The sequence below is a fragment of the Beta vulgaris genome, chromosome 2 (genome assembly GCF_026745355.1).
Source record: "Beta vulgaris subsp. vulgaris cultivar EL10 chromosome 2, EL10.2, whole genome shotgun sequence".
Classification (NCBI taxonomy): Eukaryota; Viridiplantae; Streptophyta; class Magnoliopsida; order Caryophyllales; family Amaranthaceae; genus Beta; species Beta vulgaris.
This window is the reverse complement of record NC_079203.1, coordinates 51,515,826-51,587,473: the sequence shown is the minus strand read 5'-3', so window position 1 is coordinate 51,587,473 and position 71,648 is coordinate 51,515,826. Positions and strand designations below refer to the sequence as shown.

The following is a 71,648-nucleotide window of genomic DNA, read 5'->3' as shown; positions in this document are numbered from 1 at the left end:
TGCTATACTTTAGTTCTTGAATGATATTTTACATAAATCTTTTTACCTTGATAATTAATCGCTTTTATATAATAGAAAAAGATAGGTCCAAATATATGTAAAAGTTTCATTATATATAGGAAACACTATAAAAAAAGTAAATAATTTTCTTCCTTGTCTAACTTCTAAATTCTGATTTCACTACAAATACACCTCTATTTTTTTTATCATGATCCACCATTTATTGTGAATGGTTCTTGAGAATAGTGATTTGTAAGTAATTTTTGTACATATTTTTGTATTGTGCTGATGTTCTAGGTTATTAACTTAGTTTGTATGTTAATTTTAAGTTTTGATAAAGTTTCCTGATTATTTGAGTGATTTGCGTGATTTTTATAACATGATTTTCTCGAATGTACGAGTGATTTAGTTTATATTTTTAAGTGATTTGTGAGTGAGTGTTGTAAATTAATTTTCGGCAGTTTTCTTTGAGTGTTGATTTTGACATTCCTTCTGTAATTTAGAAAGGGAAGGGGGGCAAAATAGGCGTTTCAAAATAGGACACCATGCTCCCCCCTTCCCTTATATAATAGAGATTATGCAATTTTATAATTTTAGTTGACTTGTGAGTGATTGTTATAATTATGAAAAAAATTATGATTTGAAGCCCCTTTGATTTATAAGTGAATCTGTAATTTAGAAAGGGAAGGGGGGCAAAATAGGCATTTCAAAAGAGGACACCATTGCTCCTCCCTTCCCTTATATATATACTAGATTTTTTTTGCACGCGATGCGTGCTTGAATTTTTTTCAAACAGAAACTCAATTTTCTTCGGCATAAGAGTCAAAATTTGAACATTAGACATACGAAGTATAATTGTTTTTAGTTGCAAAATTTGATTGGTTTATGTCACTTAAGTCTCTCACCATTCTTTTTGCTTTTTTTTACTTTTCAAAGTTAAATTCTATAAATAAAATAGAAATTTTTTTGAATTTATTTATGATTTCTAATATTATAATTTTTTAGTTGATTTTTGAATTAAGTACAATACTTCATAAATTGTAAAGAAAGTAGACACTTTGATTTCAAGTCAATTTTTTCATAGGTTGTAGTTTGTAAGTGAATTTTTAAGTTTTTGTAAAGTTTCCTCATTTTATTGATTTGCATAACGTAAATTATGCAATTTTATGATTTTAGTTGACTTGTGAGTGATTATTATAATTATATTTTTGATATTTTTGTTTGAAGCCACATTTGATTTGTAAGTGAATTTGTAATTTAGAATGGGAAGGTGGTAAGATAGTCTCTTCATTCGGGGACACCATAGCTCCCCCTTCCCTTATATAATAGAGATATGTTGTACTTTAATTCTTGAATGATATTTTATATAAACCTTTTTACCTTGATAATTTATCGCTATTATATAATAGAAAAAAATACGTCCAAATATATGTAAAATTTCATTATATATAGGAAACACTACAAAAAAGTAAATAATTTTTTTCCTTGTCTAATTTCTAAATTCTGATTTCACTACAAATACACCTCTATTTTTTATCATGACCCACCATTAATTGTGAATGGTTCTTGAGAATAGTGATTTATAAGTAAATTTTGTAAATGTTTTTGTATGTATTGACGTTCTAGGTTATTAGTTTTAGTTTGTATATTAATTTTAAGTTTTAATAAAGTTTCCTGATTATTTGAGTGATTTGCGTGATTTTTATAACATTATTTTCTCAATTGTATGGGTGATTTGTAAAGTTTCTTCTTTTAAGTGATTTGTGAGTGAGTGTTGTAAATTTATTTTCGGTATTTTGATTTTGACATTCCTTTTGTAATTTAGAAAGAGAAGGGGGGCAAAATAGGCGTTTCAAAAGAGGACACCATTGCTCCCCCCTTCCCTTATATAATAGAGATATATATATATATTATAAGCCAAGGTAGGAGGTGTGGTGTCCTCTTTTGAAGTGACTAAAATACCCTTAATGATCTAATTAATGGAATGAAAAAAATTACAAAAACAAATCATTTAAAAATTCTTATTCCAACTTGCCATTTAAAACAAGTTTAAAATGGTATATGCATCAGATACTTCAACCAAAAATTAAATGGACAAAATATTTATACCTTATAAAAAAAAAGATGGCATACATAACGTGCACATGAAAAGTCTGAACATTCACTACCTTTGATATTCTTTAGTTCAGTTAAACCAACTCATTATTTTTGTTTTTTCTGTTCAATATTCATTCACAAAAAATTAATGTTAACAATCACTCACAACCTTTTTATTTTTTTACATTAGCGAATTAATATATCTAAATTCATCTATCTGTTGAGTTTTTCACATTTAAGTTTAATCATAAATAAAGTACGAATGGAGTATCTAATAGAATAACAAATTTTGAAATTAACGCACGCATCGCGAGCATATGAAGGCTCTTTCTTAATAAAGTACGTCCTCCTTTGAAAATACAAAAATACCCTTAAGAAAAAGAAAATATTAGGAAAGAAAGAAGATAGAAGCTATTTCCATATTAAACAAGTTAAGATTAAAACAAATAATTACCTAATTAAAACACAAGTAAAAAAAAATGAACTTGATGAAAGTTATACACAAAAAATTATCAAGATCATTGATAAAATGAGAATCTTCAATTAAAAAATGCATGGTTTCCACATATTGAGTATAATAACATCACATTTTCACCGCATATTATTTTACAGAATATCAAACTTATACACTCGTAAAATATTACTTATTGCCTACTATTGACAATTTCTATCATATAAGGAATGGTAAGGGAGTGATAATAGTTATAAAACATTAACACTCTACCCTTTAAACATATTAAGTTCACTATAATTTTGTTTTAAAGAACACAGTAGTTCAAAATCTATGGTCTTACATGTAAAAACATGTCAATTTTAAAATGATAATTTTATTCCACATTATGTTGCGCATAAAATTGTGATTAAGCATAAGTTAATGATATCATCTTTTTAAATACCTACGTGTGCTCAAAATAAATGCTAAAACATATGCACGCACGCATCGCGTGCCATAAATGCTAGTATATATATACGTCAGCATATGTTATAAAAACATGACTTATAAGAGTGTATATATGAAAGTAAGGGATATTTTAGTGGTTAGAGCATCTCTCTCCAGTCTTGATCGATTCTCATACTTGATAAGTTGAGGATGTAGATAAATAGCTCAAAATAAATTTTATAATATAAACTAATATACAGAAACTAACCAATGGTAATGTTTTTTAAATATGGCTATTAAAATAAAAATTAGGAATAATAAAAAAGAACCAATAAAATAGACACAATTGTTCGCATTAGGCAATTATTGTAGGAGAAAACTGGATGTGAAGACAACTTGATAAAGTTGCCCAACACTTCTCGTTATTCTCATCCACACACAATGAGAGTAATGATAATTAAAATATCATTTAGCACGGTAGTACTTTCAAAACTTTATAATACTCCTTAAAAATGAAGAGATATTAGACAAATCAAGAAGGCTTAAAATCATAAAATATATATCTAGGAAGGAGAGGAAAAGGGAGAATATCATGAATACAATCCCCAGTAAAAGAATAATGCCGAAAAGAAGTAGTATTGCTATTGTGGTTTACCTTCTTCTGGTGTTTCTCCTGATAAACTCCTCAGCCGATTATGATATTGATATTGCCGCTCTCATCTATAACACTCTCATTCAGTACAGGCCAGCGATACGAACAATGCCTAATGGCCTTTACATTGGCGACAATCACTTTGGAGATGTGATCGGACGGTCATGCGAAGTGTACATCCGTTGCGGCAGAGCAATCGACCAGGATAGCTAAGTCGTACGTAGCTATGTGCGGTGTGCGGTGTGCGGTGTATCGTGTGGATGTGGTCAAGCCGAACGGGTAATCGTTGTAGCCGATCGCCTTATTACTTAGATTAGTACCAATACATGTCCTGTGTTTATTTTTGTATCCGTTTTGGTGCAACATTTTCTAAGAACATTTTCTTGTAATCCTATTTTTTTTTTTTTAAAAGAAAGTAGCAATTAAATTAACAAGTTTCCAGTGAAGATAGTACTCTCCTCTTGGGGAGACGTAATCCTGGTTAATTACTCCCTTCCACTCCGAAAGTATATGGAAATAAAGCATCGGATGAGGTTTCTTCACCATATATTGTACTTCCAACATATGATTCTTTTGCGTTCTTTTTTCGGTATTTGTTACTTGAAATATTGTGCTTGATCTTCATTAGATAACTGTGATTTTTTTGGTCAAGTAAATTCTACATTGGTTTGATGCGAATGAAATACATTAGTTGTAAAATACTACCTCCATTTCCTAAAGATCTTCTTTGTTACTCTTACTACAGATACTAATGAGAATTAATTTGTGTGAAATGTGGGGTGGATAAAGTAGGAGAGAGAAAAGGGTAATATAAATAAACAAATAAAAAGAGGTCAAAGTAGGAGAGAGAGAGAGTAAAATTAAATTAATAATGTAATGGTGGACCATATGATAGGGACATGAGAGGGTAAAAAGGGGGGAAAAAATTCAAATAAGGAATAAAGTAAAAGATAGAAGATCTTTTGGAAACGCACTTAAACGGAAAGAGGGAAGATCTTTAAAAAACGGATAGAGTAGTAGTTCCTACCTTCTTTGTTTCTGTGTTTTCCATTTCTTATATTTTTTAGTCAAATTCATTAATTTTGATCTTATCTTTTTTAATAATTTATACTCCTTTAGTTTTCATACAATGCCTCTATAGTGCTTACAAGTTACAAGGACACCTAAAATTAAGTGTTCCCTCACATTTTTTTTGCACATTTTTTACATTTTTCCCATTTGAACAAATACATGACAAATATACAGAATTTGTAATCTTCAAATAATCTTCTTATAATTCTTTTTTTTTTTTGAGGGGAATTCTTATAATTCTTTAGGAGCAATTCAAATGAACTAATACTCCCTCTAATTTTTATTACTTTTTTGGACATAAAATTTTATGAGAAATAGCTACGTATCTGGGTCATAAAAAGGGAGTGAAAATATTAATTTATTGTTTATTGTGTTGAATTTAAATGTTGTGGGCCAAAAGAAGTAGAATGGGAAGTTAAAGATAATTAATATATAAAATTAGTAGCACCATTTAAAAAAAGGAAAAAAAAAAGTTTACTAAATGTAACCCTATTTTACGAAATGCAGCTTTAAAAATCATCTTTATCATATTCTCTCTAAAAAAATATTCTCTCCTCCTCCTTCTTACTTCTAGAGAAACATATAAATTACAAAAAACCCAATTGATGACAAATTCAAATTTGAATTGGAGGAGAAATGAGAGAGAAATTGGTAGAGGGAGAAAGGGTTTATGAGTTATGAGGCCACGGGTATTTTGAGTATTTTGTAGGGTTGTATTTAGTAAAGTGAGGTTGTATTTCGCAATTATGAAAAAAATGGGTAAACTAATAAATTGCATCCAACAAAAAAAGTGGGTGAACTAATAAAAACCAAAAAATATATATTATTTTTAAAAGCGTTACAACCTCATATTTTAGAAAAATGAGGTTGTATTTCACACTTTTTCCACCCCTTCATGAATCATTGCAACCCTTAATTGAAATAACTCACTAATACTTCCTTCGTTCTGAAATAATGGAGACATTTCTCTCTTTTATGTGAGATTTTTTTGATAGAGGTGTTTCTTTTAATTTATTACATCACATAGAAAGTATATAGTAATTAATACATGGCTATTAGAATGAACATTAATAACGAATGGAGTACTGTGTGGCCCTAATCAGTAGGCAAACAAGTTAAAGATTACATAATAACTTAATTTTTTTTAGGTAGACCCAACTCATATAATAAATAATGTAACTAGTTTTTAATCATGGAAGATTCCTCGTGTTATTAACATTTTCATGTTGAAAAATAACATCTAATGTTACATAGCTTATTGGTAGGGATGGCAAATTGGCAATGGGTCGGACTTGGACCGGATAAATTCGGCTCCGGCCCTACAAGAAGTCGGATTTAAAATTTGAGTCCGGCTCGACATATGACTTCGAAAATCCGAGTCTGACCCGATTGAAAATCCGAGCCTGACCCGATTGAAAATCCTAACATCTGACTTCGATCCAAGCTGATCCGCCTTTTTCTACCCCTCTTCTTTAATATAAAAATCTTCTACAATAATTAATTTTTTAAAATTAATCATATTGAAATCTTATCTAGTACAATTAATCTAAACATTACTACTTCTTCCGTTCCATAATAAGTGAAACACTTCTCTAAAAAAGCTCTCACATAAAAGAGAGATGTGTTTCACTTATTATGGAACGGAGGAAGTATTATTTTTAACAATCATTTTTTCAATAGATAATACAATTGCCTCAAAGTCGAAGTTAGATTACATCATACATATAACACATTAATATAAATAAAAAAGGGATTAATTGCCTTGAAGTCGGATTCGGATGTCAGATTTCTTTATGGGATCCGACTCCGACCCTCCTCCAACTCGGAATCGTACTTTTTAAACGGAGTCGACTGAGATTCCTTTCCTTCGGATTGGAGAAGGGCTAGGGTCGGATTCAAACTGCATTGACATCTGTACTTATTGGTTAGAACTTTAGTGTATTAACTTGAGGACATGGTTGCAGATTTCTCGTATTAGTAATGATCTTCATAAATTCCTTAGATGGATAAAGGATTGCAGGCACTCAAAGTTTAGTCTACAGTTGTTCAGTCTGTAAACATGTTGAAAAATGTCATTAGGGTGAGAATTTTAGCTATCTTACCTAAGAAGGTTGCTAGGTATGATAAGAATTGGTTTTTGAGTCTGTAAGGCTTAGTCTGTTGTGTGAGATGTGTTGATGGCACTCTTGGTGTTGCTCATGTTGGGTCAGTCTTTTAGGTTGCTTAAGTTGTAGTTTGCCTTTGTTCAATATATCTTATCTCACTTATTATGAAAAAAAAAAAACTTGAAGCCACGTGGTTGAATCTTTTATGGAGCGTGATTTTAATGTTTTATAATGATGAAATAGAATAAAGCAACTAAAGAAAGAGTGTCACGTGATGCATAAAGTTGCTTAAGAAGACTTTTTAATATTAGAAGGTATTGTGTCAGACCATCCGACCATAATCTTTGGTCGGACGACTTTCAGTTGGTTTCAATTTTTTTCAGTTGGTTTAAAAAAAAAATCAGTTGGTTTCAATTTTTGTTCAGAAGACCAAATGAAAGAATAACAACACAAGCTAAAAAATTTAACACACCAACTGAAAGTCAACATAAGGCCAAATGAAAGAAAAACAACACATGCAAGATGAAAGATTTAACACACCAACTGAAAGTTAACAGAAGACCAAATGAAAAAAAAAAGAAAAAAACAACACAAGCTGAAAGATTTAACACACCAACTGAAAGTCAACAGAAGACCAAATGAAAGAAAAAAAACACAACCTGCATCTCGTGTGGGTATTGAGAATGAGTTGTATGTCTCTATGCTTTTCTTCACGCTACCTTCCACACCCCGTCCCTTGCTTCTTTCTTGTTTCTTCTCTATTTCACTGTTTTTTTCTTTTAGATTAGATAAAGAGAGAAAAATAGGATTTTGTTTCTGTATAATTTTGACTGCATGTACTTCTATTCATCACTTGCATTGTCAACTGATCTATTCCATCTGCTGCAATTTTTATAACACTTTCTTAAGTCTGTCGTAACTCAAAGGAAATTCCCATTATGTTGAATCTTTTATGGAGCGTGATTTTAATGTTTTATAATGATGAAATAGAATAAAGCAACTAAAGAAAGAGTGTCACGTGATGCATAAAGTTGCTTAAGAAGACTTTTTAATATGAGAAGGTATTGTGTCAGACCATCCGACCATAATCTTTGGTCGGACGACTTTCAGTTGGTTTCAATTTTTTTCAGTTGGTTTCAAAAAAAAATCAGTTGGTTTCAATTTTTGTTCAGAAGACCAAATGAAAGAATAACAACACAAGCTAAAAAATTTAACACACCAACTGAAAGTCAACATAAGGCCAAATGAAAGAAAAACAACACATGCAAGATGAAAGATTTAACACACCAACTGAAAGTTAACAGAAGACCAAATGAAAAAAAAAACAACACAAGCTGAAAGATTTAACACACCAACTGAAAGTCAACAGAAGACCAAATGAAAGAAAAAAAACACAACCTGCATCACGTGTGGGTATTGAGAATGAGTTGTCTCTATGCTTTTCTTCACGCTACCTTCCACACCCCGTCCCTTGCTTCTTTCTTATTTCTTCTCTATTTCACTGTTTTTTTCTTTTAGATTAGATAAAGAGAGAAAAATAGGATTTTGTTTCTGTATAATTTTGACTGCATGTACTTCTATTCATCACTTGCATTGTCAACTGATCTATTCCATCTGCTGCAATTTTTATAACACTTTCTTAAGTCTGTCGTAACTCAAAGGAAATTCCCATTAGAATCATGGTGGTGATGATGATGATGATAACGGTGGTTATGACGTTGACGATTAAACTGACGAATAAACGTCTTCCACTTAGGCCCAGCAACGATTTCAGACCATTCTCGAATCTTCTTAAAGGCCTTAAAAGGACGGGCCCACCAACGGTTGTGAGTGTCGGGCTGTCGGCGGTGCGGAAGCGTGTCCAAAACGACGACGTTTGATCGGAGACGGTTAAATTTAAGAGGTTTGTAAGGTCGCCCGACGGAAAGTATTGGGTCAGACGGTCTGACCCAATACTTTCACTTTTAATATATTAATATAGATTTTTCAAGTGGACCCAACTCATATAAAAAGGTCTATTATTTTGAGACAACTTTAAATTTTACAACGATATTATAACAAACTAACAACTAACAAATGGAGTAAATGTGAAGTCGCTTGGGATTGTGTCAAAGCAGTAGCAGCTATCAATACTATGCTTAAAATGAATAGCCATAGATGTCCTATTATTGATTCTTGTAGATTACCTCCGAAGGCAAAGAGACACCTTCATAAGGCATGAACCAAGAGAAGCGAACAAGCTCGTGGATTCCATAGCGAGGAATGCAAATGGGAGAACAGAAGGCATTAACAACCTTTGTATTTTTGAGATCCCTCCCCCGAATTGTATTATTACTTATGAAGCAGACTTATTATTATGTAGTAATCTTTTGAACTGTAATGGCAGCAGCAGCCATGGTATTGTATTAGATCCTATTTAAGTTATGAAAGTTCGTTTTCTTAACAAAAACAACTGGTTGAGTACTACCACTAGCTCTATAAATAAAAAGTGCGAGTCCCTCTAATTGTCTGCACGGACCTGTTTTTTTCGACATAAAACAATTGAATTGAATTGAACTGATTGCAACTGAACTAAACTGATTGCAACTGAACTGAATTGAACTGAACTGAACTTATTGCAACTGAACTGAACTGCACTGAATTAAATTGAACTAAAATGAATTAATTAATACTCCCTCCGTTTTTTTATTGGACATTATTGTATGCACACCAATTCATGCAATGTCACTTTCAAGCTTTTTGGAGTATACTTTTTGATCCATTTAATGTAAAATAATGAGAAAAGGCAGTATTTTTGGGTGGAAAAAGAGAAGAACAAATATAAAAGTATTACTTTATGGTGGGCCAAGTACCTCAAAAAAGGAAAATGTAGCAATTAAAAAAAACGGAGGGAGTACATCTTTAACACTCTTATTACGTAATTTACAATAGAATATTGATGTCATATTCTTTTACCACAATTCCTTTTAAGGTATTGTTTTCAAACTCAAAGCTTTCAAAAAAAATTACTTATCACGTCGTGACGTGAATTTTTCAATTTCTTAATGGACAAAAAATACGAAAAGTAGCAAAATAAATTATGATATAAAAAATAATAACATATATTTGTTTATTATAACTGACCCGAGGCATTACCCGGCAAAAAAAACTAGTTCTCATTACAACAAAGTGGACCAAGATTTATACCTATCTAATCAGCTAGCGTGCCAAATGCCAAATAACTAGTTGAACTAGGTAGCTTCCTCTATGATAAGTCATAATCTTGGTGAACATCATCAGCCTCACAATAAACTCACTCCGATCCTTACATTATATAAAACAAACAAACACATAACCCTTATTTTCTTTTTCTTACTTTCCGCAAAATGCTTCCTTTTTTCCTTGTACTACTTATTTCGCTCTCTTCATCCGCCTTAACAAGTGATATCAAAGGCAACTACTTCATCGCATGTGGCCTCCCTAAGTCCACCGCGCACTCCTCCGAGGATGGATCAACATGGCGGAGTGACGACAACCCCGCCTTCACTCCGCCAGATATTAACAAAATCTCCTCTTCCGTCATCGGTCACGGAGACGACTATCCTTACACGCGGGCCCGGATATTTGAGTCCGCCGTCACATACTCGTTCGAGGTCTCACCGGGCCCTAAATTCATCCGACTTTACTTCACCACAAGTACAACTGACTCCTACAAGTATAACACCACCACCACCATCTCCGCCTCCCAATTCTTCGTATCTGTTGAAGCCAACGGCTTTACTCTTCTTAACAACTTTAGCGTCTCCCTCAACAACCAAAATTCCACCGAATCAAATGAAGTCTATGAATTCCATGTTCCCGTAGAGAATGGTAAACCACTCAACCTAACCTTCTCCCCTCCGACAAATTGTACTAGCATTAACCCCTGCTATGCTTTCGTCAATGGCATCGAGATCATTGCTGCGCCCGAAGGCCTTTATTTTAATGCCACACGACTGCCACCCCCTACTTTCATCTCTGATACTTATGAGTACTCCCTCCAACAAGCCGCATTTCAAACGGCTCATCGGATTAACGTTGGAGGGACTACCGTTCCATCAGAAGTAGACTCAGGAGAGCTGGGCCGAATTTGGAACCCCGACGAGCAGTTCATCGCTAATAATTTATATGGTAAAAACATATATAATCCTAATATAGAAGGAAATATGTCTTTATTTATAGAGTACACTCAAGTGCCACGCTATGTAGCGCCACCTCAGGTTTATGCTACTTTAAGGTTTATGGATTTGGATTATCCTGAATCCCTAAGCAGAAACTTGACATGGTTTTTCGACGTCGATCCAGGGTTTGATTATTTGGTAAGGCTCCATTTTTGTGAGCTAGATGGGAGGGTGAATGGAAGTCAACAAAGGGTGTTTGAAGTATACATCAATAATGAATATGGAGGCCTGATTGATGTATGGTACATTACTGGAGGATTGAGGATTGCTGTATTCCGAGATTATGTTGTAAGCTTGTACGGTCAAAGTGATGGCACCAAAGTTCCTCTATCGATCTCCCTCCATCCTCATTATGCACATTCTCCAAACGTTATGTAAGTGTTTCTCGATCCGTTTTAACGCCTCTGTTATCTCATGATTCCAATTCGTAAAAGTTGATATTATATGAAGACATACATTGATACAGATCATATGAAATCTTACTCTAAGATATTTATTACTTCCTCTGTTTCTAAATAAGTGCAACATTTCTTGTTTTCACGTTTGCCAATACATTATTTTAACCATTAATATCTTCCATTATCAATAAGCAAAAATTATAAAAAGTTGATATTAAAAAAATTCACATTCAGACGAATCTAACAAGATCCCACATGACTATGTTTTTCCTAAAATGTAAATCACCAAAGCTAATTAAAGTATAAACTGTGAATAGTAAATACTATGCAAATGTTGCACTTATTTAGAAACGGAGGAAGTATGTACTTCCTCATAACCTCAATTAATACTTCCTCTGTTTTCTTTTAATTAAAAAATTATAAAAATTTGGTATTTGTATTGAGACGAATCTAACAAGACCCTACCTGATTATGTTTTTCTCAAATTATGGTGCAAGATAGCTTAACAAAGTTGGTTGATGATTAGTGTCAAAAACGAAATGGTCTAATTAAAAAAAGGAAAATGATATACATAGCCCTTAGGGCTATGTATAAGAAGCTTAAAATAGAAATAAAAATTTGAATCAAGCATTTATTATCTCAAATGATGTGATCTGAAATTTTGTCATGAATTCATAAATTGTTTTCATTTTAAGACATGTATTTAATGCTTATATGTAGCCCTAAGAGCTACATAAAGCATAGGAAGTAGGTGACATCATATTGACTTTAGCATTATTTAGATAATTCTAACTTTGACGACCATGTTGAATGATTAATGAATGTTATAATTGAAATTGCTAGTTAGGGTCTGTTCTCCCCAACTTATTTTCAGTTCAGTTCAATTCAGTTCAGTTTAGTTCAGATCAGATCAGTTCAGTTCAGACCAGTTCAGTTTAGCTCTTGACAATACTTTTACTCTCACATATCACTATTCATTTCTGTTCAGTTCAATTCAGTTCAGTTCAGTTCAGATCAGTTTAGCTCAGATCAGTTCAGTTCAGCTGTTAATCTCGATGTGTATTGTAAAATGGTGTTTGGATCCTCTAGAGTTGTAAACTAACTCTACAAAGTAGAATTTGAACAATATCAACCATTGAATAAAAAATTAATGGCTCATATATTCTCTTTCTAAAAACTCTCTATTTTTTCTCATCAAAATCCACCCCCTAATTTTTCCTTCCCACCAATATGAGCCCTTGATTTTAAAATGTATGATTCAAATACAACTCCACCTTGTAGAGTTTCACTTAAACTCTAGAGGATCCGAACTAATGTTATTTTTTATAATTTTTGATAAACTATAATTATTTATTATGATTTTTATATCATCTTGATTAAAAAAAGTCTGCAGGGTGAGTGATGTATTGCTAAATGGTGTGGAAATATTGAAGTTGAATAAATCGAATGGAAATCTTGTTGTCCCTAACCAACCATTAAATGCGGTACTTAGCCCTTCACCAACTCCAAATCCAAGCCGAAAACATGCCCTTCCAATTATTGTAGGCGCAATCGGAGGTACACTTGTTTTGGCTTCCCTCGTCATAATTGCTTGTTGTATTGTCTATAAAAAGAAGGCAGCCATGGAGGCTCTTAGGAAGAAATCCATGGCCACAAGCAGCTCAAGCAAGGACAAGTGGGTCCAACCTCCATCATACTCGAGCTCAGCTCCAAGCACTAGGAATTTGTCCCTGCCATCTGATCCTTGTCGCCGCTTCTCGCTAGCCCAAATCAAGGTTGCCACATGTGATTTCAACAAGAAGTTGATCATAGGTAGAGGTGGGTTTGGAACGGTGTACATGGGTTCAATAGAGGGTGAGAAAACCAAAGTGGCTATTAAACGTCTTAACTCTACATCAAAACAAGGTACCCACGAGTTTCAAACTGAGATCGAGATGTTATCTAGACTACGCCATGTACATTTGGTGTCCTTGATTGGCTATTGTGAGGACCAAGGTGAAATGATCTTGGTTTACGAGTACATGTCACGTGGCACCCTTCAAGATCATTTGATGTACAAAAATCCTAGCAAAAATGATCACACTAACAATATATCATTATCATGGAAGGAACGACTCAAGATCTGTGTAGGATCAGCTCGTGGTTTACATTATCTCCATTCAGGTGCAAAACAAGTGATCATCCATCGAGATGTAAAGTCTACCAACATTCTCCTCGATGATAAGTGGACGGCCAAAGTCTCGGACTTCGGCCTATCCAAGGTAGGACCCGACCCATATGAGACGGGTATCACCCACATAAGCACTGCTGTCAAAGGCACTGTCGGGTATTTAGATCCAGAGTACTATCAACGACGCCAATTAACCGAGAAGTCCGATGTGTACTCCTTTGGAGTGGTGTTATTTGAAGTTCTATGTGCTCGTGCCGCAGTGAAACCTAACCTTCCCAAAGAACAAGCAAATTTGGCAAAGTGGGCGACGACTCGCTGCAAAAGTGGGACCCTCTATACTATTGTGGATCCAAATTTAACCGGCCAGATTTCTCCCGAATGTCTAAGAAAGTTTGGAGAGGTAGCTAGTATGTGTGTACGAGATCGTGGGAGCGAACGTCCGCCAATGGGTGACATAGTGTGGAGCTTAGAGTTTGCCTTACAACTTCAAGAAGCTGCTGAGAAGAACACTAATCCTGCTAATTTCAAAGATGTTTCGATTACGACTAGCATAGATCTTAATGAAGTAGATGGTCGTATATTAAATTATGATTCATACGCATCAGGAGATGATCTTTCCAAGAGTAGTAATGTTGTTGATTCCACTGAAAACATGTTATTGGACAGTAAAAGTACTGCGAATAATTCATCAGATCATCCTATTGATAAGTCTGTATTCTCTGAGATCATGGATCCAAAAGCCAGATAAGTCTAATAAATTCTTATACTTCATACATGTATATGAGTACTATTATTAATGGTTTATATCGAAAAATAATGCCGATTTTTTTGGAGGTTGCCAAGTCTCATAATCGTGTTAAACTGAGAAGTTATGACAGAATTACATGTCGTACGTTGGTTGCTGTAATAGCAATCTTGTATATTTTACGTGAGAAAGTATGTTTAAACTTAGCCCTTATGTTTTCTTTCTATGTTGACTAGCTGTGCTGTTGAGCCTCAACATCGACCAGATGTGAGTTGTTTCCTTTGTTTTTGTTAAGTATTTCATTGCGAAGACATTGTTTAGCTTTCGTCTTAGTTACAGATTTATACGCTATGGTACAACCCTTGCGTGGAAATTAAAGAAGCATCAAGCCATGTATAAGCATCTAAAGTTTGTTCTTTATAATTCTAACCCCAACTAGCTGATTATTATTAGCACTCCACAGGAGCGTGCGGCGAATGCAACTCTAGGGAGAAAAATAGACTGAGTTTGAGTATATTATAGCATAGGCAGAAGAGAGTAAGGATCCATATATTATTTTGTTATTTTGAGAACTTATAGAAATACAATAAACCATACCAATAATGAAGAAGAATCACAATACTAAAATATACTCCCTCTGTCCCATAATATAGTGCTCGTTTCTTTTATACACGGTCTCCAAGATATAACTATAACCTTTAATATCTTCAATTCCGTATTAATAAAAATATAAAATGTTGATATTATGAAATTACACATTGAGAGGAATCTAACAAGATCTCATATGAATATGTTTTTTTATATATACAAATGAAAATATTCGGTCAAAGATTTTAAAGTCTGACCCACCAAAAATAAAGTAGGTACTATATTATGGAACGGATAGAGTATTATATAATCGAACAAGTGGTTACTGGTGAAGACAGCGAAAATTTTATCTCAAAATCAATGGACCATAGGAAAGATAGTGACTAAAGGAGGAAATTAGATCTAATAGAAAAACGGAGGAGTGCCTTATTTGAAACTAATAAGTAATGGTTAAGAAAATCGGTTGAAGTTGAAAGGATTAAAAGAAAAGTAGGTGCAAAGAATAGTATTATTCCAAGACAAAGAAAGAACGTACATAGAGAAGAGTCACGAACAAAGAATTGACGTGCAAGTGGCTCATAAGATGGTAAGAGTGAATTGCCAAGTCTTTCTTGTCATTTATATGGTCAATGACCTCATGGGTTCTCTCACTCAATTAAACGAAGAGGGCGTCAAGTAACAAAAGAACAAATTCCACGAAGAAGTTGAAGTTTCCTCTTTACTAAATATGAAATACTTGGTTTTAAATTATTGATTGATTATAACGCTACGACGAAATGTCGCTACTGAATGATCATGTCCATATAACCTAAGAGCAACTCCAATAATAGAGCAAAATGAAATGTCGCCACTGAATGACCATGTCCATATACCTAAGGTGTAATTATTGTCTTGAAAAGTCGTATTACTAGCTAGTACTACATCCGGTCCTTATTAGTTTACCCGTATTTCTTATTGGAATGTCCCTTAATAGTTTATCCAATTTTTTTGTTTCTATTTTTGGAATGGTCCACTAACTTTACATCACACATACATTCAACTTTAACATAAAATAATAGTTTCTCTTTCTTACTATGTCCCACAACATTGATCGTTGATCTCCTAAAACTTTGTGCAAAAGAAACGAGTAAACATCGTAGTGGTAATATTAAAGTATAATGCTTCTTAAATTAAAGTCATATATTGATTTTACATATGAAAGTTCTCCGCATCAAGGACTCTTGGGTCCAATGGTATGGTTTCCTATTTCCTATATGGGAGACCAAGGTTCAAAAATTGGTGGAAGCAAAATTTCAATATTGTTGGAGGTTGGCAGGGAGGGAGGTTTGGGGCTTGTTGGGCCTCTGGGTGAGTGACCCTATACGAGGATAGTCCAGAACAAATTCATTTTATCACGGGTTTCCGAGAGGGGACCGAAAAAAATGAAAGTTCTCCATATGGATGAAAGAGGAGAATTTATTCATTTTTGGAATGCTAAAGAGTTACTACTCTATTATAAATTGCTTTAAAATGGAGTGTCCTTTTTAAGATCATGTAATTCACAAGTCACAACTATGATCAAATATATAGAAGTATAGTGTGTGTGCATTTATAATATACGTTTGTGCATTAATAAAATACACTTATAATAATTAATCAACTAAATTGCACATTTTCGGCAAACTTCATTATCAAAACTGCTAATCATCTCTACTAAACCAAATAACAGTAACAAAACAGTTTTATATAAATTTTCTTATTAGTGTAAAAATATAAAATTGTTCTTTGGGTTTCAACCATCAGAATTCTTTTTGACATATGGTATCGGAGTCAACTTGACAAAAAGAACACGGGTGGTTGACAAAAATCTAATCCACCCCTTCTTTTTAAGTGGAATATTTAGCGTTAGGCCGGTATGAGGGCACAGGATGTGCTGCATGCCTGCATCCACACTTCAGACTCAAAAGGCTCTCACGAGGGGAAACGTGATAGATGTAAAACTATTCTGATCTTGAGGTTTCAACAATCGATTTAAACTTTTGTTTAAATTGGTCCTTTAACAATTACCTATATAATACCCTAACTTTCAGAATTGATTGGTGTTCTTTAAAGGCTGCTATCCCAAACCAATAAAAAAATTGTTTTTAATATGTACTAGCTTGGTGACTATTTTCTCCATCCCTAATTAGATTTCTCATTTCTAATTTAAGCACTATTTATAGATAAAGAAAATCCTCAATAAAAATTATAAAATATATACAAAAAAACATAGTCAAGTAGGGTGTTTGATTCGTCTAATTGTGTACATTATTAAAAGCAAACTTTTATAATTTTTTAACAATATGTAATTAAAGATATCTATACTAATATATTAAAAAGCGTGCGTAAACCAGAAACGGTGCCACGTGGCGCTCTCCCTAGGGAGTTTTAGATCATGTAATCCATGTACAATAAAAAAAATTAGAAATTGCATAGTACAGGTTTTGATCTCGTGACCTCAAATTCATGTACTAAAGTTTTAACCACTAGACCAAGTAGTATTTAGTGATATTATATCAAAGTACAATATTAATAAATGAAATTTTTTTTACCCGGGGCATAGCCCGGGCCTAATAACTAGTTAATAATATAAAACGTGCATTGGAGAGATAGGAAATCTAATAAGGGTGAGTTTATCCTTCATATATTCAACTCCAAAACTTTCTACTACTTTTTAATTTTACATTCAATCCGGACTTATTTCAATTTTATACTTTATCCTTTAGATTCTCTACAGACAATGTTTTAAAATTGATTTATTTTTTTTAAAAAGACAGATGGCAACTTTTGAGTGGCTAGAAATTAACCCCTTATATGTCATATATAGTCTTGAATAGACTCCTTAATTATCAAACTCACTCCAAAACTACCATCTTTTTCTTAACATTATTACATAATTTTTACTCAAGAGTCAAGACTTTCAAACTCTTTGCTCAAAACTCTCTTTCAAACCACCTATATACATACCTTATGACTGATGGTTTAGTTTGTTTTAATAAAAAAAAGCCACGCCCAAAAAAATTGTAAGAGGTGTCAATGTATTTGGGCTTCTCCTTTCTTAAAAAAATTATTGGGGTTTCTATTTCAAAATTGATGTTGGTACTATTATTGGACCATTTCATTACACATCCATTAGCTGATCCACTTTATGGCCCATACAAGCACATTTTTTTTTAAAGAGAAATTTCATTAATTGAAGGCCAAACGACATCTACAATAGGTATTAAAGTAAAACAAGATACAATTAAACAAGACTAAATCAAATTCGTCTTCGAAGAAACTACAATGAACCACATCGAACAATACAGCATAGCCCCCTTGTATTCGCTGAATCAAGCAGCTATTGATGAGGAAGTCTATCATTCTAATATAGTTTGAGAAGAACATTCTTGATCGAGTCAGGTTGACCGCATCCGAGATTCCAATACCTTCATGTTGAGTCTCGAACTTAAACCAATGAGAATAATTTCTCATACCTAAAAACAAAAGAACCATACTCACAACTCCCATAGGGGAGAAGGAGATTTCCAAAACAGAAACTAAAAACCCCATAAAAGGATTTGAGAAAATCTCATAAAGAGATACTAATTTATTGAACAAAACAAGAAAATGAACTAAAAACTGAAAATAAAAGGGAAAAAGGGGCTTACCATGGATGAAAATATCCATGGCAGCCCCTAATTGATGAAGAAGGGCTAGGGGAGGCTAGGGTTTGAGAGAGATAAAAGGAGAGGGGAGGCTAGATATAGGGACCTGCTATTTTATTGTACTACATCAATTATTGCCCATACAGGCACATACATCATACGTGTTACAATTAAATAGAACGTTTATGAGTTACCAAAATTGACAGAATTTCTTAATCATAATATAAAATTTATAATTTTTCTCCTTGCTTCTTTTTCAAACCAAAAACTAGCCGCCATTGAAGCTCATTCTTCTGCTAGTTGAAGAAGATGACTAGATGAGCGAAAGCAAAAAGAAAGTTTAATTACGTAATTATATCTATTCAAATCATTATTTTTAAGTAAAAAATTTAAGTTAATTAATAAAGTTGATGAATTGCCATGAAATTCGAGTTACAAGTATTGTTAGTTTGTACTCGTATATTAATTAATGAAATGCTTTGTCCATGGATTAATGAAATCTTTGTTCCCCTCAAAAAAGAAAGTTTGTACTCGTACATTAATGAAATGCTTTGTTATTATTAAGAACCAAACATCAATTTTTAATCCAAAACATTTATATTTGATTTTATAATTTTGATATTATAATATTAGATTTTGATATAAGATGGTTGGGTTCTAATGAGAACCTTCTTATGACGTGAACCGTGAGAAACACTTAAAATGAGCAAAAACTTCATAAAATGACAAAAAAAAAAAGTAAAAAAATGTGCAAAAGTATAAAATGAGTATAAAAAATTAAATGAGCAAAAACGTAAAATGAGTACAAATATAAAACGAGAAAACGTAAAATGAGCATAATAAAGTCAAATGAGAAAAAAATATAAAATAAGCAAAAAGTAAAATGAGCAAAAACGTTGCGAAATGATAAACAAAAAACTTCGTGAAATGAGGAAAATGAGCGGTTATAAGTGATTCTCATATGAACTAATTAAACATATATCCATATACCTATCCTTCCTTATTGTTAGAACCGTAAAAACCTCTAATTGTTCCTCATTTTACGAAGATTTTTGTTCATTTTATGTTTTGCTTTTTTTATATTTTTGCTCATTTAACCTTTTCTATGCTCATTTAGCAATGTTTTTGCTCATTTTATGTTATTTGTCATTTAACTTATTTGTGTTCATTTTACGTTTTTCTCAATTAACATTTTTGCTCATTCATTTTTTTGCTCATTTAATGTTTTCTACTCATTTTATACTTTTACTCATTTTTGACTTTTTTTTTCTCATTTTATGAAATTTTTGCTCATTTTAAGACTTAAGTGGTTTTCGTGGTTCTCACTATAATAGAGTTCTTATTAATACCCAACCCTATAGTCACTAGGGGAAAAAACATAAAGGGCTGCGCAGGAAGGGCGGCTGCGCTTTTCGTAAAAGCGCAGCCCTACTAAGCAGAAGGGCTGCGCTTTTTTAAAAAAGCGCAGCCCTTCACTAGTAGGGCTGCGCTTTTTTAATAAAGCGCAGCCCTTCCTGAAAAAATTTGAAATTTCGGAATTGCGGGCTTTGAAATATTGAGCGGGGATTCGTCAAATATATTATCCCTCATTCTCTCTCCTCTCTCACGTCCCTCATTATTCCTTTCCTCCTTCTCTCTCATTCTCTCACTTCTCTCTCAAAAATCCCATATACATTTGCGACAAAAACCTTGAAATGATTTGCACTAAACATGGCGACGGAGTCCGATTGCCTATTGTGATACCTTTTCGGAAGCGGAACGGGCCAACGAGTCAAACTCACGCTATGCGTGAGTTTAGGCTTTTTAAGCCATCCGAGTTCGTTTAAGCCTCCAAATACCATTTTAAGTTTTTCCGAAATTTTTTTTCCCTTAAATTATGTATTTGGGTTTTGTTTTATGTATTTAAACATTATTAGTTAGTTCTTGTATTTTCAGATCTATAATGTTCTTGTATACTTCTCTTTGTTTATATATTTTGATTAATGTTCTTGTATACTTCTCTTTGTTTTGATTAATGTTCTTGTATACTTCTCTTTGTTTATTTTGATTAATGTTATTCTTGTATACTTCTCTTTGTTTATTTTGATTAATGTTTTTGTATACTTCTCTTTGTATATAATTTCTTGTATTTTCATCTTTGTTTTGATTAATGTTCTTGTATACTTATTGTATACTTCTCTTTGTATATTAGTTTTTGTTCCTTTTTTTCATTTTCGTTTCATTCTTTTTATTGTTTTGGGTTTAGTATTTTCGTTTCGTTTCTCTTCTGTTTAATTTCAGAAAATGTGAGATTATGAGTAAAAAAATGTCAAAAAGAAAATTTTTTTTTTATTTTTTGGTAGTAAGGGCTGCGCTAGTTAGGAAAAACGCAGCCCTTCTAGCTCAGAAGGGTTCGCTTTTTCCTAACTAGCGCAGCCCTTCTAGCTTAAGGGCTGCGCCTTTCTAGCGCAGCCCTACTTAAAAAGTGAAGGGATGCGACTGAAAGGGCTGCTGTCAGAAAGCGCAGCCCTACATGCCTTTTTTAGCGCAGCCCTTCTTCATTTTTCCACTAGTGAGTCTATAGATATATTAACTTGATTGTTAAATATTTCAATATCTCCCTTTTATATTTTTTACATAAAGTAATTGGGTTGATAAAATATTTATGAATTTGATATAATTGTCTATAGAGTACTCTTAAGATGTTTATGATACACTAGGGGAAAATAAAGGAAGGGCTGCGCCGGAAGGGTTGCACTTTCTTCAAAATGCAACCCTTCTTTATTGTAGGGCTGCGTTTTTTAAAAAAGCGCAGCCCTACGTAACAGAAGGGCTGTGTTTTTGAAGAAAAGCGCAGCCCTTCTTACATTCAGAAGAGCTGCGCTTTTTCTACAAGCGCGTCCCTACTTAGTGAAGGGTTACGCTTGTAAAAAAAGCACAGCCCTTCTGACTGAGTAGGGTTGCGCTTGTAGAAAAAGCGCAGCCCTTTATGGGCTTTTTTAAAAAAAAAATGACTTTAATTTTAAAAGAGATTACAAGGCTTTAGGGTTTTGTTATTTGAGATTGGCTTCTCTTTCTCTCTCCTCTCATCCTCACGCCTCTCTTCTCTCTCTCCTCTCATCTTCACGCCTCTCTTCTCTCTCTCCTCTCATCTTCACGCCTTTCTTCTTCTCCCTCATTCTCTCTCCTCTCTCACGCATCCCTTCATTCTCTCTCCTCTCCCATTTTTTTCTCTCTCTCCTCTTCTCTTCAAAAAAAACCTCCGTCCTTTACTCCCACACAAATCTTCACGGCTCAATCTTCAATTCGTCGTTCGTCGGGTTTGAAGGCATTAAGTTAAATTTTTTGATTTAAGTTGTCGTTCGTCGGGTTTGAAGGCATTAAGTTAAATCGTTCGTCGAGTTTGAAGGTATTAAGTTAAATCGTTCGTCGGGTTTGAAGGCATTAAGTTCAATTTGTCGTTCGTCCATTGTTTTAAAAGGCATTAAGTTAAATTTTTTGATTTAAGTTGTTGTTTTTTTGGCTTTCCTTGTTCAGTTGTTGTACAACAGTACAAGCTACTGATTATTACGTTAGTGTAACCCTTTCCTGGTTGGTATTTTAATCATTCTCTTCTTGTAATCTTAATTCACACAGATATTTTTCTCATTTTCGTTCATTTTTTTCATTTTCGTTCTATTTTCATTCCTTTTTTGTGTGTATTTCCGTTCGTTTGTTGGCAGGAACTTCAGATCTATAATTTTAGGGGTTTTTTTCATTTTTGTTTATTTTTTTCATTTTTTGTGGAACTAATTTGATGTTCTTGTTAATTTATAATTTCGTTTTGTTGAAGTATTCATTTGATCCTTTCATCTATAATGTTACGGTCACAAGTAATTTCGTTTGTAAATTTCAGCTATTCTTAGTATATTTAGGAGTAAATTAAAAAAATGTAAAATTTTTTTTTTATTTTTTTATGGGTCAGTCTGGCTGCGCTTTTGTGCCAAATACGCAGCCCTTCATTGTGAAGGGTTGCGTTTGAAAAGTGCAGTCCTACTTAAAAAGTGAAGGGCTGCTATGGAAAGGGTTGCTATCAAAAAACGCAGCCCTACGGGCCTTTTTTAGCGCAACCCTTCCTTATTTTTCCACTAGTGATACTTTTTGTTGAGTTGCAATTTTCCATACTCATTAGAAGTCTCTTTTTACATAATAATAAGATAAATATATTAAAAAAAGTCTTATCTTAAAATATGTTTCGAACCGTCATTTAATTTATAATATTTTGAATTTTATAGATAAAGTTACAATTAATTTATACAATATGACGATCTATTGTAAGGATGAAAGCTACTCGGATAAGAAATTTAATCCTATCAAACCGAATTAGTAATTTGAATTGGAATTATATACGTTTGGATTGGATCTGGGTTGAGTTTTTTTTTGGAAATTTGAATTTTCAGATGGTCTGGACTCTGAAATGAGGGTGATTGGATCCATAAATCCAAAATAATCGAATAGCAAATAACGCTGTTATATATTTGTATATTTGGTATTGGACTTGAGTGTTTTTGATAGAATTTATGGGTTTGTATGAAACATCAACTGTCATTACCAAATTTTTATGGAATCGTATTACTTATATTATTGAATACTTTATTTTGATGCTTGTGCTTATAAAATTATTTCATCAAAAGAATACAGTTTAAAGTTTGAATATTTCATATTGGATCCAGCAATCAATGAGTGTCTAAAAATTCAGATTGGATTGATTTGCACTCAAACTCTAATTACTTTGGATTCGTATTGAAAAATTTAAATTCAAATTTGTTTGGATTGGACTGAACTAGACCTACGTCAAAACCATACACCGACATTTCACTCCTGATCTCTTGTGGTTTATTGAGAACCAACCACTATTATTAATTTATCCAAAACTCTAATATTGAATTTCACTATTTAAAAATTGTATTATTAAATAGATGATGTGACATAACTAGCAGTGAAAGTTCTGTTTACGGCTTGGACTTAGAGGCCTAGTCAAGTCCGATAAGAATTAATTTTTGATTTTAATTTTCCAATTCAAATCTAAACCAATCAGAGTTTGAATTCGAACCAATCTTGTCTGAACTAAATTTAGATCTCAATATTCCAATCCAAACCCAAACGAATAAGAGTTTGAGTCCAAACCAATCCAATTTGGTTTTTCTGATACACTAGATTGGGTCCAATATGAAATATCCAAAATTCTAAACTATTTTCCTGATAAAATAATTTAGGCATGAGCATCAAAATAAAATGTTCGATAATATAAATTATTCGTACAAATTCAACAAAAAATTAGTAATAACAACTAATATTCATACAAACGGATAAATTCTATCGAGAACACTTAAGTTCAATCCCAAATATGAAAATATATGATAAAGGGGCTTCTTCGTTACTCTGAATTTTTTGATCCAATCACCATAAATCCGGACTAATCCAAGTTCAATATAAATATAGTTCGAGTCCAATTCAAATTATTAATTAAGTTAGGATAGGATTGAATTTCAATTTTTGTCCGAATAAGTTTCACATATAGACATGATAATCTTCGGTAGCTTGGCACCTATCTTAGCTATCTATGATCCTAAAAAAATCTCATATTTTTAAAGAGTTTGTCTTATAAGAGACCACCTATTTTAAAATTAAAATTAGACAATGGTAATATTAAAAAGTGAATTAGCTCAATAGTAATTAAATTAATTTCTTTCGGTGATTAATTTAATCCATTAATGACTAGGTTTACTTTTATATTAAAATTATACCGTTTCTTTTAATATTTTTTGATTTTTAAATAAGTAAAACACTTTTAACAGCTTTTTAACATATAAGTGTTTTAGTTATTTCAGAACACGGGTATATATCTACAAAAGTAATATTAGTAATTTGATTCATAATTTTCACGTTTCTTACTTATTTTGCAAACCAAAAACCAGCCGGCCGCCATTGAAGCTCCTTTGCTATAGTTGAGAAGATGAGCAAGAAAGGTCCTCCCAAGCATCAAAACAAGTTCGCCTGGAATCCCACTGGCAGCCGCAAAATCAATGAAACGGTAAATAATCAAACAAACAAACAAAAAAAAAAAAGAAGAGAATTTTCCCCTTATTTTAATCTTAAAACATCTTTTGAAAACTATTTATGTTTATCAAAATTCAGGAACCAGGTGGAAGATTTAGGCCTTTTCCAGAGATTACAGGGGTTTGCCTTCGTTGTAAAAATCAAATTGAATGGAAGCGCAAATATGGCAAATATAAACCCTTAGTTGAGCCTGCTAAATGGTTAGTTTTTCTCTTTTTTCTTCTAAAGATTGATACTTTACTGGATTTTCTGGTGAATTGTGATTATGGGTTATAATTTTTAGTTGTTAATACAAGATGGGTTGTGATTTAATTTATTCAATATGTTTTGTTTTTCAGTCAGAAGTGTTCTAAGAGGGCTGTTCGTCAAGCTTGCCTTAACCTATGTCCTGGTTTGTTTTAATCCTTTTTATGTATTGTTATGAACTTTTAGATTAATGCAAGATTATAACTTGGCAATTTAAATTTTGGGATGAAAGTGAAAAAAATTGATTCTTATATTTTTGCCTTTGGAATTGGAATGCAGGATGTGCTAAAGAACAGGGTGTATGTGCTAAGTGTTGTAGTCGTGTGGATCAGATTGTTGGAAGGTTTTTATCTCACTTTCTGTTTAATGCTGCTTCTTACTTATTTTTTTGTATTTTGTGAATTATTAGGCTGTGAACTGTTGGTAATGCTAGATTGATGTGTGGGTTTATTGCTAATTGCACTTTTGTTCCATCAATGTACTTTGCAAACTTGTTCAGGAACCCGGCTGAAGTAGAAGCTGAGCAGAAAATGCTAGAGGAGGTACTGCCTCTGTCTTCTAACTTGAGAAATTAAGTATGTAGAAGAGTGAAGATTGTAGTCTTTTTTTGTTTGATGCCTAATGGTTTGTATCTATATGTTGTAATGTACAGGCTATAAAAAATGCTCGGGAGAGGGAAAGGAGGACGCTATTGCGTGCAGTAAGTCATCAGCATTCTGTTGTTTATTATTTTGCCTGTAATTTTGCCTTTTGCACATATTAAATTTGGTATGGACACATTGATATTTCATTTGGGACAAGAACAATTTAGCCAAGTAGACATTTGAACATGTTCCTATGTTCGGCATGCACTTTGAAGGAATCACGAGGCTTAACACTGCTTTTCTCAGCATCTATTTCCATTACTTTTTCGATATGCTAGGAAGGTCAAGTCACTAAAAGCCAAAATGAGATAACACATGACACTGGCAAATGAATTTTGTTGTTTTTCTAGTATACGAGTTTAAATCTTGTTTATTTTTTATCCCCCCACCCGATTAGTGAATGGGTCTTGTGATAAATTAGCTACTATGATTGTGTTCACCTTGAGCTTTTTTGCCCTAGAGGCTTAGAGCTCTCATGATCAGCTGTGCTCAGCCACACAATGCTTTGCCTATGTCTTGTGTTAATTACTATAAGTATCTACTAGGCTGCTCGATCAAGTTAACCTCTTAAGACTAAAGTATAGGAACAAAAAAAGATGGTTTTCATGGCATTTTGAGCTGTCCACTTGATCAACAAAGTGAACCGAAATTTAATCATAGAGCACTGGAGTTCCTTTAGAGTAGATTTTAGTTCCCTATTGGCACTTAGCTGTATGGTATATGCTGAAGGAAGCTCCTTTAGAGTAGTATGGTCTTAGTGTGATTTCATAAACTTCACCTTATCTTGTTTGATGAAGTGATGGGAGATTGGATGCATATTAGTTATGAATTGATTTTGCCATCATACCTATACAACAAACACATGCAGTAAGTCATCTGCATTCTGTTGTTTATTATTTTGCCTGTAATTTTGCCTTCTGCACATGTTGACATTGGTATGGACACTTTGACAATTCATTTGGGTCGAGAAGAATTTAGCCAAGTCAAACACTTGGACATGTTCCTATGTCCGGCATGAGTACCCAAGTGAAATAGTATTTTTCTGTTTTTCTAGTATATGAGTCAAAAATACTACTTACTTTCTTATCCCCCCCACCCAATAGTGATAGAATAGCTACTATGGTTGTGCTCACCTTGACCTTTGTTGCCCTAGAGGCTTAGAGCTTTTAGGATCAGCTATGCTCAGCCACACTATGCTTCGCCTATGTCTTTTATTAATAACTATAAGTATCTACTGGGCTGCTCAATCAAGTTAACCTGTTAAGACTGAAGTGTAGGAACAAAAAAAGATGGTTTTGGTTGACATTTTGAGCTGTTCACTTTACCAACAAAATGAACCGAAATTCAATCATAGAGCATCTAAGTTACTGAAGTATGTTGCTTGTGGGGGTGTAGATTTAGTTCTTCTTTTGGCACTTAGCAGTATGGTATATGCTGCAGGAAGCTACGTTAGAGCAGTATGGTCTTTGTTTGATCTCATAAACTTCGCCTTTCTTAGTTGATGAAGTGATGGAGGAGCAGGTACATATTAATTATGAATTTGGTTTTGCCATCTACCTATACAACAAACAACTCACTGTCATCCCAAAGGGTGCTGATTATGCTATAAAATGATGTTCAAGTCTAATTATGCTCATGTTCCCTGGTTCTTGTATGCTATAAAACAAGACAACAATAACAATGCCAAAAGGGTGCTGGTTGCATAAACCAATAAGTTTCCCCTATGTTGGTCTGAAAGATCCTCATTCTCCATTCATTGTTATCTAGTGCTATTTGCTTGTGCAAACTCATTTTTTTCAATTTTAACTCCGTCCGTCCTTATTATCCTTCGTCTCCCTTTATCTTCTCTTAATGTCCTTTTAATCGCAATTCTGATTTTCTTATTGGTGTATCTTTCGACTGACATCATACATGTCTAAACCTATACTTCCTCCGTTCCATAATAAGTGAAACATTCCTCTAAAAAAGCTCTCACATAAAAGAGAGAAGCGTTTCACTTATTATGGAATGGAGGAAGTATAAGTTATCATCAGTGTCTGGCAGCTACAATCAAACCTTTCTCTGAATATCTTGATGTTGAATTTTATTCCTTAGCCATAAAAGAATCCTAATAAGCTATGTAGTAGAGTGATATACATTTAACAACACTACCTACTAAATTATTTTAGTTTGGCAAGTGAATATCTTGATATTCAATGTTATGTTAATGTTGCTCTGTTTATTTGTTCAAAAAGTAATCTTTTCGACTTTTCGAAATTTTGCGACAGATGAACAAAGACAAAGCTAAACCTAAAGGAGAACAAGCCAACACCCCTACCATTCAAGAGGGGAAGGTTGAAGGATTATTTTCTGCTGTATCTCTGGAGGAATATGCCGAATTGAGCAGAGATAATGAAGACGACGATGATGATGAAGGTGATGAAGATAATGTCAAGGTCTGCAACTAAGTTCTTGACCAGTGTAATTTCGGTATCAATTTCTGAGTGGTTATATACTAGTTAAAAATTTTGACAATGTCACTGATATTGATAAATTAGAGTTTATTACCTTGATTTGTCTTTCTTTTGTGTAAGAAGTATGAGCTAAATGGGCACACAACAGAGTGCGTACACTGACTCACTGAGGCCGGATTTTCTACCTGGAAATGTGGATGCTTTGATAGTATCATCATGTTCATGATAGTATCATCAAGTTGGTTAGATGGTATAATTGATGTTATTAGTAATGGAAGAAATACTTAATCTTGTAGAAATAATAATTTCATATCAGTGATCTCTAACACGTAGTACTTGTTGTTATAATTGATTATCATAGGTTTCATTGTCACGAGTATTAGTAATGAAAATTATACGAATTGCAACACTTGCTTTTTACTAGTTGCAATTGCAACCTTTGATCAATTAATTAAATTTTCTTTGAATAGGATTTAAAAGTTTATATTTTGATGTTAAATTCATTTTAACAATTAGGATGATCTTTCAATTTACTACCTCCGTGTTATTTACTTGCCACATTTGCTTTTGTACAATTTTGAATACGGGTTATAATCGTGAATTTATCTCATTTCATTCAAGTAAAAAATAAAAAGTTTTGACATTATAAATCTACACATCCAAATTAATCTAACAAGACCATATGATAATATTTTTACTTATAAAGGGACGTTTGGTTACAACAAGGGTAAGGAATCAAAAAAGGAAAAAGTAAGAAAAGAAATGAAAAACCCTCCTATTTAAAAAACATGTTTGGTCAACGAAGCAAAGGGTTGCAAAAAGAATTCCCTCTTCCTTATTCCCAATTCTTCGTCTCTTCACATGTGGGTGGTGCTAGCGGTTGTGGTGGAGTTGTTGAGACGAGCTAATTGTTGTGGTGGTGGTGTCGACTATTGAGACGGATCGGCGGTTATAACAATGATATTGGCGAAATCGGCCGGAAGTTGGGCGACAACTAATTCTTTCGAAATTCCGATGGTTAGAATCTCCCTTACCTTTTCTTGAAACCTCCCAACCATACTACCTCTAGCAAAAATCAAATTAATCAATGAAAGTTGATCATTTGCTTTTCCAAAACGAAAATGTGGCAAGTAAATATAGGACAAGGGAGTATCCATTTGCAAAAACATATTGTCCAAATTGTGACAATTAACCACCAAAATGAAACACTTATTTGTAAATGGAGGAAGGGAAATTTAAGTAAAAATGACTCAGTGAACATTATGAATGTGAAAGGAAACACATTCTATGCTTCTATAATATCACATGCTCAATTTGAAGCAATTTGAACGGAGAGAAAGGATTGTATATCCAAACAAGAAGCTACATCTTCCTTGTACAAGAACTTTGACAAGTTAAGAAGGCTCTTTGGAATGAGCTCGTGACTTTTATGACATGTAGGCAATGAGAATATACAGAAAAATAGTGCTAATCTATGATTACAAAATCATTTGAACTTTTTGTATCATCCTGAGTTTGGGTAACGTAATCGATCTTCGTCCCGGGATTATCAGAGCCTCAGAGGAGGATAATCAATATGTTGCAAAAAGTTGTTAATGTGGGACATTTAGTTGAAAAGAATGGCCAAAACGAATAAATGGCCAAAAATTGAGTAAAATCTTTTAGCCATTTAGAGTAAGCTGAAGCTTCCAATATTCCATAGCAATGAAATGGTCAGCAAATCTGTTGTCATGTAAATCTAGTCCTCCTTCGCGCACAATCGTTCTGCAGAGACATAAATTGTGTTCAGTTCGATTGGACAGGATTAAGTGTGCATCAAGTGTTGAAATGAAACAAAAAAGCTATTTAGAGAGCAGTTCACTGGAGAACAATCAAGTATATTGTGTATACAGTCCCTTACTTGGCCATAGTTAGCTGGTAAGGGCAAAGCCTGACTTTCTATTGCCAAGTAAGGTAAATGCATCTACATATATTCATGTTTGTTCTCTAGCAAATCGTTCTCTACAAATAAATTGTAAGAGTTGCAACCATACTGAGATATTCATAAGCCAGGATCATGGAGGTTCCCCACGCAGACATGCTGAAAAATCTAGGACCTAATCCTCTGTATAGACCTTGCCACCCGTCATCTGCAATTAACTTCTTTACAACTTGTACAGCATTCTGTTTGTTATCTAGTCCCATTACCTACAATGTCACGTAATAAACGGAAGATTAGAGAGAGAGAATTCACAAATAGAATACCAATAGGTGCTTCCATGTCCAGCAAAATATCCCCTCCTGTTCTTCCCTTCGCTATGAAACGTTTTTTAAGGCCTATTATGGAACTATATAGATCTGCTCTTGCAGCAATCAATAAAGAGGCTCGTTTTGTAAGCGAGCAAGGAGCACACTAAGCCCAATGCGCAAAAAGCCAAGCACAATTCACAAGCAATCAAGTACCATTATACCAAGGCAAACCATCGGGTGACACTCACACAACTTATACTCATTTTGTGGATTGGCAAGGCACTCGAAATTGACCATGAACATTAGCTGCAGCATAATACCAAGGCAAGCCATATGGGTGATGAAAAATCAAGTCAGCTTTAGGGGTGATGCACCAGCAAGGTGATCCAGGAAGCCACTAGATGCAATTTACCCTGATGAAGAGATAGCATCAAGCTAATAAAGGGACAACGATACAAGAAACTAGTTTCTATTTACATTTAAGCTATAGCGTAAATCAAATAAGGATGTTCTTCTGGCAGCTCTCAGCATGTAGTGTGATGTGGTAGTATTAACTTATAAGAAGCCACTGGTCCAGGGAACAATGTGATATTCTATCAAGATTTGTCACAAGAACCAATGTCCTTCTGAATCAAAAGTCTATCAAACATAGCCTCCTTCAATTATGGCTACAAGCCTACAAGTGCATGCATATGACTAACCCCTCGTCCATCTGGCCATACATCTTAGGCAAGCGACTAACTAGTGGGATTGGCTTAATTGTGTTGAGTTGCTAGTGCCTTCATATACTAATGGGCATGACTTCTGGCTTATGCCAGTATCAACGTATGTTGGGTTCATACATATTTCTGGAAGCCAAGATGTCCTCCTTTATATTCCTTATTTAATTATGTGACCTGTCCATGGGATAATCGCTACGAGTAGTTATTGCCTTCGAAACAGTCTTCTCAAATGCCATTTAGGAATTGAGCCATTCAGAAGCCCAAGGGCCAACAGGCCCACCACAGATTGCAGCTATCTTAAAGAGGCTATTTAGAAGCTCTAAACTGCTATGAATTAACATAGCTTGGACACATCATTGGCAGAAATTAAGGAAGAAATAGAAGATTTGATTCATAAACTGAAATTACAGCAATTAAAAAGATACCTACAAGCTTTCGAGAGGCTTGTTCTCTCCCATTGAACTCTTAAAAGCTCACTCAATTTTTCTTAACAATTTCAACATGATTTCTTCTTTCTCCTTACCTCTATATATAGACTTCTTTCCCTAACAAACTATCTAACTTATTCCTCAAGCTAACCAATAAAGAGACTCCCTAAATTACCCTTACCCCCTAAATATCGATTCATAGCATAAACTACTGAGCTTGTGTCATTATTATGTTTTGTCTTCTTACAAACATGACCATATCCTAATCGCTAGCATAAGAAGGGAAATCAAACTTAATAATATGATACAATCAAGGGTTTTAGGCTTCAAAACAAAACCACAGTCAAGGTTCATATGGCCATCTGTTTCATAAATGCAATCAACACCCAAATGACCTCCACAGAGTCCTATTTTTCAGGTCGACTCATGTCTAATGCCTTAAAAGAAACACCCTAAGGCCAGATGGCGAGGCTGAATGAGAAGTGAGAAATACAGGGATGTGCACTGAAGATACTGAGGTCGTCCAATATTCTGCAGTAGCATACTACTCCATACGACACCACATCCAATACTAATAGACAGCGAAACAAATGCAAAATGTTGCAAATAGACTATTTCAAGACATTAGGGGTACACGTTCCGAAAAAAACATAGAGCAATGATTTCAGCATTCTTAAAAAATCAGGTTCCATAGTCGCAGGGTGGGGGTTGGTACAGTCAGCTGGAAGATAAAGGAGACACAAAATGATCCTGCAAAACCTGAATAAAACTTTCTAACTCATGCAGACAAAACTAAAGATAAGCAGATAAGGAAGTCATTATAGGACATAACATTAGTATGTTCTATGGCTATGTGACTGGTGGTGAACTATCTTTGGGAGAAAACGTATAAGTATAGTGACAGCAAATTAGCAAGTATGCATAAAACAAAGATATCAGGCAATACAACAAGCAACCCTAATGCATGCGACATGATTTATTGATTTTTATAATAGAAAAAGGTGGAAAAATCAACCTTTATAAAGAGGATGGAAAAAGCCTTCAGGAAGAAAACAGAATTTCCTCTAATCAATAAACCAAGGAGGAAACCGAAAATGATTTCTAGTCTCTATCAATCTCAAAGGTGAAGGAGAAAAATGATCCTCGCCGGTAAAACCCTCTTGGAATTTTATTTCCTTTAGGAATTTATACATAGAAGAATAACCACATTTGGAGAGCAAGACAGCGTGTAAATGCCTAATATCAGCCAACACATGGTCATGCATCTGACACAGATAGCTCTAACTTCACGAGCCAAAGTAACAGGAAATACACAGTCTCCCCAACCACACCCAATGCATCCACAAGTCCACGACCTTATTGGCCATGATACACAACCATGGTTGTTCATACCACTTGAAGTCTTGAATCCAATCTTTGTGCAGTTCCACTTCCACCACGCAGACCAAGTACACAACAGCCATGAGTCCAAACCAAATGTTGATACAAAATGCGTGTCGAGCATGATAAATGCCAATAAACCAACCCAAAAACATGCAACAGAGAGTATTTCAAGAAGAAAGAATGTCGCAGAGGTTCTAATTGGTTGGCAACCATGTTTAAAAAGCAAAGAAGCATCGGGTTAAAAAATTTACACAACATGACTCTGGGCTATGTCCATAAGAAGATAGCTAGAAACCAAGATTGCTTTAAGACAAAACTTCAAGGATATGAATGTATTAATGGACCAAAACCAACTAATACAGACTAACTCACTTTCCTGAGGTGAGAGTCTCTCCACAAAGAAACCTAATACAAGATATTTTTCATGATGATCTCCTACCCTTCCATTCTATTATTTATATTACCAGTTACTGCTTGCCTACAGTGCACACATTATTTTGTTTCTCTCCACTAATTTAGTGCTGATCAATAGTACAGAGAATATTTCTAGGGAATATACTGCCACTCTGCCATTCTATGAGGTACCGAGCTGCTGAGTCACCCTTGCTGCTGTGGTGTGGTGTCCTTTTTTGCCCCTTCTAAAATAAGTAATGAGGAACTTTCCAGGTTGATTCCTTGCAAAGATACTTGAAAATGCATGCAAGATGCAAAAATGAAGTCTTATCAATGCCACCAGACCACAAGATAACCTATGGAGGTTTCCACCAAGTTTTGCTTGTATCTGGTGTTGCACTCAACGAAAGCCCCCATAAGCAATTACCGCAAATTTTAGGATGGGCCTTGATTGGTACAAATCAGATTAACGTCAAATCTAGAGTCACATGGAAGCAGCCCAACGAAGGCTTTGCCCACAACTTCTACACTTCGTCACAGATTTTGGCATGTGCCTTGATTGATACAAATCAGGTAAAGTCTAATCCCAAGTCTCATGGGGGGAGCCCAAGAAGGCTTTGCAACAACTTCTATGATGACTTGAGAGAGTCTCAAAGGTATAAGGTCTACAGTCTTTGATATGGACCATGGTGGGCCTTAAACAAGACCAACATAAACTAATCTGAATTATCTATCCAGATTCCATGTAACTAGAAGAGGAAAAATGAGCATGAGTCCTGAATTCTGGTACTTCAAATTTTGAAATATTGTTCAGTAAGTCCTTGTGAGAGTGCATATTAATGCTGAAGGTCACTGATATTGAGGTGACCTCATACGTCTTGTGTAATCTATCCTCCCTAGAGATCCACTAAGGAAGACTACAAGGTTCTCAATTCTCATCCTCATTTGATTTTACAAGGTTAGATGCGTCCATGAACTAATTGCAACAACCATACAATCCATGCGTAACAAGCAAACAAGTTTGAAGATAATGACAGCCAGCTCTCCATATGAATCATACATTTGTAAATGGGAGCTAAAAGGCTAACCAAGGTAACAGTATTTACAAGGGGTAACACATGGTCTTTGTTGCAGGCTTGCAGCAAGTAATAATGAGAATGGTGTATTGTTGTGTCATCCATAGGTCAGATCCCTCTATTACACTACTTGAAGAAACTACTCCCTATTTTCATTGAATTCCTCCAGGAGCATTGAGGAGGATTTCAGACGTGTGGCTTAAAGATGCTGCAATAGCCAATAAGCTTGAGCAATTTTCAGTCCCCCCATCAATGCCACAAGGTTTCTTTGGAGCAATAAAGACTTTCTTTATTTTCTATCAAAATTTTAACCTAAGTATCCAGATGCAATCTCCCTGGACGACTTTTGTCAAACATTAGATCTTGGTTATAAGTGTTACCTTTCTCCTACTAGCCAGTAACCACCAGATAATACTTCTCTTCTACTTTTATCAGGAGTTTACTCCAACTCTTCAGGGAGTCTCAACTCTCAATGACATATGTGATAGCCTTTAAAATAGGATTCTCTAAAGCAAATTTGGGCCATGACCAAAGAAACCATATAATTCAAATTATCAATATCAACTCAAAGCAGCCATCTTTAGGACTACAATGACTTTCCTTCTTTCACATTTTCTACAGATGTATGAAACAGGTTTCTTAAGCTTTACTCAAACGACCCTATATCCAGCATCTTCTAGACTAATTTGGGAAATAGCAGATCCAAGAGTGTCATAACTCATATGTCATATGTGCATGTCATATAACTTTTTCATTGGTCAGGTTATTAATGGCAAGATACAAGACTAACTTTGAATGCACATATCTCTCAATCTATAAATGATTTTGATGTGATTCAAATTGAAGGTGATAGCTTGTTCAAAGAGCTTTCCAATGATAGGTCATATGCCAAATTCCGATAAGAAACGAGAAAGTTACGCCCGTTTTACGAATGACTGACAAAGCTGTTTCGTACCGGGCTCGAAAACCCGCGGGCGCGGGTTGTATCCCGCGGGCGGGCAGAACATCTGTGAGAATGGGGATGACTGGCCGCGCGGGCGCGGGGTACACCCTGCGGGTCGGGCGCTGAACGAGTATCTTGATATTTTTTCGTTCTTAAGTTATCTTTTAGGGTTTGTACGAGTTCCTTATGATTATAAAAGGGCTTTTAGTGTTCATTATTATTAACACAACTTATGAAACACTTTTAGCCTCTAGATTTAGAACTCCTTGTATTATTCTCTCTGATTTTCTCCATTATAGTGAAGAAGCTCTAATTCCCCACCTGTGGATGTAGGTCAAATTTGACTGAACCACGTAAATCCTTGTGTTATTTGTTTGTTCATCTTTATAGTTTTCTCACCTTCATTATTTCATTGATTTTCTATTCCGCATTAATCAAACTACAACACCCTATTTCCTAACAAACTGGTATCAAGAGCTTGGTTGTTTTAAGATCTTAAATGTTTATAGAAAAAGTTTGATTTTTTTTTTAATTATGTCAATGAAATACAATATTGAGAAATTTGATAGGCAAGTAAATTTTGGCCTATGGCAATTAAAGATAAAAGCCATCCTAGTTCAAAGTGGTTGTTACAAGGCTTTGGTAGGTGCATCCAAAAAGCCTTCGGATATGACGAATGATCAGTGGGAGGATATGGATTTGAAGGCACTCTCAGCAATTCATTTAAGTCTATCTAATGAAGTTTTGAGAGAGGTTGCCAAAGAGACGACTGCTGCGAGTTTGTGGTTGAAGTTGGAGTCACTTTATATGACAAAATCTGTGACCAACCGTCTACTACTAAAATCTAGACTTCATGATCTCAGTCTAGAAGAAGGTAAACCGCTTGAGTCTCATTTAGATGAATTCTTCTCTATAATTATGGATTTGCAAAATAAGATCGATGATGAGGATATGGCTATTAGGTTGTTGTGTTCTTTACCTCCTTCGTATAAGCACTTTCGAGATATCTTATTATATGGTAAAGATGATTTGAGTTTGCAGGATGTTAAGGAGGCCTTAAGTCAGAGAGATTTAATTGACAATAAATTAGTTAATAAATCTAATAATTCTGCTAACACAAATGCTTTTGCTGCTCATGGTGGAAAGAATTCTGGAAAAATCTATAACTATTGTCATGTGAAGGGTCATATTAAATCTGAGTGTTGGAAATTAAAGAAGAAAAATGGAGAAAGGTCCAATGAGGATCGATCTGCAAATATTGCCAATGCTGTTTCTGATGATGATCTTGCACTTTAGGGTTACAAGATTTGGTGCTGCGATTTCTACGATCTCTTTATGTTTGGTGCCCTTTTGAGATCTCTTGGTAAAACGAGAAACCGTGTGGATTTTTTTTTTGGAGTCTATGATAGATTGTTTTTAAGTTTGTAATAAAGTAACAATCTTGGTTATGCATTAGATTTTGTTCTAGTTATGCTATTTCTTATCTCAAATTTGGTACTTTTGTGTTTATTAAGTACTTTTGCAATTTAGAAATTATTGTTATCATTCAGTTTCTAGAATTGCTTTTGAGTTTGTTGTTGAGATGAAGAAGTGTTTGAAGAGAGTTTGGTCAATTTGAGGAAGCATGCTTGGCGTTGGTGACTTTATACTCTCGATCTAGGCCATGTGATGGTGTTGTATACGGATTTTGTGTTCGAAGACGCATCGGTACACAAGTTATAGAAGATGTCCGTTCTAGATTGCCTACAATGGGTAGGTTTATGGAATTTTGTTTAAGGTGGAGGTTCTATGGTGTTTGGTTGAGCATCATTTTTGGTTTAAGGTGGAGTTACCTTGTTTGATCGGTTTCAAGTCAAGGTGGAGATTTGTTAATTATGACTTGAAATCTTGTGAATGGCATAAGGCTAACTTTGAATGCAAATATCTCTCAATCTATAAATGATTTTGATATGATTCAAATTGGAGGTGATAGCTTGTTCAAAGAGCTTTCCAACGATGCCCAATTTCGATAAGAAACGAGAAAGTTACGCCCGTTTTACGAATGACTGACAAAGCTGTTTCGTACCGGGCTCGAAAACCCGCGGATTTGGCCCGACCCAATCGGGCGGTGCGCGATTTTGGGCGCTGAACACGTTTTTTCGATATTTTTTGTTTTTAGGTTATCTTTTAGGGTTTGTACGGGTTCCTTATGATTATAAAAGGGCTCTTAGTGTTCATTATTATTAACACAACTTATGAAATACTTTTAGCCTCTAGATTTAGGATTCCTTGTATTATTCTCTCTGATTTTCTCCATTATAGTGAAGAAGCTCTAATTCCCCACCTGTAGATGTAGGTTAAATTTGACTGAACCACGTAAATCCTTGTGTTATTTGTTTGTTCATCTTTATAGTTTTCTCACCTTCATTATTTCATTGATTTTCTGTTCCGCATTAATCAAACTACAACACCGATTTCCTAACAAAGACTACTTGTAGTATTTTGGAACGAGGACTTGAAAAATCTCATTAGCAAGAGTTCTGTGACCTTTTGTTAGGACTAGGGCTAGCAATGAATTGAGACATCTCGTGAGCTACTCGAACTTGGCTCGGTCAAAGCTCGGTCAAAGCTCGACTCGAGTGAGCTCGACTCGATCTCGAACTCGAGTGAGCTCGACTCGATCTCGAACTCGAGTGAGCTCGACTCAGCAGGTTAACGAGTCGAGTCGAGCAACTCAATACTCGACTCGAGAAACTCGTGAGATACTCGATAAAATTTTATATATATATATTATATATATATATATATATATATTATAATATATAATATATATATATATATATTATAATATATATATAATATATATATATATTACTTTTAATTTTTTTAAAGAAATTCTAACTTTATTTTTTTCTATAAAAATACTTGTACTTTTCTTTTTAAAAAAAATGAAAAAAAAAGTATATAAAATGACCAAATAGCAAAGTAAAGAATTTCTTCTATAAAAAATAGAGCTATATCAAATGACCAAAAATCTTGAAACGAGTTCGAGTTCGAGTTCGACTTGAAACGAGTTCGAGTTCGAGTTCGAGCTTGAAACGAGTTCGAGTTTGAGCTTGAAACGAGTTCGAGTTCGAGCTTGAAACGAGCTCGAGTTCGAGTTCGAGTTTAGGTTTCGAGTTCGAGTTCGAGCTTGAAAATTTGAAACTCGCGAGTTTTCGAGTCGAGTCGAGTTTGAGTATGAGTTTTCGAGTTCAGCTCGACTCGCATCATTGCCAGCCCTAGTTAGGACAAGCATGTCTAGGATGAATGAAACCTAAAATCTCCAATTTCTATTTAGATGTTGCTCTGGTACAGAATTCAAGCAACCATGACCTTAGCATCTCTGGTATAAATATAACATAGCCTAGGAGGCTACCTAAGATTTAAGGGACTCGCCTCAATAATCCTCTCATCACATTTAAGGGTGTAAGGAGGGTTTACAGGATATTTCCATCCCATTATCACTGAACAGCCATGGAAGATATAAAGGGATTGCAACTCCAATAGCAAAAGAAAATAGATCTCTACATATATTTTCACCACCAGTCCCAAGTCCTACCCGCATCTTTAAAATACTACCTCAGTTTTTTTTGCTACACTTTCCTTTTCTGGTTGTTTTTGTTTAATTGTTACACTTTCACTTTTTCCTTATATGATAACTTATTACATTAACTTTTTACACTTTTTATCTCATATACCTCACCACCCATTTTAATTATCCACCAAAAACTAAATATTCTTTGGTTGTATTTTCTTGATTTTCACAAAATTTCCTTGGTTCTCCCCCAAAGTGAAGTGAAACAAAAAAAAAGGAGGGACTATAATACTACCTTCGTCCAAAGTTAGTTTTTATATAGTTGATTCATATTAGATGAAGTGAATAAACGAAAGTGTAAATGAAAGATAAAAATGATCACTAATGGCTATAATTTACCTTGGATATTCACATGACATTCAAGTAAAACTACACTCTAATTTCGGTACCATCCTTGAATTTTTACAGTAACACCGAAGAAGTTCATATGAATGAAGAAGTGTGAATTGTTTAAAATAGAAAATAACATAAGCTGCAAATACATCCACAAAAGTCCATATTATCTCAGAGAATAAAGCAGAATTTACTTGTACCTGTAAGCGAGTCTTAATGGTGTCTAATGGAGTTGTGATGCAAGATGCTGTGGCACCAGCAACAACACCACCGGCAGCTTGAACACACACAATTTTCCCTAGACTAGGAGTCTCTTCAGTCCCAGATCCTAAAAGTCTGCACATCATAGGCCAAACGAATTTTGTAAAGAACAAAAGACGAAGCTACGTTTTCTTAAGAACGACATACAAGAATAACTTTCTTAACCAAAACAAACAACACGTTCTAAACGACCAAATGAACATGTCTTCAAACTGACCACTTAAAGTCAATATAAGCTTGAGTCATGTGCCCCTCTGTTCTTACACATCAAAAATTATTACTATACTAAAGCAGGAGCTTCAACCTTCAGAACTAAATAGCATACTGCAGCCCTTCTTTAACTAGTACACAGTAATACATGTATGTGGACTGTGGTGCTCTTACCTCGGGGAGTTTGTGTATGTGCATGCATTCGTATGTGACCCATATGAGGACCCCGAGAGAGCAAGACCATCACTAGGAAAAGACTTACAATTGAAGAACATGAAAATTTACACCATACCTCCAAAATAACCGTTGGCTAGATCCATAACTGGCCCACCATACAGCACTAGAGGGGGCATATGTCATCACTGATAGACCAAACCCTCTATAGAGTCCACGAACACCATCCGACTTTACAACCTTGCGAACAACATCAAGTCCCCCATTATATGTTGCATAGCCCGAATATCCTTGTACCATCAACTTTTGGCTAACCTAATTAGCAGAAAACAAGTATAAAACAAAAATTGAGATACGGAAAAAGTCAAGATGTATTGTCAATGTACATCAATACATACAGATCAACACCAAATTTTCCTTCTTAAGCAGATAATTTCCAGGCAGAGGACATTAAGTATAGCCTTTCTCGATGTCAAAGAGCTGGCGCAAGACAAAGAAAAGAGAACAATACATCATTCGGCAATGGCGTGAAAAATGATCACACAAGTAATTTCTAATTCTTGGTAAATAGTTCAATATGTTAATTTAATTTCATGATGTCCATTTCTATAGCACATACTTTCCAAGTAGACAAGCCACACTCACAGCTCACAACCTTGATGACAGAGACATCACACTATGGGTACCCATCTGATCACATCAACAATACAATATGGAAAACCATATCCAAATTTAATATTCATGCACTGTTCTTTTACTAAGATCAAATACATACCACATCAACTGGAACAAACACGGCCTGAGCACAAAGTGATCCCGTCATGCCAGCAATACCATTTGCTATGGCTGCCTGTGATGGTTCAGACAGTTTAAGTGGTTCAACCATCCGAAAAGCTGCCACTTTTGTAGTCTCCAAAGCAGTAAGGAATATAATCCTGGCTGGAATCGCACCAGTTATGACAGTGCCAAATCCTCTGTACAAACCAGGTACTCCATCAGTTTTCAATATGCCTTTGATAACTGAAAACGCATTTCTATCAGCAGTATCCCTGGAAGCAACCTGTAGCCTAGTCTTTGTAACAGAAACTGGATAAAGTGCCACTGTAATTCCTGTAAAAAGCCCAGCTCCAACAACGTAAAATTTTGTCTTGTCAAGTCTGCAAGGGAGATCAATAAATCGGCTATCTATGAGACAACATGTGTGTATGCGACACATACAAAAAGAGATCCATAGTACGAAGTATTTACTTGGTAAACACAACAAAGAGACAACGAAACTCCTTGGATAGTTGCATAATAATGCTAGAATAATTCAACTAGCACACACTACTCTCCAATTTCAATTACTATCAGTAACTCTATTTTCAGCCAAATCGATAAATCATCGCCACAAGCTAATACAAGCTCGATTTATCACGTAAACAAAGCAACTAATTTAGCACTTCATATACTAGCTTGTGATAATGACATTGCTATTGATTCCTTCATTCACAAACTCCTCCAAAACCCCAAAACACATGAGCATACCCATGTCTCATCGAAATCGGACACCAACTAATTCTACATGGATTCTCATGCTTTAGAGAAACAGCCAACCATCACCAAGCTTTAACCTACCACTTGTCTATGAAATGAGATTAAATTGTCATAGTCAAAATTCTATAATATAAATAAACAAAAGGGTCACTCTAAAACTACCTTATTCATGAAAATTTAATGAAACTAACACCTCAAAGTTTGCACATTTAACAAAGCCCTAGTCACAAAAATCTTCAACTTCAGCATTAAAAAAAAAAAAAGGCTAAGATTTTGGTAACAAATCCTTTCACCCTCACTAATATTGCTAATTCATTGCTCAAAAAATCTCGTACTTCTAAACAATTACAAAGGAAATATAATAACAATTGCAATAATTGATATTACAACAACAAAAAAAAAAAAATGAAACTTACTTGTCCCAATTAATCTCTGTTTGTCCAAATGTTTGAGTTCGAGTACCAGACGACTCCATTGTTGTAATTCTTTGAAAATTTGAAAGAATTATCAAAAACCCTAATTATAAAAGAATTAGACGAATAAGCCCAAAAATTTGGGGAAAATTAGCTGAAATTTCAACAAAAAAAGATCTGGGTTCTTAAGAAATTAGTGGGTCTAATTTCTCAAAGAGATTTGAGTTGATGGAGAAAAGAAAAAACTTCCCATCAAATTTCAGAGAAGAATAGGAAGAAAAATGAAGAGTTTTTTGTTCCTTTCTTGTGTTCTTAATTTTCCTTTATTTTTTTCTCCAAAACTCTTTGAACACGAGAAAATCAATTATTGGCTAAACTTTTTTTTTTCCTTAACGGGCTAAAGACTATGGTGTGCACTGTGCAATTGTGATGTGTGCGTCATGGTTCATGCTTGGAAAACACATTTCATTGATTAAAAAATAAAAGAATATGCAACAAAAATCACTAAACAAAAACAGAATTGATGTTTAGTTAAAAGAACATCACTACACTCTACATGTACCCTAAAGATTTAATATCACGATATAATTCCGATAATGAAAATGTCAAAATCTTAATCTAAATGGATTAGAGTCGTATATATGAGTCAATATTTTATCTCCGATAGCCGTATATATAGATTTTTCTACCTCCATTTTTTTATGTCAAGTGGTACGATTCCATAAACCTAATATTTTAGATGAACATAGGATGCTTTTTTTTCAGCGCGTCTTGCGTGTGGCTGGCTACACGCGAAATTATAGGTGTGGCCGCGCGCAAGACACTCTGTCGACCCGTCAGCTTATTTTCAAATGGACATATCTCACTTGTTTCTCATTGGAATCAAGCTTTTGACCAAGCGTTGGAATATTATCGAGCCAAATTTTCATCTCCAACTTGAATCTTCCCAAAATATTAAGTGTGATGTGAGATATGATCTTTTGAAGTTGACCCTTGTGCAAAAACCCTTATGAACAAATGGAGTTACTCTTATGAGCAAATGGAATTACTTGTATAAATATATGGTTATTCTTAGCAATAAAATGGTGTTACTCTTATAAATAATTGTGGTTACTTTATTACAAAAGGGAATACTAATCAGTTTACATTTATGAATGAATGAATGAGGTTACTCGTATGAAGAAAATATGTTACTTTTGTGAACAATTGGGGTTTCTTGATCAAACAGCGCACCGAATGCCAGATGAAGTAAATTTGACTTTGTGAATAGTATAAAAGTGAAACTTTTACAAGTAAAAAGGAACTGATGAAGTATTTTGGTAAACTTATGACTATTATTAGTACAATCTACATCTATATCTTTGTAATCTACATGATTAATATTGGCCTTGTTTGGTAAAGAGAGGTTTGGGGCAAATTTTAGAGAATTTGACTAGTCAATCTTCTAATTTGAGTGTTAGGTAAAAAGAGGTTTCAATTAGCTTATTAAGTGCAAAAAAACTCTTTTTGAAAAAGTTGGGGGGATAAAATTTTTGACATTAAAGGTTTGGGATGAGTGGGCCAATTAAATTTATGTTCTAAAATTATTAAAAATTACATTAATAAATAATAAAAGGTACAACAATACATTATGCACATGTCCTTATTCGTCATTTTACACAACAATTTAACAATCATCTACCAGTTACTTAGCAAACACCTCTATGCAAATAATTAATATAATTACTAATCAAATCAGTTAATACAATTAACTAACAATTACTATCAGCTAATATAATCTACTAACAGCTAACAACTATCCGTTAATTGTCGATATCCTTTAATTTTGACCGCTACACGGATAGCCCAACTAGCATTACAAAACGCGCACAATGTTTGACTTGAGACTCTGAAGAAGTTGCACCCAGCAGGCGGCCACAGCCCACAAGCACACATGGCAATGCATACCCCTGGCCCTGGGCCCTGTTGGCTGTTGCACCACATGACTCTTCCTTGAACACAGGAAAATTCAAATATAAATAAAATCAAGGTGATTTGGGTACAATATTTTTGTACACATTTCAACATTAAGAAGTATTAAAAAAACAGAGAAAAGCTATTGTTATAAGATTTTTTTTTTTTTTTACAGAAATCTCCTCATGTACTTTTGAGATTTAACATGATTCCCAAATTATTCTTTCACATCTGGAGAATTTCTCAGATATTCCGAAGTTTGTGTTTGGGCTCAAGATATCCTTACTATGAACGAAATCCTAACATCGTTAGGTTTTCCCTCTCTCTCTCCAATAATCCTAACATCGTTCGGTTTTCCCTCTCTCTCCCCAATTTTCTCCCTCCTCCCATTCCCCCAGGCCCCACCCACTGCCAAACCCACTCCCCAATTTTCTCTCTCCTCCCATTCCTCCATCCACTGCCAATTTGGGGTATTATACATCTTTTAATGATACGTGTAATTATTTGTCAGTTTACGATATCTTGGGGTGATTAATTTTGTTTATTATATTCACCTCATTATGGATTATATTCCCATTATTATGACATAGAACCTACATAATTTTAAGTCGTTTATACTTAGGGCCTGTTCTCCCCAACTTATTTTCAGTTCAATTCAGTTCAGTTCAGTTCAGTTCAGACCAGTTCAGTTCAGTTCAGACCAGTTCAGTTCAGTTCAGCTCTTGACAATACTTTTACTCTCACATATCACTATTCATTTCAGTTCAGTTCTGATCAGTTCAGTTCAGTTCAGATCAGTTCAGTTCAATTCAGTTCAGCTCAGTTCAGTTCAGATCAGTTCAGTTCAGTTCAGCTGTTTTATGCCGAAGAGAACAGACCCTTAGAGGGTGTTTGGTATAATTAAAGGAAACATAATGAAAAGAATTTGGATAAGGAGGAAAAATGAAAATAATAATTGTTACCTAAAATTTATGAATGAAGAAGGAAACATAATTTGTTTTCACTAGTTTGATAAGGATAACAAATGAGGAAAATATGTTTCCGTTTGAGAAACAATATTTGTTACTTAATACTCATACCAAACAATTAGAAATAAAAACGATTATTTAAATTTGTTTCCTAAATCAAATTTTTGTATACCAAACACCCAATTAGCAAGTCATAGCAATAACTTGAGAGTTGACTTTGAAACGTGCTGTATAGATTGCTACTTGTCAAGTTGTGAAGCATTTAAGCATAGTATATATGGTTGGTCACTCTCTTTTCTCTTTCATCTCAAAGTGGGATTTCATTTCATATAACCCAAAGATTAAAAGAGAAGAAACACGAAAGAAAATAGATACCATCCATGTTGAGATATCTGAGCTTTTTTTGTGTGTTCTTTCTCTTCTCCTCATTGTCCACTCTAACAGGTTAGCTCACTCTTATTCTCCAAAATATTACTTCTATATATAGATTATATACTGCTTTAATTAATATTGTATGTTTATAGAGTACAATTCCAGAAGTATATGATGAGTTGATTACTCATTACTGGTTTTAGTTTGTGTTTTTTTCTACTGGAGTTAATTGGTACATAGATTTAATACACATACATACTTGATACTTTAATGACCAATAAATGCAATCTTTTGCTCTCTATAGCAATTGAACAAGAAGATAAATATAGAGAGTAAATTTGTCTCAAAAGTCAAGACGATTGAGTCTTGAAGCCAAGTTGAATGCTCTAGCTTTCCGTAGTTTCAATTTGTTGTTGGTATATACTCCATCCGTCCTAAAATATAGTTCCCATTTCCATCTTGGGTGTCCCAAAATATAGTTTTCATTTTCATATTTAGTTACACATTTTTCCGTAATTTGTCTAAAAAAAACCGTGTCCCATCGTTTATTTGCTTCTTGAATTTTGTTTTTTTCTTTGTTTATTCAACCAAAATGTTACAATTAATGTTTTTTCACCAATTATTCTCCATTCTCTCTCCTAAAATCATCTTTTCTCATACAATATTTATTTAAATAAATAAAAAATCTTTACTATTTCTCTTGAATTCTACTTGCATAAATTACCGTAAAAAAAAGGAAATGAGATCTATATTTTAGGACGGAGGGACTGAAGGAGTACTTCATTTGTTGACGATATTTTGGTAGCGTAAATAAAAAAATCCATCAGTGTTAACTTTGACAAAGTTAGGTTAGGTGGTTTTTGGGACTTGGGAGGCTTTTTTCGGGTGATTATGGTGTAGAACTAGTGAAGAATAATCTTGTTGTTGTTTCTTTTAGGGGAGTATGCCAGTATGGTCATACATATTGTCTTTTTTTGCCAATCATTAAAATTGATTCTTTGAATTGGTTAGGGTTGTAGACCATAATTCTGAGGCTCTACGACAGTTTCTAAATTCTAAGTATATGTGTCATAGATTTGCAGGTTTGAGGGTAAAAAGGACAACCTTTACTACAATTTTGAATTATTTCCCTAGGTCTGCATTGCACGACATTCTGTTCCACTAAGAGCATTCCCAATCGTGATTAGTTTGATCACCAAATTTCCCTACTTACTCATGTTTTGATCATTTCATGAACAAATGTATCACCTCCACCCCACTCATGAACAAAAAACCCATCAAACTCCACTTTATCTCTGCTACTTTTCACTACCCCACCTCAACTTTCTCTCTCCTATTTCTCTTTCCTACTTCAATTAATAATATAATTTACATATTAAAAATAAAAATAAATCATCTTATAATTACTTAAAATTATAATAATTAATTATCCAAAATTAGTTATCATTATTGGGCAATTAGTCTAAATTATAGAGAAAAATGATGTATAAGTATTTTTAAAGAGAGAAAGGTGAGGAGGAGAAGTTATTTTTTTTGTTCTGATGACATGTTTTGTCATTTGGTGATGGGTTTTATGTCACCAATGGGATCCATGTTTATTTTGTTCAAGCCAAATTTTCTGATTTTGGTGATGGGTTTGATGACCATTGGGATTGCTCTAAATTTGTAACAAGAAATTTGCCATAGAAAAAGAATCATTTTTTGTTAATTTCTGGATACTTCAAGGAGACTTGAGTAAGCCTTCCCACCAATAGCAAAGTGTTTTTTTTTGTCATCTGACCGAGTAAAGTGAACATCTACTGAGTTATAAATGTGAAAGTTTGGACATTAGGTAATTTTGTGATCCTTGAGCAAACCTGACAAATTAACTACGGAGTACTTATCTTTAGTTAACCAATTTCTTGATCACCAAAGTTTTATTTATGTTGAAATATTTATCGATCAATTTCTATTTACTATTTCAGAAGCTCGTGATCATTCAAATTTCAATGCCAATATCGCCGTCAAGTGGGATCTTATGAACTGGACTCCCGATGGTTATGTTGTAAGTACTAAGTACTCGGATCAATACTTTAATGTTACAAGCAGTAATCAAGAGATGATATTATTGATTGTTTACTATTGATTATGTCTCAAATTATTCTTCCCAAATTTCTTTTTTACAATCTCCAATATACACATAAGTTCCGTAGCTTGATATCTTCAATTACGTACCCATAAGTTATTCGTAGTATATAATCTCCGAATCTCTAAATTCGCAAATACTTATATTTAGGCTGTGGTAACAATCTACAACTTCCAAGAACATCGTAATATTCAAGCACCAGGATGGAGATTAGGTTGGACTTGGGCCAAACACGAGGTGTTGTGGAGTACAGTGGGAGGGCAAGCAATAAACCAAGGAAATTGTTCACATTTCAAAGGAAACATCCCAGTAAGTTGTATGAAAACTCCCACTATTGTAGATTTGAAGCCAAATACTCCCTACAACCAACAAATTGAGAATTGTTGCCGAGGAGGTTTGCTCTCTGCATGGTCTAATAAACATCGTCGAACTACTTACATAAGTGCCTTCCAAGTTTCAGTCGGCCAAGCAGGGACTAGTAATAGAACTGTCAAATTGCCTAAGAATTTCACATTCAAGGCACCAAGAGATCGTTACACTTGCGGACCTGCAAAGGTGGTCCGTCCTACTAAATTTTTAACCATGGATAAAAGAAGAACTACTCAAGCTTTAAGTAAGTTTCATACTCTTGTCTCTCACCACTTTTAATGCATATTTAACATGTTCATCATATGTCCACTCGTCAAAAGCGATGAGAAACTCCTCGTAGTAGGACCAAAAAAATATGTTCGATCATCATATAATTGTGTTTGCTGGAGTTTGAATATTGTTTTATTACGATAATTTCATTTATTAGTTATCGGTTCTGGTTAGAAATAGTGACTTCTATTCTAATGGTTCATGTATATATTTTATTGGTTGTCTATTTCTTACTATTTCACTTTTTGTTAACAGTGACATGGAAGATTACATGCACATATTCGAGAAATCGCAGAAATATATAATGTGGAGGATTTCCTTCTATAGTCACTTGAAAATTGTGTGTTATGGCTTTTGCCCCATACAATAAGAGCAAAGACACGTTTTTATGCAGGATGTTGTGTATCTTAATTTTGTATTCTTCAAATTTTCTTGCTTCATTACTGTTAGAAATAGAAAAAGGGTGAAGAAGATGAATACTATGAATGACAAATCTTCTAGGCGTGTGTAGACACTTTCCCAAAAGTGATATTCCGACCCTATACGAAGTACGGGTTGCACGGAATTCAATTTCGAGATACAAAGAAGAACAACAAGAGTCACGCTCGTATGAATCTTGTTAAAATGAGAATAAGTTTTTGTGAGTTTTGTTTGATGATCAATCTCAAGTATTCTTAGAGAGAGAAAGAGAGTGCTCTTTAAGAGAATAATAAAATCAGAAAAATCCATATCATTGTGGTATAAAACCACTCTTATACACGCCAAAACAAAGAAGAAACCGTCAAACCGCTCATATATTGCAAACTGAACAACAGAAGCACGCGCATGCAGGAAGCCTGTCGCGAGTCGCGAGCGGGTTGCGACAGGTATCCCGAGTCGCGAGCAGCAGTCTGTCATCGCCCTCCTTGGGTCGCGAGTGGCGGCAGAAGTCGCGAGTCGCGAACAGTAGTCTGACGCTACCACCCTGAGCTTGTTTGTACTTGTTTTCTTCCTTATTAAATCTTACGATTATTCCATTGTTTACTATACCATAAACAACCTATGTGTATACTTAACGCAACTTGAATAACGACACCATAACCAAGTAATTCAAGTTATACATTACATGAATTTATCAACCAAATACTCTAAAATTAACAATCCTCCCCCATTTAGAGTATTCTAATAGATAATAAGCACTAAACTATCAAAACAAAACAATCTCATGCATAATGAAGTGTATAAAATTGACTTTCATATAGTAAAGTACACATTTCAAATTTCCGTATCCAATTGGTGTCGATAAGATTGAACCAATTTCAATACATAATGGAAACCCGAAAGATATAACACAAGATAAATTTACTTAAACTCATTATAACCGACACATAAAGCCTTGTGTCCATATCTATTCATAAGTGTATCAAAGCTATGCCCCACTAGCTCCTTGAAGCGGCTAAACTTCACACTTACATAGGTAGATCTCTAAAATACATGCTACTGTGAAAAGCATAAACAAGAGACCTATTAAGTTATACAACCTCCTTTACAACACAGTGATAGAACTATAAACTTAGGATGAATAAAGTTCTACAATCATCTAAATGAAGAAATTAATCTTATTGAACTTAAGACCCAACGTCATATTGGGCGTTAAGTTAAGATTCCCTCATTCGTGATTCTCAGGGGCTCCAATCCTAAACCGATTGCCATCCTCTTTACATTATCTCTAGCCAAGGCCTTTGTAAAACAATCCGCTAGATTATACGTTGTACGTACATAGTCAACAGTGATTACACTATCTTTGATAAGTCCTTGGATGTAGCTATGCCGCACACCAATATGTCTTGACTTACCATTATAGACTTGACTATATGCTCTTGCCAAAGCAGCATCGTTATCACAATGAATCGCTATGGGCGATATCGGTTTTGGCAAGAAAGGAATCTCAATCATGAGATTCTTCAACCACTCCGCCTCTTTGCTTGCGGAAGACAAAGCGTAAACTCCGAAGTCATGAGGAATCCGCTATGCAAGTTTGTTTCTTGGAAGCCCAAGATATAGCACCTCCCCCAAGCAGAAATACCCATCCACTTGTAGAAGAGTGATCCTCTTTGTTAGAGATCCAACTTGCATCCGAATACCCTTCTAAAACCGAAGGATATCCACTATAGGATAAACCATAGTCCTTGGTTTTTCCTAAGTACCTTAACACACGACGAATAGCTTGCCAATGTTGTACACTAGGATTACTAGTATACCTACTGAGTTGCCTACCGCAAATGCGATATCCGGCCTAGTACTCGTCATTGCATACATCAAACATCCAATCACCCTTGAATACTCAAGTTGAGATACAGCACTACCTACATTAGGTAGTAATTTCTCACTAGGGTCCATTGGAGTTGACACAAAAGAGCAACCACTAACATCGAATTTCTTAAGAACCTTTTCAATGTAGTGAGATTGAGACAAACTCAATTTACCTTTGCTTCTTTTAATTCTAATTCCTAGAATGACATCCGCCTCCCCCAAATCTTTCATTGAGAACTTAGACGATAGAAAAGATTTAGTCCATTCAACTTGGGATAAATCAGTTCCAAAAATTAGCATGTCATCTACATATAAGCAAATCATAACACCATGACCATTGTCATCAAATTTGCTATATACACACTTTCTGAATTGTTCAATTTGAATCCATTAGACAACACTACTCATCAAATTTTTGATGCCATTGCTTAGGTGCTTGTTTTAGCCCATACAAAGATCTAATTAGTTTGCAAACTTTTGTTCTTGACCTTTGACAACAAATCCAACCGGTTGTCTCATGTAAACCTCCTCATCTAATTCTCCATACAAGAACGCAGTCTTGACATCCATTTGATGGATCACAAGATTATGAATTGCTGCAAGGGAATCAATAATCTTATAGTGGAGATTCGAGCTACAGGTGCATATGTATCGAAATAATCGATACCCGGCTTTTGAGAAAAGCCTTGTGCCACTAACCGGGCTTTGAACTTGTCAATAGTTCCATCGATTTTCATTTTCTTCTTGAAAATCCATTTCACCCTATTGGTTTACATTTAGGAGGTAGGTCCGCTAAAACCCATGTGTTATTCCCCATGATTGAGTCCATTTCATCATCAATAGCTTCTTTCCAAAATGAAGCATCTTGAGATTGCATGGCCTCATCATATGTTAAAGGATCCCTTCCACATTATAGACATATGGAAATTTAGTCAAAACACTATCTCTTGATCCTTCAACCAAATATACATGAAAATCCGGGCCAAAAGATTTCTCTTTCCTAACCCGTTTACTTCTCCTTGGTTGAGTTGATGTAGATGCAACATTTTCATCTAGAATTTGTTCATCTAACTCATGATCATCTTTTGATCAATCTCTTGAATTTCGGTACTTGGAGTTATATCCTTTGGTCTAGGAACCGATGAATATCTATTTTCATCAAAAATTGCATCCCTTGACTCCACAATAGTGTGAACCGACCAAAAGTCGTTTTGTTCTATAACATAGAACCTATAGGATTTGCTATGAGAAGCATATCCTATAAAGATGCATTCAACTCCTCTTTCACCTAACTTTTTACGTTTAGGTTCCGGCACTTTCACTATTGCCCTACATCCCCAAACTCTAATGTAACTTAGATTTGGTTTTCTTTTGTACCATAATTCATAAGGGGTAACCTTGTTCTTTTTCATAGGAACACGGTTCAAGATGTAACAAGCGGTTAAAACCGCTTCACCCCAAAAACCATCACTCAAACCCGAGTAGATAACATAGAATTTACCATTTCTTGTAAAGTTCTATTTTTCTTTCCGCTACACCTTTTGTTGTGGTGTATAAGCCGCGGTTGTTTCATGTATATTCCTAAAGCTTGGAAATAACTAGGATTATGAAATTCACCACCTCTATCGGTTCTGAACTGTTTAACCTTGTCATTTAGTTGCAATTCTACTTCATTTTTATAGATCTCAAATTTATTTAGGGCTTCATCTTTAGTAGACAATAGATATACATAACAAAATCGTGAATGATCATCAATAAATGTTACTATATATTTTTTGTTTCCTAAAGAAGGTGTACTATGAAAATCACAAAGATCACTATGTACCAAATCAAGCAATTTAGTATCTCTTTCCACATTATTAGGGAAAGAACACCTAGTTATTTTGGTAAGCATGCATGTTTAACACTTCTCAATACTTGGATCAAGAAGGAATTAAATCATCCTTAGCCATAGAATATAACTTTCTATAATTAACATGACCAAGTCTTAAATGCCAAAGAGAAGAATTATCATTAATAACACACATTGTTTACTGAAGCATTTGAAATGCTTAGTTTAAACATACCATTACACAAATAACCAAGTCCAACAAACAAACCACCCTTGATAATATTGTCCGACTCAAAAACCATTTTAAAACCTATTCGATTCAAGATAGCTCCTGACACTAGATTACGCCTAAGTTCCGGAGCAAATACAACATCTCTTAACACTAGAGATTTGCCGGAACTAAAGACCAACTCTACTTGTCCTACACCGAGAACTTGAGCTGTAGAGTCATTCCCATGTATAGAACTTCTCCATTGTCCACCTCCTTGAAGGTTTTGAATGAAGACCGCTCCTTGCACACATGTCTTGAAGCTCCTGAATCGATATACCATGAACAATCATCCTGTACACAAAAGATTTCAGAAATCATACACATATAATTCAAACTTGAATTACATGAAAGTTGTGTACAAGTACCTTGTTTGGCTTGGGATTGGCTAGACTCGCCTTTCCCTCCACCTTGCTCATTCTTTTTGTTCATTTTCCTCTTCCATAGGAAGCAATCCTTTTTGAAGTGTCCGGGCTTGCCACACTCCCAACAACCACTTGTTGAACACCTCCACCATTCTTAGGCTTCTTAAAGTTGTTGCCTTTGGTGAAATTATTAGCCCTCTTAGGATTTGAGTCTTTGAACTTTCCATCCTCCACCATGTTAATGGTAGAAGAATTAGGATTTACCTCCTTTTGTCCATCTTGAACCCGAATGCCCTCTTCAATCCGAAGATGAGCACCCAATTGTTCCACATTTATATCATCTTTCCTATGTTTAAGAGTATTTCTAACATCCTTCCAACTTGGTGGTAATTTGTCTATTATTGAAGATACAATAAAAGTTTCATCCATACTAATATTGTGTTGTTTAAAACTTCCTAAAATCCTTTGAATTTCATGGAATTGTTCCATCACAGGCCTTGTTTCATTCATCTTAAAGTTATTGAAATTACTAACTAAGAACTTCTTACTAGATGCATCTTCGGCCATGTATTTGACTCAAGGTCATCCCAAAATTTTAGCGGATTCATAAAATTGATAAATCAAATAAAGTGTCAGACATACCGTTTAAAATGTGACCACGACATATATAATCGTCATTCTCCCACTTGTTCCTTCTCCTTGAGGCCTCCAAAGTTTCATCTTCCACAAACTCGGGTTTTGGAGTACTCAAAACATATGCCACCGAAAGAGAAGTGAGAAGAAAATGCATCTTCTTTTGCCATCTACGGAATCCCACACCTAACTTTTCAAGTTTCTGAAAATTCGAAGTCATTTCACGTACCGTAGCCATCTTCAAGATATCACTTTTGGATTGTTAGAATAGAAAAAGGGTGAAGAAGATGAATACTATGATGAAATCTTCTAGGCTGTGTAGACACTTCCCAAAAGTGATATTCCGACCCTATACGAAGCACGGGTTGCACGGAATTCAATTTCGAGATACAAAGAAGAACAACAAGAGTCACGCTCGTATGAATCTTGTTAAAATGAGAATAAGTTTTTGTGAGTTTTGTTTGATGATCAACTCAAGTATTCTTAGAGAGAGAAAGAGAGTGCTCTTTAAGAGAACAATAAATCAGAAAAATCCATCATTCGTGTGTATAAACCACTCTTATACACGCCAAAAAAAGAAGAAACCGTCAAACCGCTCATATATTGCAAACTGAACAACAGAAGCACGCGCAAGCAGGAAGCCTGTCGCGAGTCGCGAGAGGGTCGCGACAGGTATCCCGAGTCGCGAGCAGCAATCTGTCATCGCCCTCTTGGCGCGAGTGGACGCGATAGAAGCGCGAGTCGCGAACAGTAGTCTGACGCTACCACCCGGAGCTTGTTTGTACTTGTTTCTTCCTTGCTTCAAATCTTACATTATTCCATTGTTTACTATACCATAAACAACCTATGTGTATACTTAACGCAACTTGAATAACGACACCATAACCAAGTAATTCAAGTTATACATTACATGAATTTATCAACCAAATACTCTAAATTATCAACAATTACTTCCTATCTTACATATGTAGGATGCTATTTTGAAGTTTAATCTGATTTTAGATGGTGAACCTCAACTTTGTAGTTTCTACAAAGTAATTTTCTAGCATTATACAATAATATTCAAGGTTATCATATAGAATTAGAAAATTCCACTATCTAGAATTTTATAAAACACAGGGCCACAATCTAGAATATATCATTTTACTTTTCTTATGTGAACATATGTGCATCTTGTGTGACATCACACATAAAAATTGCGTCAATGATAGATGAAACTTGGAAGAAATCATGTGACATATTAACATAAAAGACAACACCTTTTGATATACTTCTATAGAATAGTATGGATTGATAGACGAACAGTATTTTCCCGACTATTACAAGTTTACAACATTATAATTTTTTAAAAGAACTAAATAATAGATATAAAGGCCAAAGAGTTGGACAATATTAGAACTAACTTTCAAAATGATATGGATAACATGTTTCATTAAATATGAGACCCAAAGACAAGCATGATGATCTACCTTTGAGAGTGAGAAATAGCTCAGTTGGTTAGAGCTTTCTTTCCGGTTCTATGAGATCCTAGGATCGATTCTCATCACTTGTCCTAGTGGCTCTCTATCACAAAAAAAGCAAAATTAGCCTCATTATCCTGAACTATAGCACGGGTAAACCAAACACCACCAACTAAGATTTATAGTCATAACACCTGAAATACGTACTTGAATGCAGTTTGTACCATAAATCTGGTCAAAAACCGGAATTCTCACCGACGAGAGATTTTTTTTTTAATTTTCCATTCCTTGCCCCCTTTTCTTATTTTCTTCTTTTTTCATCCTTTTACTTAAAAAAAACAAAAGGCACATGCCTCCCCCTTCTCCTTCCTCATCCTTCCCCCACTTAAATTCTGAAGATTACCTAAATTGAGGTTGAAAAAGTGAAATCACCATTTCCTTCGTCTTCACTTTCTGATCATGAATCTTTTATATCTTACTTGAGTTTTGTCGTGGATATCTTCCTTCTCAAAATTCAAACCATAATAACTTGAAACCAATTGATTTTTCACTATGCGACCGCGATTCCTAAGTCGTTCCAACACGTTTAACTACTTCATTGGTGTCGAATAGGGATGTCAATGGTGCGGGCCTGGGCCGGGTCCGCTTGGACCTATACCGGATTTTTTACAGCCATAGACCCGTCCAGATCCACTGGGTCTAGCGGGTCCACGAGTCCTTAATGAGTCCTTCTTAGTTTTAAGTTTGCATCATAATTTTGAATATATACAATTAAAATTTTTCGCCCTAATATATATAGATTCTGTATCCATGGTTAAAGTATTATCTAAACAAAATATTAAATGTTAACTCATAAAATATTAAAATGTTACAACTTACAGAATTACAAGTCTTAGATGGAGTTACAACAGTAACGAGTTCATCACAAAATCACAACTCATAAAACCTTAGAGTTCAGGCAAAAAAAATTTCTAACATGTACATGGGTCCAAAGGTCGGGTCTGGGTCCAGTGGACCCAAACCCATGTTCTACGGGACCCAGACCCAACCCTGACCCATTGGGTCTAAAAATTTTGGACCTAGACCCTTATAAGTGGATCAGGTCCTAGCAGGTCTGGGTCGCATTGCCATCTCTAGTGTCAAATCTCCAATTATAGTGAAGTAACGGCTGATGATTTCTTTGAAGAGTTTTTTGCCATGAATAAAAGTAAGATCGGAAATCTGAGGAGAGAGAATGGTGGAAACTTTGTTTCACTTAATGATGAATACTTCATTTTGGGGATCCTTTTGAGTAATTCTATTGGCGAAGAATTAGAAAGGAGAAAAGGTGACGTGGTGAAAAATAAAAAAATTAGAAAAGGGTGAAATTGGAAAAAATCAATAAAATAAAAAGATTCCCTCTTCGCCAGTTAGAAATTAGGTATCCTGCTTTATTTATGGTATGAACTGTACCTAGATCCGTATCTTGGTGTATTATGAGTTTCTGACTATAAGTCTTAGTTGGTGGTGTTTGGTACACCCGTTCTATAATTCAGAGTGATAAGACCAATTTTACTTTAAAAAAACGAAAGACAAGCATGGCGTGAGAATGTTTATAGTACACCTTGGTACACCCGAGATTGTTTTCTCCAAATGAGGGAATGAGCAAAATGAACAAATGAGCAAATTTATGAAAATGAGCAAACACTTTTATTACAAATTGAGCAAAGTGAGCAAATGAATAAATGAGCAAAATACCCATATGAGCAAATTGAACGTCGAATAAATACTTGAAATTCTAATTTATTATAAAAATACCCTTGGATATATCATACTCATGGTACACCCGGGTGTACCATGAGTTAACTCGCATGACGTCCTTAATCTTTTGGGATAAAAGACAGGTCTTTAAGACTGACCCAAATAAAACTGGGGGCCTGAAAACCCAAGTAATCCAATAAAGTCACTATTTCTTTTTTCCCACGAAATGACGTGGATATTAGGCAGCCACTTATTTGGACACAGCTGGATACATGATATAGAAAGAAAAATAAAAATGAGAAGGGGAAAAAGGCCACCTTTGTTTAAGGAGTCAATTTGATGATTTTAATTCCACACGGCCTCGCCGCTAGACATTGGACAAGCTGGATTTGTACTGTCTCTCAGCAGTCACTTTTCTTCCCACACGACAACCACAATACAAAACTAAACAACACTTGCATGCTAAGCAAATGCAGCCAAATAAATGCCTGGAGAAAGGATAATCTAATACTTCCCCCGTTTCTAAATAAGTGCAACACTTTTTGTTTTCACGTTTGCCAATGCATTATTTTAACCATTAATATCTTCAATTATCAATAAGTAAAAATTATAAAAAGTTGATATTAAAAAAATTCACATTCAGACGAATCTAACAAGATCCCACATGACTATGTTTTTCCTAAAATGTAAATCACCAAAGCTAATTAAAGTTTAAACTGTGAATAGTAAACACTATGCAAATGTTGCACTTATTTAGAAACGGAGGAAGTATTTCTTTCTACTTTTTTTCAAACTTTTATCCCATTTTCTAAGAAAATTTTCGGATTAATTCTCATCAGCTACTTTTGTAGCTATCTAAATACGAAAAATAAATTCTTGGTAACTTTTTATTAAATGCAACCAAATAATGTTCTAGTTCCTACACTACAACATATATAAAACATGAATTTTGATAAATTATTCTTACTAAAATCTGCTTCTCATATTGTTTATGGTTTATAAGGATCAAATTGGCCTACTAGTTGTGAGCCTCTCATTCTATTTTTTTAACAGGATTATAGGAGTTCGATTCTCACCCATTACAAGAAAGATCTACAATTTAATTATCTTCCTACAAGAAAACTCTCTTTACTACAAAAAATATTTATATTTATTACTGTATGAATTAAATAACTAAATACTTTTAAACCCAAATTGAAAATTCTAAATCCGTCACTCTTCTATGTACATGGGCTCCTAAGTTGATTAGACATTGCTACATATATCCACCAGGTAGATAACCCACTACTAATCGAAGATTACAAAAATATTAATTATGTTAAGTTGGATTCCATTACCACAATCCTCAACAAGTCTTTATTAATAATGAGTATTCTATCCGATAGGTAGACAAAGTTTTTTCCACGTTCATCCCTACCCTAGAATTTGCGCAAAACTTCGTCCCTACTCAAAATCCAAAAGTAAAAACCTGCCCCAATAAATCAAAAATCCATGGTCAGGAACTCACAGGTTATACAACTCCACATAACGACACTACCATACCATATTACCATTGTCACTCTCATTAATTGCTAAGAAATCAGACACATATTCCATATTCAATGCCAAAAAAAGTTCAACCAAGAAATACAATTTGCACTAAAAACCTCCCATTATTATAAAAGTGGACTAAAGTTTGTACCTTTGTGCTAATTTTCTCCTCTTTTCCTCTAATTTTTTCTATAATTGGGCACGTGAAATAGAAGCTACTGGAAAGTCTAACTCTTTCTCCCATCACTACTACTTCTTCTTCTTAATCACCTTCTTTCTCTCTCCTCAATTCCTGTAAAATTTCAGCAAAATGGGTTTTCGATCATTTTGCAATTTGAGTAATTTAAGCTTCATTTTCATGGTTTTCTTCATTTTTTCTACCTTTACTTTTACAGGTTAGTTTTCTCTCTCCTCCCCCACCCCCATTTTTAATTTGGGTTTCTAAAGTTTGAGACTTTAGTGTTCTTTTCTTTTGATCAATTTGATTGAATTTTGATTAATTATGGCTTTTGGGTTTTACCCATTTTGTTTGATCAAGAAATAATTTTTTTAATTAATTGTAATTTTTATTTTTTTAAGTTGGAAATTTCTAGAATACCCAGAAGAAAAAAAAAAGGAAAGGGAAAGTTATGCTGTTTGATTTTGCTAATTTGATGCTATATATAATTACTTTAGTGATGTAAATTATTTTTCTTCTTATGATTGATTTGTTGGTGTAATGCTACAGTACTTTGAGAATATTTGCCTCAATTAGGGGGACTATAAGAATATATTGGTTTTTGAAATTCTTTAATACTATATTAGGGAAATATTGTGTGAATTGAAATATCAGAAAATTAATATTCTTTCATTGATTAGTATTATTTGTTTCTTTCTTGATAGGGATGCCCTGCATAATCCTGTAGTGTTTTTAGGCAATGGGACATTTGCATGAATGAACAGCTTTTATTAAAAAAATAAAAAAAATAATTAAATAAATAAGAAAATTATGCTACCTAGGTGTAAATTTGATTTCTGTCAATTATGAAAATCTGAAAATCTTGCAATTTTTCCTATGGTGTTGGAATTTTCTTTGAAACTCTGAATTTTTCATGAATTTTCAATAAGGTTTTGCTATATTATCAAAACATTTTTTTTTTAATCTTTTGCCACATTTATTCTATAAGTAATGGTGCTATTTTACTTGGATGATGTACATGAATGAAGTTAGCTACTTCATGTATGATGTATAGAATCTAGTCTACATCTTAAGTTTGTGAATCATGATCATTTGAGATGTTTGCTTGCCCATCTTTTGTTGTTGATAATTTCATTTGTTTCTTGTTTGGAAATGTGAATGTCATGACTAAGATTTATCTGATGTTCCTTTCGAGTAGTGGTTTTATTTCACATCATGAGGGCTATAGAAGTAAGCTTGGTAGCTTTCTTTTGTTGTTGATTTCAGGAGCATATGATCCTCTCGACCCAAACGGGAACATTACCATCAAGTGGGACATCATAAATTGGACTCCTGATGGTTATGTCGTAAGTACTTCATCCTCGATAGGAGTTTCTTTCGCAATTGTAAAATGTAACTTTAACAATATTGATCCAACCATGAAAGAAAAAACATGCGCCTGCCTTTTCTTCCAAGCTCTTTTCCCTGGTTTGAAGCTTTGGAATCTTGAGCATATCTTCATTTTATTTTATACAACAATGTTGCCATGTTGGCACATCAATGTGTTCTCTACACCTTAACAAAATTTTTGGGGCAAACAAGGTCCAATAAAGGTTGATCTCCAATCAGTTGTGATAAGTTCATCTAAGTCCAGTTTAGCAAAATTTAGGTGAAGAGAATGCACCTCAAATGAAAGCATATGTATTGAATTTTAATTTTATGTTGCTCTAATATCAGTTTAACATTACCATCACACAGGTTCTAAGATCTTCAAATATTGCATTTTGCAAATTGACCAAGTTTCTTTTCTGTATAGCTAGGGATATACTTAAATTGCTGCAGTCTTTAGATGAATATTAGTAATATGGCTTCTTAATGGTCTTCATTTTCTGATTGAAATTCTAGGCTGTGGTTTCGATTTTTAACTTCCAAAAGTACCGTCACATTCAAGCACCAGGTTGGCAACTTGGATGGACTTGGGCAAAGAAAGAGGTAATTTGGAGCATGGTGGGTGGCCAAGCAACTGAGCAAGGGGATTGCTCAAAGTTTAAGGGCACTATTCCACATTGCTGTAAGAAAGATCCAACCGTTGTAGACTTGATGCCCGGGACTCCTTACAACCAGCAGATTGCCAACTGCTGTAGGGGAGGAGTGCTCAGTTCATGGGTGCAAGATCCTCCCACGGCGATTAGTGCATTTCAGATTAGTGTGGGTCGATCAGGCACCACAAACAAAACAGTCAAAGTGCCAAAAAATTTCACCCTAAGTGCACCTGGACCTGGTTACACCTGTGGACCTGGAAAGATTGTCAGACCTAGCCAATATAGAACCCAAGATGGGAGGAGAACCACCCAAGCTTTGAGTAAGATATTTGGGAGTTACAACTATAAACTACTGTCTATTGTATAGTATTTTGTTTGTCTTCATTCTTGAAAATTTGTATGCATCATAACTAGTTTCATAATTCTATTAGTTTTACAATTATAATTGAAAACACCAACAAGAAATCCTTCATTATGGCCTTGTTCACTTCACTTGAATATTAACTTAATTGAAATTATTTTTGTTTTTAGTGATTAATTGACGTTCAGTTGTTAAACACAATATTTTGGTGATTTAAGCTGATTTTGGCTGACAAATCTGATTTTCTGATTCTTGAGTGTTTTTGTCTTAGTCATTTTACTGCTTAAACTTTATTTTTGGTGATGAAAACTGATTTTTGCTGATTAAAACTAATCTTTTGCATTGTTTCAGATTAGCTTTTGGTTTTTCATATTCTTGAAGCTTTTGCTAATAAATTTAATCTTTCTCGTCTTGGCAGTGACTTGGAACGTGACATGCATGTATTCTCAGTTTTTGTCCCAGAAAACTCCCACGTGCTGTGTATCACTTTCATCCTTCTACAATGACACTATCATATCTTGTCCAACATGCAGCTGTGGCTGCCAAAACAATGCCTCTAACCCAGGAAGCTGTGTAGAGTAAGCTTTCTATGCTTTATTGTTCTTTGTCTTCATTCTGTAGTTTTCTCTAGATGAAAGTTTTAATGTACTCTTGTTTGCAGGCCGGACTCCCCATATTTAGCTTCAGTTGTTTCTCCTGCACATTCTAGCAAAACAAGTTACTTGCCACCTTTGGTTCGATGCACTAGCCATATGTGTCCAATTCGGATTCACTGGCATGTCAAAACCAGTTACAAGGATTATTGGCGAGTTAAGGTTACAATTACAAACTTTAACTACAGGATGAACTACTCAGGATGGAACTTGGTTGTGCAACATCCTAACTTTGACAACTTGACAGAGCTTTTCAGCTTTAATTACGAACCATTAACTCCTTACTCGAATATAAGTAAGTTCTTTACTCTCCCTATTAGCGACATTCTTGTTACTCAGACTCTACATTTTGCCTCAAATACTCGTGTCAGATCCTCGGCTTCTATTTTAGTTATAGTCAGTAATCATGGAACTTTTTAAGATAGCCGAGTTTCGCACTTGGCACATATCCATGTCTAACTAGACGGAATCTCCTCCATTTCCTATATCAACGGCTAGGATTGCATGAAGGGGGAAAGCAGGGCTTTCTTTTGGGAACTTATTTTTTCTAATTCATTAGAACAGAAGACAAGAAATTGAGAGGATTCTAATTTGCATCTAGCACGAGTACTTGAGTCTGAGTAACATATTGAGAAATTAACTGTACTCATTATCTCACTCATCCATAATGGTGTTCTTGTTAAATAGATGATACTGCCATGCTATGGGGAATCAAGTTCTATAACGATCTGCTTATGCAAGCTGGTCCACTTGGCAACGTCCAGTCTGAATTACTCTTCCGGAAGGACTCGTCTACATTTACATTCGAAAAGGGCTGGGCTTTCCCTCGCAGGATCTACTTCAATGGCGATAACTGTGTCATGCCACCACCCGATACCTACCCATGGTTGCCAAATGCCAGTCCTCGGCCCAATTTCTCTCTCTTAACTACAACATTGACACTATTGTCAGCCCTGGCATTCCTATATACTCATGCTTGAGGATTGAGATCCATGCTCTCGAGGACTTGGAGAAATACATGGAAAAACCCGAATGGTTTTTGATTTCAACAGTTGGCTTTTGGAAAACCTGAGCGACAAGCCTGTTGAAGATTAGCTGCACAATCACCCTTCAGGAGGGATGAACTTTGCTGTTTGTCTTATGATTAGGTTGGTGAATTCATTGCCATTTTGTTCTCATTTCTGTTGTACTTCAGGTTTATTTATGTATTACAACTAATCATTTTTCTATGTATAGATTTCATGTACTATAAAACTTACAATTGTAACAAAATTGTCCACCATATTCTTCTTGAAAACAAATAATGAATGTTTCTATGCCTGAATTCCTTCATTACTTGATACAGTCTAGAATTGTTTTCCCTGTCTGATAATTTTATGTCATTCAGTACAATAATCAAAAACAGAATGCCCCAGAATTGACAAATGCCAGAAATAACGACCCGATCATCGCCAAAACTGAGACTGACAGTTTAAGGCTTGAATTGGGCAGAAAAGGAAAAGTATCAGGTGGAGGCATCCTGCATTCATCTCCATTGAAGTAAACCTTCCTAGGGAATGCCCATCCTTGCCTGAAGGTGAAAGTGTTCTGATCCTTCTGCATCAGAACTTCAGACTGCACATTCCCGAATGGCCCTGCTTCCATCAGCAAATCGTTGTAAAATTTTGTCCCGTAAAACATCCCTGTATCATCTGCAAGATTTTTAGAAAGGCAGTTGTCAGAAACTTTCTTTTACCTTATTTTAGGTCTGAATTTGACCAGGTTAATGGACGGGGTAGCCCAATGAGTGTGTTTAGTCGAGTTAACGGAGATTTTATGAAATTGTCAGAAACCATGTAAGAAACTCACTTATTGATCCATAAGGAACAAGAGGCTTGTAGTTGAAGCTGAAGACTTCAGTGACGTTGTTCAGGTTCGGATGTTGAGCAACGAGAGTCCACTGGCTAAAGTTGGTATGGTAGTTGAAGTTTGTGATGCTAACCTTAACACGCCAGTAGTCCTTGTAGTTAACCTTAACATGCCAGTGCACCCGAATCGGGCACATGTGATGGGTGCAGTGGAGCAGCGGGGAGTTGTACCTCTTCGATTTTAATCCTGCCATACTCAGAATTTTTGAATCACTCCTGCAACGAACGAGTAAATACGATTCTGTTAAAAATTTGAAAATTTTATTATATTGGAGTTGGAACTACTTAGTATTGCTAAAATAATTGCATGTAATTAGACTAATCAGCTTTGATTTCACCTTAGTATATATTTACATTATATTGAGCATAATGAGATTAGACCTAATCAACTTTGAAAATTGTATATATAACACGAAAAGAAAACCCTCTTAGAGAACCATCATTAACTAAACAGACAGAAGGAGCGTCAGAAGAACTGAAATTACGTAAATTTTGTACTACGTTATAAACTTATAATGGCAGTGACGTATACACGATTCAATCCAAATCATGTATAATAACCCCATATGGATACATGACTTCATTATGGTGCAACTAGTGTCTTGAAAATCTTGCAAAGTATGTAGATTTCATTGTAACTTCAGACTTACCCCATTAATAAAAAAAGATTTTAACTAGTATCTGAAATAAGATTCTTACTTGACACAATTTTTTTTATGTTCACATCCGCAGGAGCAGGTAGGGCAAGGAGTGATAGTATCATTGTAGAAAGTTGACAAAGAGACACAGCAAGAAGGGTATTTCCTTGCTATAAACTGTGAGTAAGTGCATGTCACGTTCCATGTCACTGCATCAAACATAAAATAATAAAAGATGAAGGAAAGATTTGTTAACATGTAATTTTCAGAGTTAGATGTGAAATATAAAAACCAAACAAATAACATAACTTTTCTGTTCTGAAGACTTTTAAACTAACTATATTTAAACCATTTACCAATCTAGAAAATGACTTGCTAACTAGGAGATGTTCAAAGAGATAAATTTCAATGAAAAATATGTTTGTGTAGTTTTTTTTAGGTGAAACCGGCATAATATTAAAACTTAAAGTACTTTGTGTAGTTGTTTACATTGAACTTTCATCACTATTGCACTGCTATTTCTAGTTTTGTATGTCATATTGAAACTAGTCATATTATCTGGCAAATATGAATATGAATTTGAGGCACTCCATTATAAACAAAAAAAAAAATTGTACATTGTAATTGCTAATTCTTGGAGTAACATTTATCAAGGTATAATATGAGTAAATTTTATGATTAGGTACCCTCTTCTTTTTTGATTAAATTTTCAAATTTCTCTTTAATCGTAACAATTAACAACGTGAATTTGTACCCATCTCATTATGAATTGAACCTAAATATCATAATCCAATCAACAACTCTGTTAAGTTTTTCGAAAACATACTATATATGAATTATCACGAGTTAAGAGATAGATGGGCTTACTCAGGGCCTGAGTTTTACGACGACGATCTTGGGTTAGGAAATTGGTGGAAGGAACAATCTTAGCAGGCCCACAAGTGTAACCTGGGCCTGGTCCCAACAAGGTGAAATTCTTGGGCAATTTGACGGTCTTGTTGGTGGTACCGGCCTGTCCAACACTAACCTGAAATTGGGACACTGAGCCCGATTTGTCCTGTCCCCATGAATTTAGGACACCACCTTTACAACAGTTGGAGAATTGTTGGTTGTAAGGCGTCCCAGGTAAAAGGTCCACAACAGTTGGGGTCTTTTTACAGCAATGTGGTATGTTGCCCTTAAACTTGGAACAGTCACCTTGTTCTGTGGTTTGGGCTCCTACCATGGACCATATTACTTCTTTTTTGGCCCATGTCCAGCCCAATTGCCACCCTGGATCGCCTACGTGCCGGTACATTTGAAAATTATTTATTGTTACAGTTGCCTGCAAAAATTGTACAAGTCTCTATTATATATGGCAACTCTTGAGAAGTTTGGTTTCCACTTAAAATACCTTAAATATTCTTTATTTTAAAAAAATATTTACAATTTGATTTTAATATACTATGACTATTATACATCTTTATATAACTTGGAAGCACCCAATGCGTGCATTTGAATCCTTAATTTTAATCAAAAGTTAAGAAAGATACGTAAACATACTCTACAAAACGATAAGATTAACAATTACATGCAGCTTAATCTATTTAGAGATCAGTAATAGTCTAGCACTTACCACATAACCGTCGGGAGTCCATGACATAATATCCCATTTCACTGTTATGTTCCCATTTGGATCCAAGGGATCATATGCAGCTATAACCAAAGGAAGATAATTATGAAGTAACCAATTTATGAATAAAAAGTATTAATACTACTAGGTCAAGAAAAATAAATAAAAATAAAGTGTAGGCTAACCTGCATAAAATACCAATGTCACAAAACTAAATGCTATAATGAGAATCCTCATTTCTTCAACTTTAAACAGTTGATCTTGTAACAAATATCGCTATATTAATCACCAATTAATATAAAATTTCGAGGTTCTTGAGTGTCTGCCTTACGATCTATGGATCGCTATATTTTTTGAAAAATATACAAAAAAATGTCACTATATGATCTAATGTAAGCAGGAAACTGAAAAGAGAGAATTTGAGTATGATAAGTATACAAAATATGTGAACAAAGAGTGATATAATGTAGTAGAGTTTGTTTGAATTCGTAGTGACACCTTTTATGTAAGGTTCGCTTTACCTACTGGTTGTTGAGGTTTATATATATATATATCATCTAAGTATGATATGGGTATGTAAATATGTATGTAGTTCGATAAAATTTATGACACACTCATCTTAATACATAAATCTCGTGTCTTTAAAGCAACGCCTTGTGCTTCCTTTTAACGGTGAGTACCAGAAGGGTGGGATCTACTACCAAATAGCCAAATTAAGCAACCATGCAATGCTAGTAGTACTGGACCAAGATTTACTTGAATTTATACTACTTTGTGTTTGGTATATCCTGTTTTTTTTTATCTAAATTGTAATTTATCTATTTAAAGTCAAGAAAAATTTAGAAATAAATAATAATAAGAATAAAACATAATTTACCACGCCCTAAAGGGTGGTGCTAGCTCCTATATCAAAAAAGAAAACTAGGGTTTATAAAGAGAAACGAGAGACAAGAGAGAAAACGACTTTAAAAGAATGGTGTATGTTGTTTCTTATGATAGTGACTTGCTATATATATATACATCAATTAATTAAGACACTTATTTCAGAAGCAAAGTTAGGATAGATTAGATAAAATAAGTTGTTTCGAGTTAATAATTTTAAATAATTAGTTTAATGACAATATGTTTACATAAATTAGATTCAGAATCTGTAAGTTAACATAAGGGTCACATCCATCAGAACATCACAAACAAAAACAATGGCAAGTTCACAAATTATTAGAATAGACAGTCTAATTTTAACATAAAATTAAATGAACTCAATACTGAATTTCTCAAACAAGCCCATTCCATTTTACTCTAATCCAACACTATCATAGTCGTCCCTTCTCCTCTCCTTGTTTTCTTGATTCTCGAACTAAAACAAACAATTTTAAAAAATAGCCGGACAATCTTACCGAACGGATCAAACTAGCACTAAATGGATTAAGCTAGTCACTGAGTATTGGACTTGGACCGTGCTTAATATTAAACTAAAAGTAGGCGGTCTCTTGCAAGACCAACTGAGAAATATTGATTGTCTATTAAGTAATGTTACGTTGATAATAAGAGAATGTTTTTCCTCAACATTTGAAAAGATTTGGACACTTGTTGTAAAGGCCGAATCGTAGAGTATTAAGAACTCAAGATTGATTTTTTTGGTCAACTAGAGCTGCGTAAGGGTGGCCTCTAGAAGATCACAGTCATCAAAGTTAGCAAAGGACGATGACATCATGAAGATGTCACCTTTTGTAGTCTTCAAGGTGCAAGGGTATATCATGAGAATTGAGAATTGAGAATTGAGAATTGAGATGTTTTCTTCCCACGATGTTGGGGTTAGCCGTTTAATCACTTTAATATTGTTACTAGCAAGGAAAGAAATATGAAAATAGACTCAATCATGGATCATCAAACAAAAATAAATCGAAATTCTAATAGAACAAAAAATATACAAAAACATGAATTATATGAACAAGAATACTAAATTGAGCGATATTGTTGTCGAAAAATGAGGCATCTAAATCAATATTATTAATGATAAATGTTGAAACACAAGGTGACACTCAAGAAGGGAGGTTTTGAATTGAGTGACGAAATCTAATCGATTTTCGCAAAACCTTGGTTATGACAAGGTACCCGGCACTGTTCGAATCGCTCGTAAATCTCTTATTCGTATTTTGTGAAAACTAAAACGTAATAAAATGTGAAATTGAAGATCAAACACAAGATATAACGTGGTTCAAGCTCACCTCTGAGATCTACGTCCACACAAACCAAACTCTTTAATTTATTATTTGAATCCTAAAATATCAAACCCTTGATACAATAAGCTTCCCCCATTACTAAACCCTAGTAGTGCTCCCCAACACTTAACTCTAAGTGTTACCACTCTCTATAATGATGAAATTACAGAAATAAAAGATCCTCAAAAGCATGCTTATGCTCTGTGCCTTAGGAAACTGTTTTCAGCTCTTAAAATCTCCGATTATTTCTCTCTGAAAACGTGAGTTATGAAACTAATTTTCAATCCTTTTTATAGCATATATTCTGATTGAAAATCCTTCTCTAAGTTATGATTATCTTTAACTCCTAAGATTAAGGGATAAAACCTTTTCTTTTAAGAAAACAAACTTTATCCTATTCATCTTTATCTTTATTTCAAAAAGATAAGTTTTCTTTAAATCAATAATGTTAATCCATAATCTTGATAACCAATTTGGTTTTCTTTAAAGCACCTCCTCCACAAGTCTCATTTCCGTAGCAAGGAAGAATGCTTGGGCTTTCACCAAGGCCCATAACCGACATACACCACAAACACATCATACCTTACATCCCATTAATACACATAACCAAACCCAGATTGAGCCACCCTCTAACCCAATACACACCCATGGTCCGCGTACTTTCATGGTCTATACGGACGCTGCTCTTGGAAGTTCATTTACCCCCGTTGGTTTGGGGGGTTACATTCGGGATCCACAGGGTACCTAGGTGGTAGGCTTTTGCAAGCAAACTTATGCGGTCAACGCTTTATTTGCTGAGATTCAGGCTATTAAGGAGGGATTGCAATTAGTATTAGCTAATAATATTAACAAATGTATTGTATTTTCAGACTGCTTGTATGCCACCCAACTCCTCACAAAGGAGGGGGAAGATCTTAACATGTTTACCAATATTATAAATGAGTGCAGGGAGCTTTTCCGAAGAATCCAAGAAGTGGAGATTAGGCATATCCCAAGAAGGCATAACAAGACGGCGGATTTACTAGCTAAAGAAGCACGTAGATTAGATGTTTGCATGAATGTAACTAATTGTTTGCCTCACCCTCCTAGTTTTTGCATGAGTGCTTACATCTCAGATTGTAATAACATTATTTAAGTTTATCTAGTTCCTTTATTCACCAAAAAAAAAAAAAAATTTGATTTCCTTTTTATCTCATATTCCTCATTTATTTCAAAATCCTTTTTATCAAAATAGTTTATCACAAACTAGTTTTCCTTTTTTCTTTTTCTTAAAAATCCTTTTGCTTTCGAAATTATTTTATAAAATATTTTTTCTTAAAATTGATTTTTACAAAATATTTTTAAACTCGATTTTTCTAAAATCCTTTTTTTTAAATCTGTTTTTATAAAATCCTTTTTAAAATCCGTTTTTATAAAATCCTTTTCAAAAATTTATTTTTATAAAATCCTTTTTAAAAATATTTTCTTTAATATCTTATTTTCGAAATTAAGATGCCCTTTTTATATAGATATATGAAATTAATATGCTTACCTATTTTCTTAACTCAAAGAAAATAAATAACCATTCTAATTTCACATTTCTACTTTTAGCACAAAGTTTAGCACAAGGTTCCAATACTTTACATTACATAATAAAATCTAAGCTTCCATATCTTCAAGTTTTTCAATCTTTCACGAACGTCCAGTCTTCATGGCTTTCTTAGATCACTGTTACACTCATACAAGTTATGGCACAATTCGTTTATCATCAAAATAACACGTGTTTATCATCATCAAAATAACATTGACTTAGAGTCACAACAATAAAGAATTTTCTATAATGCATTGCTTGTAGGGGAAGATTTAAATTACTCAATGTTAATTTTTCTTTTTATTTGGTTTTGATGATTGGAATTTTCACTTCGATTATAGTAAGTTCATATTTGTTAGCATGACTTATATAGTTCAGGCTTCTTTTTTATTTTTAACATTTACCAAGTATATTTATAAAGAAAAGATTCACTAAAATTCATACCAAATTTTCATTACTAAAGAAGTTTGAAGCAAAGAAAGCAATGGTATAGCCAGCAGTACATATGGACAAGTAATGAGTCCCCTCAAAGGGCCTGTTCTCCCCAGCTTATTTTCAGTTCAGTTCAGTTCAATTCAATTCAGTTCAGTTCAGTTCAATTCAATTCAGCTGAGATCAGTTCAGATCAGTTCAGTTCAGATCAGCTCTTGACAATAGTTCTACTCTCACATATCACTATTCATTTCAGTTCAGTTCAGTTCAATTCAGTTCAGCTCAGTTCAGTTCAATTCAGTTCAGCTCAGTTCAGTTCAGATCAGTTCAGTCCAGATCAGTTCAGTTCAGATCAGATCAGTACAAATCAGATCAGTTCAATTCAGTTCAATTCAGCTGTTTTATGTCGAAGAGAATAAGCCCTAAGACAATGATGTTTTAAACTTAGAACTTTGTGGAGTTCAAACTTTAAATTGCTTCTATTATATAAGAAGTTTGTATAATATTGAAGCTTCTTGAACAGTTAAAAGATGATAATCAAGAGAGAAACAAAAAGAAGCTGTGTCATATTGCCTATGCTTTGAGGAAAAGTGAGGGAAAACAATTGGATGCAGAGAAAAGTCCATGTGTTACTCAATAATTGCCCCGAGTGATATATATTGATTATTGTGGCACTCATCAAAAAAAAAAAAAAAAAAAAAACTCTCATATTCTACGCATATTTTTATGGGGATAGTCAAGAAGGTGTCACCAAAAAGATACAATTCCAGACCTGATGATGGATTATATATGGATAGTCATATTTGTATAGATAGTCATACTAAATATGACGAATTTAAAATCTAGAAGTACCAAATAATTTTAAAACTCAAAACTTCTGAAATTAATCTCGACACCATAAATTATGACGCGGGTGTACCTAGCGTCACCAACTTTACTAGTAGTCAAAATACCACAAACTATTAGCCTGAGTACAGCAGTGCCATAAATGACGCCTAAACTAACTTTTTTCGAAACATATTTACGTAACTTAGGCTTCTAATTAATGAAAAAATAGGATAAATGAAAGAAAAGAGAAAATGAAAATAATAGTACGGATTCCCCGTCGTTGGCAAAAAAAGTTAGCTCTCGTGTCACTTATGACAATCATTGCATCCAGACGAATATTTTGTAGTGTTATGAACTTATGGCTACTAGTCAAAGTTGATGGTGCTAGGTGCACCAACACCATAGTTTGTGGTGTTTTGTCTTATATTTACAAAATATTGTAAACCTTTTGATTTTTATGATCATACTTAGAATGATCATAAAAAAGTCATTAAATAGCATTATAATTGATTTATCTCTTTGCTATGAGCTAGAACATATTCCAATTAAATAAGCGACTAGAAAAGTTCTTAATATATGAGTTGTTAGCGGATTAAGTATGTAGTTTTTTTTGTTTTTTCTTTGAAGGGAAAGTATGTGTTTTTTTTGGAGGGGGGAAGTCAAACTTCTTAGGAAGAAAATCTTCTTGTGTTTTTGTTCAATGAAATAGGGCTGGTAATGGGTCGGGTTGGGTCAAGATCATGTTGGGTTGCTGGTTTGGCGAATTGAGAACCCCTTGACCCAACCTGACCTGTTAACTTAAACGGGTTGAAATTTACAACCCAACCCAACCTTATGATAAACAGGTCAACCTTCAGGTCGACCAATTTAATTTTTTTCGTGTTTAATCTAGAAAAAAAAAACATAATTTATTTGAAAATAACAGTAGGCAGCAAATTAAAATCAAGTCATTACATAACTATATGATAATATTGTTTAAAATCAACATAACTTTTGTTCAAAATCAACACAAATGTTTAGCCTAATTTTTTTGTGCTGAATTCTGAATTGAGTTAGGAATTTTTTTAGCTTGTTTTTTCATAAATGGTTTAGGTGGGTCAAAATCGGGTTGGAATTTTCAACCTGACCCAACCCATTTAATTAAACGGGTCGGGTCAGGTCGACCCACTTAATTAAACGGGTTCAAATTTTTGACCCAACCCATTATTAATGGGTTGGATTCGGGTCGGGTTGGCGAATTGGGTAATATTTTGCCAGCTTTACAATGAAACAACTTTATAGTTATCCATTTTCTATGAATATTTACTTATTTATATCAACTAAACAACTGAGCCTCGTTTCA

At 34.3% G+C, this 71,648-nt stretch overlaps 6 protein-coding genes across 8 annotated transcripts; 4 read left to right on the top strand and 2 right to left on the bottom strand.

The window, feature by feature from the left end:
* Nucleotides 1-10,108: 10,108 nt before the first annotated feature.
* Nucleotides 10,109-14,626, top strand: LOC104906872 (putative receptor-like protein kinase At5g39000). The gene is made up of 2 exons (XM_010695703.4): nt 10,109-11,378; nt 12,796-14,626. Exons 1-2 carry the CDS (start codon nt 10,171-10,173, stop codon nt 14,318-14,320), a joined length of 2,733 nt encoding a protein of 910 aa, XP_010694005.2. The 5' UTR covers nt 10,109-10,170; the 3' UTR covers nt 14,321-14,626.
* Nucleotides 14,627-24,447: 9,821 nt separating this feature from the next.
* On the top strand, nt 24,448-28,364 carry LOC104906897 (hypothetical protein). The gene is made up of 7 exons (XM_010695728.4): nt 24,448-24,622; nt 24,727-24,848; nt 24,987-25,039; nt 25,174-25,237; nt 25,394-25,436; nt 25,547-25,594; nt 27,806-28,364. Exons 1-7 carry the CDS (start codon nt 24,545-24,547, stop codon nt 27,983-27,985), a joined length of 588 nt encoding a protein of 195 aa, XP_010694030.1. The 5' UTR covers nt 24,448-24,544; the 3' UTR covers nt 27,986-28,364.
* Nucleotides 28,365-29,260: 896 nt separating this feature from the next.
* Nucleotides 29,261-42,113, bottom strand: LOC104906901 (uncharacterized). Its single transcript, XM_010695731.4, has 6 exons — nt 41,712-42,113; nt 40,535-40,916; nt 39,878-40,074; nt 39,315-39,450; nt 30,025-30,178; nt 29,261-29,755 (listed from the first exon to the last, which is right to left on the bottom strand). Exons 1-6 carry the CDS (start codon nt 41,768-41,770, stop codon nt 29,730-29,732), a joined length of 954 nt encoding a protein of 317 aa, XP_010694033.1. The 5' UTR covers nt 41,771-42,113; the 3' UTR covers nt 29,261-29,729.
* A 2,803-nt stretch (nt 42,114-44,916) lies between these two features.
* LOC104906907 (protein COBRA) lies at nt 44,917-48,333 on the top strand. Its single transcript, XM_010695740.4, has 4 exons — nt 44,917-45,073; nt 46,966-47,045; nt 47,277-47,739; nt 48,021-48,333. Exons 1-4 carry the CDS (start codon nt 45,010-45,012, stop codon nt 48,068-48,070), a joined length of 657 nt encoding a protein of 218 aa, XP_010694042.2. The 5' UTR covers nt 44,917-45,009; the 3' UTR covers nt 48,071-48,333.
* Nucleotides 48,334-57,807: 9,474 nt separating this feature from the next.
* Nucleotides 57,808-63,870, top strand: LOC104906921 (protein COBRA). Of its 3 annotated transcripts, none has more exons than XR_008968320.1 (7): nt 57,808-58,279; nt 59,329-59,408; nt 59,947-60,403; nt 60,863-61,022; nt 61,106-61,392; nt 61,785-62,245; nt 63,737-63,870. XR_008968320.1 is itself a non-coding variant. In XM_010695753.4 (6 exons), exons 1-6 carry the CDS (start codon nt 58,195-58,197, stop codon nt 62,075-62,077), a joined length of 1,362 nt encoding a protein of 453 aa, XP_010694055.2. In that variant the 5' UTR covers nt 57,808-58,194; the 3' UTR covers nt 62,078-62,432. The 3 variants fall into 3 exon arrangements, 1 of the variants encoding a protein (XP_010694055.2); XR_008968321.1 differs by lacking the exon at nt 63,737-63,870 and adding an exon at nt 62,485-62,621; XM_010695753.4 differs by lacking the exon at nt 63,737-63,870 and having other exon boundaries at nt 61,785-62,432.
* LOC104906917 (COBRA-like protein 4) lies at nt 62,382-65,788 on the bottom strand. Its single transcript, XM_010695748.4, has 6 exons — nt 65,440-65,788; nt 65,258-65,337; nt 64,510-64,966; nt 63,704-63,851; nt 62,946-63,220; nt 62,382-62,788 (listed from the first exon to the last, which is right to left on the bottom strand). Exons 1-6 carry the CDS (start codon nt 65,489-65,491, stop codon nt 62,493-62,495), a joined length of 1,308 nt encoding a protein of 435 aa, XP_010694050.2. The 5' UTR covers nt 65,492-65,788; the 3' UTR covers nt 62,382-62,492.
* Nucleotides 65,789-71,648: the final 5,860 nt, after the last annotated feature.

Bases quoted from the DNA above. Each gene is read 5' to 3' on its own strand.
- LOC104906872 (XM_010695703.4), top strand. From the start codon at position 10,171: ATGCTTCCTTTTTTCCTTGTACTACTTATTTCGCTCTCTTCATCCGCC. The intron at 11,379-12,795 runs GTAAGTGTTTCT...AAAAGTCTGCAG, and splicing joins GCACATTCTCCAAACGTTAT to GGTGAGTGATGTATTGCTAA.
- LOC104906897 (XM_010695728.4), top strand. From the start codon at position 24,545: ATGAGCAAGAAAGGTCCTCCCAAGCATCAAAACAAGTTCGCCTGGAAT. The intron at 25,040-25,173 runs GTTTGTTTTAAT...ATTGGAATGCAG, and splicing joins TTGCCTTAACCTATGTCCTG to GATGTGCTAAAGAACAGGGT. The intron at 25,437-25,546 runs GTACTGCCTCTG...TGTAATGTACAG, and splicing joins AGCAGAAAATGCTAGAGGAG to GCTATAAAAAATGCTCGGGA.
- LOC104906901 (XM_010695731.4), bottom strand. From the start codon at position 41,770: ATGGAGTCGTCTGGTACTCGAACTCAAACATTTGGACAAACAGAGATT. The intron at 40,917-41,711 runs GTAAGTTTCATT...TCTCCCTTGCAG, and splicing joins ACAGAGATTAATTGGGACAA to ACTTGACAAGACAAAATTTT. The intron at 39,451-39,877 runs GTATGGTGTAAA...TATGATGTGCAG, and splicing joins AGCCAACGGTTATTTTGGAG to ACTTTTAGGATCTGGGACTG.
- LOC104906907 (XM_010695740.4), top strand. From the start codon at position 45,010: ATGTTGAGATATCTGAGCTTTTTTTGTGTGTTCTTTCTCTTCTCCTCA. The intron at 45,074-46,965 runs GTTAGCTCACTC...TTACTATTTCAG, and splicing joins CTCATTGTCCACTCTAACAG to AAGCTCGTGATCATTCAAAT. The intron at 47,046-47,276 runs GTAAGTACTAAG...ACTTATATTTAG, and splicing joins GGACTCCCGATGGTTATGTT to GCTGTGGTAACAATCTACAA.
- LOC104906921 (XM_010695753.4), top strand. From the start codon at position 58,195: ATGGGTTTTCGATCATTTTGCAATTTGAGTAATTTAAGCTTCATTTTC. The intron at 58,280-59,328 runs GTTAGTTTTCTC...TGTTGATTTCAG, and splicing joins TTCTACCTTTACTTTTACAG to GAGCATATGATCCTCTCGAC. The intron at 61,393-61,784 runs GTAAGTTCTTTA...CTTGTTAAATAG, and splicing joins AACTCCTTACTCGAATATAA to ATGATACTGCCATGCTATGG.
- LOC104906917 (XM_010695748.4), bottom strand. From the start codon at position 65,491: ATGAGGATTCTCATTATAGCATTTAGTTTTGTGACATTGGTATTTTAT. The intron at 65,338-65,439 runs GTTAGCCTACAC...CTTTGGTTATAG, and splicing joins GACATTGGTATTTTATGCAG to CTGCATATGATCCCTTGGAT. The intron at 64,967-65,257 runs GTAAGTGCTAGA...CAATTTTTGCAG, and splicing joins GGACTCCCGACGGTTATGTG to GCAACTGTAACAATAAATAA.